Genomic DNA, 60948 nt, shown 5'->3' with positions numbered 1-60948 from the left:
TAAAAAAAAAAAAAAAAAAGACGCTGCAAAATATCAGATTATTAGGTAGGGGCCGGATACAATATGGCCATCCTCTGTTTAACTTGCAAACCTCCTGGCAGGGAGGGAGGGAGGGATGGAAAAGTTTAGGTGAAGGCTTTTAATAACTAGTCAAACAGACCGTGAGTCACCCCAGGTTTCCAGTTAAAATCCCGTCGGCTCGGGCAGGGCCCTTTAAAGAGCCACGCCGCAGTTTAAGCTGTAACATCGCCCGGTTTTATTGTCTCTTCCGCAAATGAATACAAAAACGAAGGACGCTCCGCGTCGGCTTTGAAATGTAGGGCAGAAATCTGGGGGGTTGGAGAGAAGGAAGGTGGAGAAAAAGGGAGACCGTGAGGCTCAGGGGTAGAAAGGGTGACGAGATGGGAGGGGGACTTCAGGAGTGTTTTTTTCCCTTCTCCATGTTGAATTGCTATCCGTCTTCCCTCGCCCCGTGCTTAAAAGGCCGGGGTGGGCCCTTCCTTTGGGATAAAGGCTCGGTCCTCTGCCCCGCCGGGAGCCTGGCCAGGATCTGCCCTTGCCCCCTCTGGGTGACAAGTGGAGCCGCCGAGCGGCGACCAGACCTCTGCCTCTTCGCGCTGCCTGCTGGGAGCTAAGTCGCTTCCGGTTGAGCCCGGCCCCTGAACTCCGACTCCCGTCGGCCCCCGGGAAAACCGCAGCGGGGTCGCGCGGGCACTGCCGGAACTCGTAGTTCTGTCTTCTGACGCCCTTCGTAGCCGGAAACGCGGACGGACAGGGCAGAGAACTACCGAGGCGAAGGTACGGGTGGCGACGAGGGGTCAACCCACGCCGGGCGTGGGGTTGGCGGTGAGGCAGCCGGAGGTGGTTGGGTTGGGTGGGAGGAGATCCGCTCGCACACACGAGGAGGAGGGTTGAGCCGCCGCCGCCGCTGTCGCGAGTGCGGAGTGGGGACTGGAGCTGCCGTCGCGGCGACGCCGGGGATCCTGTCGCTAGCCGCCGGCCCTTCCGCCTCGCCGTCTTGCTGGGGTCAGCGCGGCCTGCTTCTCCCGGGCCGGACACCCCCGCCTCCATTTCCCGCCCTCTCTTCACCACACACACGGCCCCCCCGATCATGGATCCCGGCAGCGGCGGCGGCGGCGGCGGCGGCGGCGGGAGCAGCAGCGGCAGCAGCAGCAGCGACTCGGCGCCCGACTGCTGGGACCAGGCGGACATGGAGGCCCCCGGGCCGGGCCCGTGCGGCGGCGGCCCCTTGGCGGCGGCGGCCGAGGCCCAGCGTGAGCACCTCAGCGCGGCCTTCAGCCGGCAGCTCAACGTCAACGCCAAACCCTTCGTGCCCAACGTCCACGCCGCCGAGTTCGTGCCGTCCTTCCTGCGCGGCCCGGCCCAGCCGCCGCCGGCCTCCGCGGGCGCCGCCAGCCACCTCGGCGCGGGAGGCCCCTCGGGTAAAGGGCCGGGCCCCGCGGGCTGGGCGGGCTGGCGCGCGGCGCAGGGCGGCCGCACGTGGGGGCGCTGACAGCGGCGCCAGGCGGGGTGGGCGGCCGCGCGGGGGTCCGGCGGGGCGGCGCCGCTGTTCGCCTGGAGCGGGAACCGTATGGGACCGAGGGACCGGCGGTCCGCGCCACGAGGCGCAGGAGTGAGCTCGGCCGGGGCCCGGCTCGGCCGGTGGGCGTTGAGAGCGCCGGGCGTCGGGGAGGGCGCAGCTGGAGCGGCCCCCGGCGCGGGCCGGACGAGCGCGCTGCCCGCCGCCTCCACCGAGGCCGTAATCGGGGCTGGGACACCTATGGCCCCGAACCGCCCTGCGGGAGTCCCAGGATGCATTGCAGCCCGTGAGCGGCGCGGAGCTGTTGGCCGTCGCTGCGGGCGGCTCTCCGCCCTGGCTGTGTGCGCCGTGAAGCTCGGGAGGCGGCGCCGGGCCGTCTGCGCCTCGATTCCACGTGTGGTAGGCGGCTACTGCGTCGCTTGCGCCTTTTCTAGGACGGGACTCGGACCCTCCTCCTCTGTCGGTGACACGTCTGGAGTTCTCGTTGCTTTGAAGTCGTTGACTATTCAGGCTCCTTGGCGTGGCTCGCTTTGTGTTCACGTGTCAGTTACCTGGTCGCTCCCGAGACGTGAGCCCTTCTTGCACTGTTAGTGGACAGACTGCATGATTTCAAGTTCACGCTTTCGAACACCTTTCCGTACTTAGTCTGTGTACAGGTAGGTGGCTTGCTTTCAGGTCCTGATTCTGTGGGAGTGTCGGATGAGTGAACTTGAGTATTCTTCCCAGTGTGGTTACCTGAGGAACTATCATTAGTGTCTTAAAGAGAAAAAGCAAAAGGCTAAGTAGCTTTTCCTGATTTAGTGAGGGTACTCGTGAACTGGATCATAGACTCCTAGCTCGTTTTAAGTGAGGGTGTTTTGTTGATTTCTTTAAGTTCCGTATTGTGGTATTTGTTAGATAAATGGATATCATAAAAGTGCTTTTGGAGTTTGGTTTCTTCTGAAACTTTTGCTACAGTTTGGTCTCTGGAGGTGAATGGAGCACAGTTTAGGTTTGGTTGTTTGAGTGGTATTTCTTTTATTTGTGTGCGTGGTTGATGTTTTCCTTGTGTACAAGGAAGCCTCCGCTTTTCTTTCCTTGCTTGCATCAGGCCTGTTCCTGAACTAGCTCCCTTAACAGTTCCTCAAAGTGCTTGTTTCCCTGTACTTTACCTTGCAGATTCCATTTGTCCAGCCCCTCTTTACTCTGGAGCCACCAGCATCAGTCTAGTCTTACTACGATTGGGATTCCATTTACAGTCTATCTAGCCATCAACCAGTTCATCAAGGGACAGGTATCTACAGAGCCAAGGCTTGGAATGGTCATTGTTGAGTGGCTAGGCATTACCTCTTTACAGGAGTTTTTTGCCTTCCTGATATATGCTGGTTTGTAGTTTTAATACTTTTGTCCTTGACACTGCTAGAATAAAAAATATGAATATTATATTTATATTTTATATTATAGATATAAAAATGTGTAGGGATGTGATTGTCAGTAAGAAAATCCAAAAGAAATTATGGTTAATTTTTTCTCATTTAAATTAGAAACCTATTTTGGTGTTACTGACTATACCATTTGCTTTTACAAAATGCTATTTTATGTTTTAAAAAAATTATCCCACGCGGCTGGGGATATAGCTCAGTTGGTAGAGTGCTTGCCTCAGGAGGACAAGGCCCTGGGTTCAGTCCTCAGCACTACCAAAAAAAAAATTATCGCATGGAATGCCTGTTTGGAAAAGCCGAGATTTTCTACATTAAGTTAACAGTTACATGGAAGGGATTGTGTGTTCCAAACCATTCAGATCCCTAAAATGCTACCATCAGTACACTGTACTTGGAAAAATTAGAAATAGCATCAAGGCTGAAAGTTGACAAAGAGGGAACCAAAAAGTGTAATTATTTTTGTAGTGAAGAAATGGATGATAATAGAATTAGAGCCTCTTTTTTTGTTTTTGTTTTTATTAAGCCATAGCTAAAATTTGTGGCAGGTGTGGGGGGGGGTGTTTGTTTTTTCGTGTTGATGGAGATTAAACTCAGGGTCTTGTGCTTGTTCAGCAAGTGGTGTACCACTGAAACGGCATCCCAGCTTGAGGAAGAGGCTTTTGTACAAAGTGTCTTTCACCCTCACCGGGAGGCTACTGGTTATGCCTGTCTTGAGTCATCTCAAAACTTGGTATCCAGTGTTGACCTTGGCTCTCTCTGAAAATTTAAGAATATAGATTTCCAAAGGAAACGATTAAGTAGAATCCATTAAAGTATAATTAAGAGTAATTCATTTGAGTGCAATTTTCTACAGAACCAAGTAAATTGAACAAGTGATTCTCATTAAAATGAGGATCCCAAAATGAATGAAAATGTGGAAAACAAAACTTAATATGTACTAGAACAAACATTTTCTGATGGAATGTATTTATTTTAAGTTCCACTTTGTACCTCATTCAGCCTTTTTTTTATTAGATGAAAAGCAGCTTTAGCAGTGTAGGTCCCAGGGTTACCTGGACTCTTTGTACACCCAGCGCTTCAAGAGTAATGGCGTCAGTGTTCTTTGCTCCATCCCATTTCCCGAGCCTCTCAGGACCCTGCCATTGAAAGATGAGTATAAGCGGGGTTGGTGGTGCTGGCCCATAATCCCAGCTGCTCCGGAGGTTGAGGTGGGAGGATCCCAAGTTCTAGACCATCAGGGCAATTCAGCAAAACCCTGTCTCAAAATAAAATTTTAAAAAGGGCTGAAAATGTGCTAGAGTGCTTACCTAGTGTGTATGCGGCCCTAGGTTCAGTCCCCAGCACTATGGGGGGAAAAGTTCTTATTTTCAGCAGTTTTCACAGCTTCCTCAGAGAAGGCATTGTATCCAAAATGTAGCAAATTATATTGTTGGATTTGAATTTTAGAAATACCGTTCTGTTTTGGAGTGTTTGTTTTTTGCTGAATACTTTTTTTGTTGGGGAGGGACTTTATTCTTTTCTTCAGTAGTTGAGATGTAATGCATATACATATGGTTCAGAGGAGGTTAGTGTATTGACAAGGTTATGTGACTATTACCACTTGATGGATGCTTTTCGAATCACTAGATAGACTCAAAAGTGATCTCTTCAGGGCCTCAACAGCAGAGGAACAAAACTGAAGTAATGATTGCTTTGTCCATTGGGCTTTTACACTTCTTACACTGCCTGTTGAAGACTAGATGATGGATAGGTTCTTGATTGAGATTTGTTTTTTCATGACTGAAATGTGTGCCTTAACAGTTTTAACATAAAGGTGTTCTTGGTTGGTAAATAGTGAAGCAGTAGAGTAGAATGAGGAGATCATTGAAACATTGTTCCTGGAGTGTCACAGTGATTAGTTATTTCTTTCCTTACCTTGGCTTACTGATTATTAGATTTTAGCTTATTTCGTGGTCTTACATGTATGAATTGTGCAGATTTAGGATTTGGTGACAGCACCAACTAGTGCTGTGCTAGGTTGAGCAGCTGTTTAAATTATTAGGTGCATTGGTACAATCTGTAATCGCAGCTGCTCGAGAGGCTGAGGCAGGAAGATGACAACCTCAAGGCCAGCCTGGGCAACTTAGCGAGATTGTGTCTTAAATGTAAAGTATTGGGGATCTAGCTTAGTGTAGTCCCCTAGGTCCAACACCCAGTACCACACACACAAAAAAATAAATAAAAGGTAGGGAGGGAGAGAAATGGGGAGAACGAAAGGAAAAGAGAAAGGTGTTTTTTTTTTTTTTTTTTTGCGGTTCTGGGGATCGAACCCAGGGATTTGTGCTCGCAGTGCAAGCACTCTACCGACTGAGCCATCTTCCCAGCCCGAATTTTGATTTTTGCCTTGAAATAAGTCCTCTGTGGAGCAGGTTTGGTTTAGTGCTCTTAGTTCATACTTTATTTGCATTATTTTGTTCTTTATCACCTTTTCTGAAATTGTGCTGTATGGAAAGACAGCAATTAAGATTTACAAGGGCAGGCTGGGGATATAGCTCAGTTGATAGAGTGCCTGCCTCGCAAGTACAAGGCCCTGGGTTCAATTCCCAGCACTGCAAAGATTTATAAGGGCAAGTTAGGGAAATATAGAGGACGTTTTAAACCTTGATTTCCTTCCTTTCATTTACTGAGAAGAATTGTAAAAGTGTTAAAATTGTCTTTCTGGTCGAAGAGAAAGGAATGAAAAAATTTTGATAACCTTTTGGGGGGTGAGTTGGCAGTAGTAGAGTGGAATTTTATGAGGTGAAATTTTTTGCTCAGATATATGTACTGATAATTAACAAACATTTAGCTACTGAATGTGGGATGTTGTGCAAAGCATTTGAAATGACATCAATGTAAATAAATTGTCCTCATGGAGCCTAGAAAGGGATCAAATAGCAGGTTTACTCTTCTGGAAGGCAGTGTGTTATGAAAGGTACAGGGAGCTTTCAGAGTTGGGGGGGTGCTCACATTTTAGGATGCTTATATAAATCATTTCAATCCTGTCACCGTAATCACAAGACAGGTATCATAAGATAGGTATATCTATTCTCTGCTCAGTGTTCTTTGTAAGTACCATTTTTGTTTTGGTTTTTTGAGACTCAGTGCACATATAAAATTCCCTCTCCCTGTGTTTCTGTTTTTACCTAAGTTTGCCAGGAATTTGCTAAAGTACAGCACCAGTTATCTTTTTACACTACTTATTACCTCTTCTCTTACCAACTGGCAGTGAGTTCTGGATACTGTGATTCTGGGTAATATACCTACTGGGCATGTTAATTTAAAATTTCTTCATTTTCCCCTTAGTTCATGAAAGAAAATCTTTGGAAAGCAAGAACTTGACTACTAGTTGAAGGTTTTTAATTGTTCTGAGGTCCTCAGACTTTTTTTTTTTCCTTCTGTCAGTTGTTGATTTGTACCAAAGTTTCTTAAAAGTTTTTGTTCTTATTTTCAGGAGATTTTAACAAAGCATATAAATGGCTTTGTTCTAAGGGAAACTAGTGGTTACTGTCCTCCATGTTGAAGCAGTTTCCCATCATAGTGCTCAAAGGGAAAAGAAACAGTAAGGATTTCTGCAGCATCTTTCATAGCTTGACAGTTCCAAAACACATTCTAAATAGGTAATTGTATGTACGTATTACTAAGTAGTCTGTATTCATCTCTTTTGGGTAGTTGATTTTTGGTTGAAAGATATTTTTCTGTTATTTTTGTACTTTATAGGGGCTACCTGAAGTGGTTTTTGGTTTATGTGTTTTAATATGCCTTAAATTGTTTTTGAAGTAAACAAACTGTAAATCATAAATAAGATTATCTTTTAGGGTTGCTTGAAAAATACAGTAAAGTTTTAGTTACTCCTTCGAGTCATCAAATTGAGAGGTGGCATTGCCTTAGTGACTGAGTAAGTAGGTTCTTTGACCATTAGGACTGGAAATGACTTTAGTCTAGTAAAGAAACTGAAGCCTAGAGATGCTGAGTGAGTGCTAAGGCCACTTAAAAGAGTTAATGACACAGTTGTATCTAGAACTTAGATTTTCCAAGTGCTAGGTTAGGGCCCTTTCTGCCACACCATGCTATTTAATAATGGGAAAAAAGGGCACACCTAAAGCTAATTGCAACCAGCAGGATTAGCTGGTTCTGTTTGCTGGGAATTGGCCTTTCTAATGATTCATACTTAAAGGTTTTTGTAATTATTTTAGGACTTTGAAATACCTGTCATTTGACACATGCATGTATTGACCAGTTACCACTGCCAAATCTGCCCGTGACATTTAGGTTCTGCAGTGTTCTCTTGGGTATTACTGACCCATTTTACAGATGCCTAAATTACAGCTTAGAGTAGCTACATAATGTAGTGAGTTCACTTCCATAAATAAATGGAGGAATGAGGATTAGGATCTAGGACTTATTTCAAAGTTATTCCACTAGTAGTTACTCTGCTAGTCTTTTCCTTGTGATTTTCATGTTAGATACTCCCCATGACACTACAACTGGGACTAAACACATTTGCTCTGCCTCCCCTTCCCCTTAATTTAGAGACTGTTTACCAGTATTTCCTGTAGGAGAAAAATATCTCGGTGTGCAATTTGGGTGAGACTATACATTCACTTGAGTGCCAGGGAATTTTCAGTTCTTAAGCTATACTTTAACCTCCTGAGTATAGTGTTTCCCTCACCTTTTCTCCAAAAATTGGCACATTTAAGATCATTTTTATTCTATGAACTTTCATGGAATTCAGTAAATATATAGAGGCTAGGATGGCGAGAAAAGTGAAGTGATAAGACTGTAAGCAACTAGGAGTGGAAACCAAAGGAGAATGGAAATTAATTCAGTAAAAATTGATTGTATGTATCAAACACTGTTCCAACCTGTGGAGACTACAAAATCAGAGAAAAGGTCCGGAAAGTCATCCATGTCGCATTCATTGTAGAAGTCTGTAATCTCCTAGGGAGCAAGAACTGAGATATATGTGAAAGATGTGGTAGCGTTGGGAGGGGGGTGGGAAATGGAATAGATGTTGAAAATTAGGGAAGGCAAGTGGGGTATCACAGTTAAGGAGAATTCTTTGCGGGCAGTGCTGAGGATGGAACCCAGATTCCTGCTAGACAGTTACTGTACCACTGACCCGCATCTCAACCAAGGAAAATTCTTGAGGAGCTAGAACTGTGTATCCAGTATACAGCTATATGTGTAAAGTTAAATTGATTAAATAAAATTTAAAATTCAACTGTCAAAATATCTTTGTTTCAAGTACTTACATGTGGCCAGTGACTATCCTATCACAGCACAGACACGGAACGTTTCCATTAGTGCATCATTGTAGACCCGCTTTGGATAGCATTTGGCACTCATTTCTTTCTTTCATGCAATGAAAGGCTCTTGTGACCTCTGGGACAGCATTGAATTTTTTTTTTTTTTGCCAGGCACAGTGGCACATGCTTATAAACCTAGTGGCTCAGGAGGCTGAGTTGGGAGGATCACAAGTTCAAAGCCAGCCTCAGTAACTGAGCAAGGCCCTGTCTCAAAATAAAAAGGGTGTGGATATGACTCAGTGGTTAAGCACCCCGGTACCAAAAATTTTTTTTCTTTAATGAATCCATCATTCAACAGGACTAAGAAATTTTAGTTAAATGGCCACGTTAAACATTTATTGTGTGTAGAGAGGGTTAGAGTGGTTTTATACTTAACACAGTAAAAAATTCAGATTGCTGATACATGAAATATATAGGTTTTTTTGTTTTATTATGGTGATAGGGATTGAACCTATGCCTCTTTCATGCTAAGCAAGCACTGTGTCACTGAGCTATACTCCCCAATCCTGAATTAAGCATTTTAAAAAAGAATTAGTCCTGTTTGTTTATAAAACATGTAACTTGACTCAAACATATCTTTCATTACCTGCCATCTATATGGCCTTGAAAAAGTGCAGGATTGATGAGCTGGCCAAGTTGGATTCTCCATGTTTAAGTCCTTTTATCCATGATAAAGCCTTGAGAAAGAACTTTATATTTCTATTGGCAGTGGCACAGGCCTGTAATCCCAGCTTCTAGGGAGGCAGAAGTTAATCTTAAATTCAAGGCCAACCTTGGCAACTAGGTGAAACCCTGTCTCAAAATAAAAAATGAAAAGGGCTGGGGATGTTGCTCAATGGTAAAGCAACCTTGGGTTCAAACCCTAGTATTGGGGAAAGAAAGAGAATTTATACCCTGTAAAATTGAGGTGTAATCCCATATAACAAAGTTAAATATTTTTAAAGTAAACAATTCAGTGGTATTTAGTACATCCAATGTGATACAACCGACACCTCGTGTCTAGATCCAAAAACATTTTCTTCACCCCCAAAGGAAATGTGTATTCATAAAGCAGTTACTTTCCATTCCTCCCTTTTCCAAGCTTCTGGAAGCTATGGCCTACTTTCTGAATCTGGATTTACCTGATCTGAATTTGTCATATAAATGGAAACATACATTATGCATCCTTTTGTGATTGTGTTTCATGGTGCTCACATTTAACCATTTTAAGATCCAGATTGTCATCTGTGTTAAACCTTAGGCAGTATTGTTGACCAGCTGTCTTCTGGTAAAATTTTTTCACTTCTTGTTTTAGAATTTGTGGAAACATACCTAGTATCATAGACAGTTCATTTATATTTTAAATACAGTAGGATCCTTTTAATTAGTAGTATGGCTGTTGAGTTCATTGGTTCACTACTTTCCCATTTAGAATTGTTCCCATATTTAAATATTTAAGGGTATATTTCTAAACATGGAGATATATCTTTGAAAGTTTTGAAGCCATGATTTCATTCCTCAGGAAGGTTTCTAACTTCACTAGCATATATGAAGTATGCAAAACATAGAAACCAGGTCGTAATGGTCATCTGCTAACTGTGAACAAATAAATGACTTTGAACCTAGGAGAACTCTAAAGGCAGCCCCACTACTTGGATATCAGGTACTTTATGGATAAGACTAGAGTAGAATGAATGAGTAAGGCTTGGTTTTGCATGTGTGAAGACTGAGTACAATTACAGAGTTTAGGTTTGAAGAACATCCTGCAGTGTTTCTTTTTCATTCCAAAGAATTGATTCAAAAGTGTCACCCGCATTGCATTGAGTTTATGTGAATCATGGGCTGAATGTTTCTTGGCAAGCTTTTTTCCACTGAAGCCCTTTAATTTCATCATCAAGCACTTCATTGTTTTTAGTACTTGCTGCTGTTTTTGCCTTCTGCAGATTTTACAGTCTTAAACAAATCTTGAAGTAGTTTTTGAAAAATAAAACTGAACAGATTTTCATTGTGCCACATTATTCAGCCGTGGAGATGGTCTCATGACAGATGCCCCTTTCCAAAGAAGTCCCTTACAGGTGTGAGGAAGTAGGTGGTCAGTTTGGTTTGGGAAAGCCCAGTTACAGTTGGGATATGACAAGTGGTGAGGAAGACCACCCTACCCATTGTCTCAGTGTTTTTCCTGCCTTAAAATACTTGGTACATGATAGCTTAGTTTACTTTTGTAGGGATTTTTTGCAGGGGCTATTTGAGGAAGGGCAAGATGGCACTTGTATAACTTGGAAAAGATCACAGTTAATTCTCATGTGCCTGTGTATTGGATGGTAGCGATTATGGGATCTATTTCATAGAGCTTTTTGAGGGATTAAATGACAAAGCAATCAGCACATAAACACTTAGTAAAAATCAGTTGCTATTAGGGTAAGTTGCAGCAGCTTACCTCTACCTCCTATTATGTGGATTTGTGAGTGTTTTGTGTCCCTGTCTGCCCACAGTAGATACTCAGGAAGTGTTAATTGATAGAACTGAGTTGCAGAGGCTCCAGTAGTGAGTGGGAAATGACATTTGTTGATGCCAAGAGTTCTTAAATTGACACTAAAGTGTATTCTCTCATTTAATCTTCTCATTGGTCCTGTCAGCTAGTTGGTTTATCATTGCCATAATTCCAGTGAAAAAACTGCATCTCACAAACTTGTGAGTGACCAGCCAGGATTTCAATCCAAGAGTCATTTCAGTTGTAGGCTCCTAGGCTCCTAGGCCACTAGCCTGTGCTAGGGACTCCTTCCAAAGGTCCAAAGTGAATGTGAATCAATTATCACTGCCTGGCTTTCTCTGAGGATGTTCTCTCCTACTCTTAAACTTAAGAGCAAAAGGTTTATATTGTGTCCAAAGTACAATCTCTGTCCCCTTGTAAGCTTCGTTTAAATACCCCCCATTTCTGTTAATGCCCTGCTAATCAAACAGTGGGGGCATCTTAGACGGTTTGCTCTCCCTGTCTTCCAGCTCCTGTCAGGTGTTGCTTCTCATGTCTGCACTACGCTTTTCTCTGCTGTACCACTCAGTTGTCCTCAGGGTGTGCTTCTTGCAGTGGTGATGCTGCTCTTCGTGCTGTATGTCTCCTACTCTAGTTCATCTGCACATGAGAATGAATGATTTTACTGATGACACTGAACATGTCATCTCTCCTCAAAAAGAAAAACTTGGTTCCCTTTGTATCAGAAATAGACATTACTTTTCTCAACACTTGATGGTGTTGAATATTGGGCCCAAACACCCAACTATTAGGTATTAATACTTTATGAACAATTATTTTAAATACAAATTTTGCAGGTTACAACTTCACTATCTATATTATTTACTGAGTATGGTTCATGGTTCAAATTTTTTGGTGTCTTTCTGCATCTAGGATATTTCTTTTAAGGCAAGAATACGTTGACATTGGAGTATCATTTAGGTTTACCAGTCATAAAATTACAGATTTATGTAATTGGAGTGTCAGTATATATTTCTCTGCATCTCTTCTATTGATATCATAAGTAGATTTGAAGTAAGACAACTGTGGAACCTGAACTGTTGCTTGATCTTCAAGTTCTAGTGTGGGACAAAACTGACATCATTGGAATCATCTGTTCTGCAGATATTTTAAGGTCCTGTGTATATTTCAGAGGCTTTGCACAGATGTCATTTATCTTATTAGTATCAACTTATATAGGGGATCTTGATAAGATATGTGGTTTGTAAGCTCAGGGCTAATTACAGCCTTCTTGGGCTAGAGGGTTACGAGAGAATCTAGAGAGGTATATGTGTATTTATTAAACAAAATCCAACTAATTTGTTCTGGACTGGACTATACATTGCATTAACACTATCTGTGAAAGAAAGATTTATAAAGCAAATCAAGAGAATAAACATACTTTTATAAATACATCTCAATTGCCAGGTGCAGCCTGTAATCCTAGTGACTTAGAAGGCTGAGGCAGGAGGATTGTGAGTTCAAAGCCAGCCTCAGCAACAGCAAGGCACTAAGCAACTCAGTGAGACCCTATCTCTAGATAAATTATTTTAAAAAAGGGATGGGGATGTGGCTCAGTGGTTAAGCACCCCTGGGTTTAATCCCCAGTTAACCCCCCCAAAAAAGATTAAAATAATTTAAGCCTTAATTTTAAATATAACTTATTTCTATTAAACAGCACCTGTGGAACCCTCTCAAGAGGAACAGTCATTGTGTGAAGGTAATTTTTATGATGGACTCTTTGAAAGTCTAATCAAGAAAGCAAATTGTGGTGTGTAAAGCTGGATATTCTTTTGTAAATATGTATTATATCTCAATCTCTTGTCTAGGTTCAAATTCATCTATTAGCATGGAACTTTCAGAACCTGTTGGTAAGACAAATTCTGACCATATTAATACAGTAATATGAAATTGTGACTGTCCAGATTTAAGGTTTAAATGTAAGTGTTCTGGTTATTGTAATGTTTACAACTTAAGGCACATTATTGAGTCTTTGCTATTAGGATTTAGAAAGGAGAACTAATCAGGCATTAACACTTCCTTGATAAATTGAGTGATCACAGAACTGAGTGGAAGAGTGCTAGAGACAAATCTAGTAGTTGTGCTTTTTTCATTTATTTTGTGAAAATTTTCCTTCCTTTTTATAACTTTATTACTCTTAAGGGTTTCATGTTCCCAAGGTAATTATTAAAGTTTATGCCAAAGTTTTATTACTTAAAAAGGGTGGGGGGAAATCTGTATCTCCTAAATCCTGTCGCGCTTTTCCCACTCTCAGGGCAGGGCGTCTTGACACCGGAATAACTAAACTGTTGGGAATGTTAGGTCTCCTGTTTAATTTGGTTTGTCCTTAAAAAGTGAAACCTGCTAGTACAGCAGTCTCTCACGGTCTTTGAGTCAGCGCTCTCTGGTATCAGTAGTGAGGCTAACTTGAAAGCTATTACCCATTTCCGTTGTGAAAGAGATTTTCCTACTATGTGTTACTAGACATTAGGAAATGGAATTTACATATGTGAAGGTCCATTGGTTTTAAAGCATGTGTCTTTTAAAGTATAGCTAAGTCTTTTTCAGAATACTAATTTAAAATGTCTTACTTCAGTAGAAAATGGAGAGACAGAAATGTCCCCAGAAGAATCATGGGAGCACAAAGAAGAAATAAGTGAAGCAGAACCAGGGGGTGGAGATGGAAGGCCACCCGAGGAAAGTGCCCAAGAAATGATGGAGGAGGAAGAGGAAATACCAAAACCTAAATCTGTGGTTGCACCACCAGGTGCTCCCAAAAAAGAACATGTAAATGTAGTATTCATTGGGCATGTAGGTAAGTTGCACCTGTGGCATTTATAAGACACAACCAAAAGTACTGGATACATCAGAACATAGGACATTTTACTTAGCTGCTTTAAGATATTTAGCGAGGGCTGGGGATGTGGCTCAGCGGTGGAGCACTTGGCTGGCATGTATGAGGCACTGGGTTCCATCCTCAGCACCATATAAAAAATAAATAAAGATACTGTGTTCAACAACAACTAAAAATATTTTTTTTAGAAAGACAGGACTGGGGAGCTAGCTCAGTTGGTAGAGTGCTCACCTTGCAAGCACAAAGCCCTAGGTTCAATCCCCAGCACTGCAAAAAAAAAAAAAAAAAAAGATATTTAGTGAAACTGAGTTGAATTATCTAAAATGCCTTGTTTTTGTTTTGTTTCTTTTTGGTGCTGGAGGTTGAACCCAAGCTCTTTCACATTAAAATGCCTTGATTTTTTCTTTAACTTGCTAGATAGATTTTAGCTGGCAAAAATTACTTATTTTGGAGTTTGGGCAGATAAACAATTTGATAATGGCATGGAAGTGGAAGAAAATAAACCAGTATTTTTGTGTGTAATGTATAGTCTGTAGACCTCTGATGATTTGGCATACTGTGATATCTGTTGATGAACATTCTAAAAAGGTGCCTATTTTTTCCATGAACTTTAAATTTGAATGTGATTGAGCTTGACCGTATTACTGGGTAGTTTAATTTTGTGTGAAGTAAGAAATTAACAGTTTGGAGTAATTTGTGGATGCTTGCCAGGTTGATGGTTTAGCAAAACAAAAACCCTATTTCTTCAGATAGTCTCTAATATCTGATCTATCCCCCAAATTGGGAGAAGAAAATACAGAATTCTGTGCTATTTTTCTTCTATCTCTGCTTGCTTGCTTATTTATTTATTGTGATTATGAGGATTGAACCCAGGACATGGTAGACAAGCTTTCTATACTGAACTATATACTTGCCTTTCTTAAAAAATATTATTTTGAGATAGGGTTTCACTGAGTTGTCCAGGCCGACCTCCAATTTGGAATTCTTCTGCCTCAACCTCCCAGAGAGCTAGGATTACAGGTGTGTGCCACCACACCAGCCTTTCCTTTTGGTGTGGAAGGCAAAACTTTGAAATTTATAAAGAAGCATCTCTCCCATTTGTTAAAAAGTGAAAGGAAGACTATTAATTCACAGCTTTTTTAGCTTTTATTGCAGTCCTCTAAGTCTTCCCTTGGGGAATGTGTATTTAGTTGCTGCTGTGCTACTAGCTAGACATAGGAGTACAACTTGTTCAAAAGTTCTTTTTATTAGCAAAGCATGTCTAAGTCATCATGGTGCTGCAGGGAGACTTAGCAACCTCACTTTCCAAGAGAGAAGGTAACTAGGCTTTAAACACCACAACCTATCTGTTGTACTTTAGTTGCTTTTATAAGATTTAATTACATGGGCTGAAAGGTAGCTATAGTTGTGTTTGCATGTGTAGCAATTGGTTGCTGTTTTTTAACCTATTGCTGCATGTTGTTGATATTACTTTTAGATGCTGGCAAGTCAACCATTGGAGGACAAATAATGTAAGTCTATCTTTTGTTAAATAATAAAATTAATTTCATTAAGTGAATTTCAGGCATTGTAAACATTCATGTAGCCATACAGAGGAGATGAAACAGGTCACCCCAAGTTAAAAAGACAATAAAATCACCTGTAGGGAAGGCTGATGTCCAGTGATTTTTGCAATGTGATCAGTGTTAGCATTTTAATCACTGTCAGATGCTCAGTAAACGTTAATTAAATGTATTTCTTTTTATATTTTTTTTAATAGAAACTAATACAAAGCCCTAGATCCCAGGCAGTTTAGTCTGCTTTGAATACACATATGGTTCCTGACTGATGGTGTACAAATAACAATGATTCAGTAGAAACTACTTTGAATTTTGTTCCTTTCTGGTGTGTAATTGTACTCCCTCATGATGCTGGGCGGACACAGCAAACTAGCTTCCAGTCAGGGACCCTCAAGTTAAACAACCCATACTCTACAGTGTACTCTGTTGCCAGCATTTTTGGATATTGTGATTTTTGCCTTTTTCCATCCCATCTGTTGACAAAACACCCTTTTCTGGGAGTACATAAGATATTCAACACTTTTTTTTAAAATAGACTTTGTTAGGTGATTTTTTTTTCCCAGCTGAAAGCTAATGCAAATAGAACATTCTAAGCACGTTTAAGGTAAGGTAGGCTAAGCAATGATGCTCAGTAGGTTAGATGTTTTATATGTCTTTTCACCTTACATTGGGGTAGGTAGGGCATAGCCCTACTATAAATTGAGGAGATTTTGTAATTTACTTGGTAATAATGAAAGTTAGTTCTCCCCCCGCCGCCCCTTTTGGTGCTGGGGATTGAACCCAGGGCCTTGTGCATACTAGTCAAGCAACCAGCATTGAGCTTTATCTCCAACTTCACCAGTCCTTTAAACAGGTAAATAAGAGAACTCTTTTTTTTCTTCATTCATCAGCTCCTTAAATTTATGTGGATTTAATCAAAGCAGGTAGTCTGACTAGCCTTTTAAGATTATTAAATCATATTATAGAAGCTATTTATGTTTGAAACCATAGCTGGGCTGGGGTTGTGACTCAGGGGCGAGTACTTGCCTAAGCACGTGAGGCTCTGGGTTCAGTCATTAGCACCACTTAACAAATAAAAGATAGCATTCTGTCAATCTACAACTACAAAAAGATAAAAATACCATGGCTGGGCTTTAGTAAACTATTTAGTATTGATGAATCTTTATAATTAAGAGATCCTAAATTTTTAATTCCCTCTGTATTTAACCCATTTCTTCTAACTAGGTCATCAGAAGAGGTAGAGGGCATACATTGCTTTGCCTAGTTAAATGATCTTAATTGGTAATCTTGCCAGTTACTACTCACTAGTGTCTGAAAATTTGCTTAAAATAGGCATCCTTGACTAAGGCTCATAGATGGAAATGTCATGCCTATTTGATAATGTTTTAGGACCATATATAATGTTTGCTGGTGGGCTGTAATTTTGGGTAGCATTTCAGGGGTTCCTACACTCAGCACACTGTACTGTTGACTCTGTGGAGAACATAAAAGGTGAAAGCTAGGAACAGGAGGGCTTTGATTTGCAGTGAGTCAAGAAAAGCAGGCATTACGCAGGAGCTGCTTTAAAATTAGTGTCACTTTGACTAATGACTTCATTACTTGGATAACACTGTTGAAATTCTTTTCTTTTAGAGTGTTTATATTTACTTTGTTTTGTTATTGTTTTGCAGTGCTAGGATGGAACCCAGGGCCTTATACATACTAGGCAAGCACTCTACCACTGAGCTACAACCCAAATGCTACATTTACTTTTCATTTGGGAAATTTTTAGACTTTGAGAAAGGTTTGCAAAAGCAGTAAAGAGTTCATAGTTCATTGAGCCTTACCTAATACAAACATCCTTCATAACCATAGAATGCCCATCAAAACTAAAAAATTGACATAAGTATATTATTAACTTAAACAACAGATCTTAAATGACTTTCATGAGTTTCTACAAAAGCCCTTTTTATGTTCTAGAATTCCACAATGAACAGTTCTTGTATCTTCTTAGTCTTCAACATGACATCTTCTTAGTCCTATCCTTTATAACCTTAGATAATTTTAAGAGTTCTGTTCATTTATTTCACAAACTATTCTTCAGTTAGATTTGATTAATGTTTTCTCACAATTATATCAAGGTTATACATTTGGGGAAAGAATATCATTGAAGATATGTTGTACTTTTCTCGGTGCATCCTATCAAGGATACTTGATGTCTGTAATCGTATTTTACTTATTCAGTATGCTTTATGTAGTACTGGTGATATTAGCCAGGATTGGTTAAGGTGGTGTTTGTCAGTAATTCTCCACTACAAAGTTACTGCTTTTCCCTGTTTCTGATCATTTGAAACTATAAATACCATTTTCCTACTTTCCATGATTTTATTATGCACATTTACATTTAAAACAAAACAAAACAAAAAAAACCTTGCTTTCAGGAGCTAATTCCTTTCAAGGAATTTAAAATTTTTGCTACTTTACAGAGTAAATTGTTCACTTCTTTCTCTAACCATTTTTAGGTATTTGACTGGAATGGTTGACAAAAGGACACTTGAAAAATATGAAAGAGAAGCTAAAGAAAAAAACAGAGAAACTTGGTAAACTTTTGTGATGCAATCAATTACTTTTAAGGAAATGCTGCCCACTTAATGCTTTTGTAATTTATTAAAATATAAATTCTTAGCTGGATGTAGTGGTGCACACCTGTAGTTTCAGCCACAGAAGGCTTGCTAGAGCCCAGAAGTTCAGAGACCAGCCTGGGCAACATAGACCCTGGTTCTTAAAAATAAATAAAAATGAGTTTTTGAGGATTAAGATGAACTCATAAAGAAAAAGTTTCCCTTCACCTCATAATACACAGTGTATCTGTTCCTGGTGACTTCATAGCTTACATAGGAAATTTAGAAACCATCCAAACCTCTAGTAATGGAAACTTATTCAATGAATTGTCAGTTATCCATTCAGTGGGGGCATCATGTAACCAAAAAATTACAGTTACAGATTTTGTAATATGTAGGAATAGGAATTTTTCAGTGGCCTTTGAAAGAAAGCAAAAAACATTATTGTACTTAGGGTATTATAAGATTATATTGTAAATAAATAGTAGAAAGAATTACTAACAGTGGTTGCCTTTCAGTGGTGAGAGAAGGGTTGATTTTTTTTACTTTTATATTTTTTTAATGGTACTGGAGAATGAACCCAGGGTCTTAAGCATGCCAGCTAAGCAGTTATCACAGAGCTATACCACCAGCCCTATTTATATAATTTTTACACAGCAAAATAATATTGATATAATTTCAACAAGTAACTGGTGCTCTCCCACATGATTGGTTGGTGGTCTTTACTTTTGAAACATATTCTTTTTACACTCGTGACTTGTACTATCTAATTATAAAGTGACTATAAAGGAGATCATTATTACAACACTTACAGTGGTATTGGCATTGGTACTAAGTAGTCTTTCTGTGTGTGTTACTAGCTTATTTTCTTATTTTCATAAATAACATTTGCTTATGGAATATATAATTGTGGATATATGTAAAAACTCTGAGTCGTAATAGCATGCTTCCTCTTCTCCCCACAATTAGGGATTGAATTCAGTACCTCATGCTTGCTAAATAAGCAAGTGCTCCACCTCAGAGTTATATCCCACTAAGGTGCCCAGGCTGGCTTTGAATTTATGATCCTTTTGCTTCAGCCTCTCGAGAAACTGGTATCACAGAAGTGCACCACTGTACCCCGCCACATTTCATTCTTTCAATTTTTATTTTAACCAGCTCTGTTTATGACTTAATTTTATGATGGACACAAAGCAATATGTCATTTTTTAAATGTTTAATGGTAGAAGAATAACTTTTAAAAGAATCTCATGTTCTTAGCAATATTATCATTATTTAATTTTTTTTTCCAGGTACTTATCTTGGGCCTTAGACACAAATCAGGAAGAACGGGACAAAGGTAAAACAGTAGAAGTGGGTCGTGCCTATTTTGAAACAGAAAAGAAGCATTTCACAATTCTAGATGCCCCTGGCCACAAGAGTTTTGTCCCAAATATGATTGGTGGTGCCTCTCAGGCTGATCTGGCTGTGCTGGTAAGAAAGACATTTCCATCCATGTATTTATTGGCAACCCAACTTATATTTTCAAATGTTCAAATTCACCTTCTAGAAGTTAGAATGTAGGTTACACTGAGCTATGATAATGTACACACAATAACAGTTTTCATTTTTGTTGCACTAATCTGCCCAATAAATCTTTATAATTTACTTCTGAAAATACATTTTAAATTTTCTCTCCTGTCATTATTATCTATAAATGTGTCAGAGCTTGGTGTCTAATAAATGCTTAGCCCTCCAGGAATGTTTTGTAAGGCCTTCAGTCATTCCTCAAATATGACGTTTACTTGTGCTAGATAAGTGTTTAAATTGTAAAACACACGGTGTGCTAGATTTTAGAAGTGCTCCGCCACTGAGCTACAACCTCAGCCCCTAACGCTCAGGTTTCTATGTGCATGTATGCACTTAGGGATGGAACCCAAGGCCTCAGACATGTTAAGTGCCCGCTCTACCACTGAGCTACACCCCCAGCCCTCACCACTCAAATCTTAAGCCATCTCCACATTGTTTGATTTGACATTCAAAAGCACGTACATTGTAACTTAATTGCTTCTGTCATCTTATTTCTGATATAAATGAAAGGAAAGATGTTTTACTGCTTCAAGAGTCTGTCTTAATGTGTAAGAATAAATTCCTTGATTTCCTGGAATAGGTAATCTCAGCCAGGAAAGGAGAGTTTGAAACTGGCTTTGAAAAAGGAGGACAGACGAGAGAACATGCAATGTTGGCAAAAACGGCAGGTGTAAAACACTTAATTGTGCTTATTAATAAGATGGATGATCCAACAGTAAATTGGAGCAATGAGAGGTAAGTTTAGATGTCTTTCTGATCTTTTAATAGACATGTTGATAAAATAAAAGATGGTTTTGCTACTGTATGCATATTTCCTTAGAGTTTTTCTAAACTTCAGTTTGTTTTCTGATGAAACTAGAGTTCATTTGATTGACCTTATAATTAAGTTATTTATATTCATAGATACGAAGAATGTAAAGAGAAACTAGTCCCATTTTTGAAAAAAGTTGGCTTCAATCCCAAAAAGGACATTCACTTTATGCCCTGCTCAGGACTGACTGGAGCAAATCTCAAAGAGCAATCAGATTTCTGTCCTTGGTACATGTAAGTAACCTTTATTTCCTTCTTTTGAAAAAAGGTATGTCTTGGGCTGGGGTTGTGGCTCAGCAGTAGAGTGCTTGCCTAGCACATGTGAGGCACTGGGTTCTATCTGATCCTCAGCACCATATAAAAATAAATAAAGGTGTTGTGTCTATCTTCAACTAAAAAAAAAAGGTATTTCTTAAGTAATTTTAAGAAAATATTGGCTATACCCTGGACTTTAAAAATATTAGGAACTATTGCTCATTTTTAATTGAGTTGTATTTGAATCTTAAGAGTTCTTTATGTATTGGATACAAATTCCCTTATCAGGTACACGATTAGCAAGTATTTTCATCCATTTTACAAATGGTTTCCATGTGCACACCCATGCATGCTTTGCACTATTACTCTGCCCACTGAGCTCTACCCCAGCCCTCTTCTTTCACTTGGTATCCTTTGAAGTACAAAAGGTTTTAATTTTGATAAGGTCCAATTTATCTTTTTTTTTTTCCCCCTTTGGTGTTACACCTAAGAAAACATTGCCTGACTCAAGGTCACAAAAATTTAGCACTATATTTTCTTCTAAATATGCTCATTTTGTGTGAAATGTAAGTTGAAGGTCTCTAAATTCATTTTTTTTTTTTTTTTTTTTTTTTGCATATGGATTTCCAACAATTCAGGAACAATTTGTTGAAAAGATGATTCTTTACTAAATTGGATCAATACCATCAATTGAGAATCAGATGGTCTTCAGAGATTATTTCTGGACTTCAGTTCTCTTTTGTTGGTCTACATGTCTGTCTTAAGCTAGTACCACATAGCCTAGATTACTGTAGCTTTGCTGTTTCAAATCAGGAAGTGTGTGTCTTCAATTTTGTTATTTTTTAGATTGTTTTGCTATTCCAAGTTCCTTGAATTTCCCATATTAATGGTAGGATCAGTTTATAATTTCTGCAAAAGAGGCAGCTACACAATGTTAAATCTTCCAGTCCAAATAAAAGGGGATGTTATGTTATGAAATCTTGATTACAGAGCTGATAAAAATTAAGTTTCCAGTTCCACAAAAATTACATGATAGAGATAAGAGTGTAGTTAATTGCTGTATTTTTCTAAACTTGTAGTAAGTTTATGGAGAAGCTTTATTATAGTGCTCTGGGGAGTATTTGATAAGTAGAATGCAAATATTACAGCCAAGTTTAAGTACATTTGTGTAACTTCTTAAAATTTTGATATTTACATTGACTTTCTCTCATGGGTATTGTTTTGTTCTCAGTGGATTACCATTTATTCCATATCTGGATAATTTGCCAAACTTCAATAGATCGGTTGATGGACCAATCAGGCTGCCAATTGTGGATAAGTACAAGGTATCCAAAATTTAAAGAAATTGAATTTTGTGGGAGGTGAAATCATTGTTTTATGTTTTATTTCTAATTAGGAAACAATTTTATCAATGATACAACATCTCTTTTTAATGGTGCATGTGGTATACCATACATATTATGTATCTAGGCCATAATTTATTTTGAGACAGGGTCTTGCTGAGTTGTTTAGGCCTAGTAGGTTTCTGAGGCTGGAATTAAACTTGCCATCTTCCTGCCTTAGTCCCAAATCACTTGCGTTATAGGTGTGCACCACCACTCCTGGTCAGTAATCATTTCTTAGCAATAAATTCATTACAAGTGGGCTTAAAGGATTCCCACATTAAAGTTGATGGATACTGATAAACAGCCCTCCAAAAATACTGTGTTAACTTATAATACCACTAGCAGCATGAGTGCCAGTTTTATTATAGCCTCTCCAACACCAGGTGGACCTGAGGTTAGTCTTTGTTTTTGCTTTTTGTTTTTCTCTGTTGGGACTCCAACCCAGGGCCTTGAGCAAGTTAGGCAAGTACTCTTCCACTGAGTCACACCTCCAGCACCTCTTAGATGTTAATCTTTTTAAAAATCCATTCTTTAACTGGATTTTCAACCTTATTTTTTTAAAAGTTTCACAGTAACGATATAATTTGGTTAATTTTGTTCCCCAGTACCTCCCATTCTCCCTCTTCCTGGTCCCCTTACCTCTACTCTCCTAGATCTGCCCCTGTCCCTTGTCTCTCTAGCTTGCACATGAGAGAAAATATGACCTTTGACTTTCTGAGTTTGGCTTATTCCACTTAACATATTGCTCTCGGGTTCTATCCTCCATTTTGAAATTCTTGAAAACAAATACTGTTTTTCCAAATTTATACATGAGGAAACAGGCTTACAGATCAAGAGAACCTGAAATTGTACAAACAATTCAGATCTTCCATCATAAAATTCTTTGCTGTTTTAAAATCTTAAGCATACTTAATTATTGATAATCATACATATGCTTATGACACAAATTATTACAGAGCATTTGTTACCTCCCCTTTGTTTAAGGATAATCCTAAACATTCCACTACTTTATTTTGACTTTTTTGTTGATGCATTTTAATTATACATAAGTGGAATGCATTGTTACATATTTGTACATGCATGCAATGTAACAACAGCATTCTATTTTAAGCTAATGATTTTCTAAGTAAATCCTGTAATTCACTTGGAGCTTGTCAGCTGCTGTAGAGCAGCAATAAAGGTGTGAAACATGATTTTTTATTTTTTCATTTTATTTGAACAGGATATGGGCACTGTGGTCCTGGGAAAGCTGGAATCAGGATCTATTTGTAAAGGCCAGCAACTTGTGATGATGCCAAATAAGGTAAGAGTTAGTAATGCTCTTTGCTGTTTAGACTTTTCTCTTGAAAATGTTAGCAAGGAGGCAGAACTTTACAAAAGCTTAGCGATTCCCATTAAAATGAACCTAACTTTTTAAAATAATGATTATGTTTGACCAATGCCAAATGTAAACTTTTAGAAAGACTGGTATTTTTGTTATTCAATGACAAATGGAGGGGTCAGTATTAACATGTTAAAGCAATAAGAGCCAGGGGAAACCATCATCGCCTTTGTCTTACAGGCAGGTAAGTGCTTAAGTGACTTGGTGCACTTAACAATGAGAAAACCAAGGAAGAAAACAGGTTTAATTATAGTATAGTAAGCCTTCTTGTGTTTTGGATATTAGAAAATTATATCCAAGCTGTATATACTCTTGATTTGTTTTGACACAGAGAATTTGCCTAGGGGTCTTTTTTTTCCCCCTTTTTCTTTTTTTAAGTCCGTTCTACCTTATTGTAAATTTTTTTTCTATTGGCGTTTCAGTAAAACATGCAAAATCACTATGAAATATTCCTTTGTTATTTCTTTTTTTATACTTTTTTTTTTTTTTTAAGTTGTGAGTTGACTTGTTTGTTTGTTTATATGTGATGCTGAGGATCATGCCCAGTGCCTCACACATACCAGGCAAGCTCTCTAACCACTAAGCTACAACCCCAGCCCCCTTTGTGTTATTTCTGACAGCTCATTTGCTGATCTTTGCAGATGACCTGTTGCTAAAACACTTTCTGTTTTCCAGAGAGAGGGCCTCTGTAACACCTTCAAAGATGTTGCTTGATTGGGAATATTGACTTGAATCATCTGAACTTCCAAATAGAGATTTTTAATAGATTTAAGTGATTTTTTTTTTTACCATGCTCATTCTTAGAAAAGGTATCTATCCATTGCCCAAGTAATGTTTAAGTATTATTGGCACCTTAGAAATTGTACTTTGGGGTTTCTATTTTAAGCCTACATTTTCTAACATGATCATCTTTGCAACTGAATGTCAACTGAAAGGAAATAATGGTCAGTTTGAGTTTTTGCTCATTTGATCTGTACAGCTGTCACCAAAGTCAGGGGAGTGCATCAAATTTACTGCCGGTAACAGTACATTAAGAATATTGTGCAACTATCATCACTGTCTAGTTCCTTTTTCAAAGGAAATCCTGTACTCAGTAAACAGTTATGTGCTTTTTAAGCTTAGTTGTTGCAGTAACTTTTGGGAAGTACACACTTCAGATATTTTGTGATTGTTAGGTCATACAAGATAGGTCTACTAAATCCTGGAATTCCACAGGAATAAAATTTAACATTCATAAAGTCAAAATTCAGATATTAAATTTGGTGTTTTGTTTTGGGAAAAAGCAAGGGGGAATATATATATAAACACACACATATACATACACACACACGCTAGTTTGTACTGTGTTCTACTTTAAAATTATTATAAAGTCATATTTAGAGATCACAGGTTAGGGATTGGGGTGGGGGTTGGTTCAGTGGTAGAGTGCTTGCCTAGCATTTGCAAGGCCCTAGGATCAATTCCCAGTATTGAAGAGGAAAAAAACTTTAATTGGCAATTGTACATCTAGAATGAGATTTCATATTTATTGTCTTTGCTGCAAGATTAGGATGCATGGTATAAGAATATACATTAATGTGGTATAAATCATTATGAGATGAAATTTGGCATATTATAGTTACAGTGCAGTGAATGTCATAAAATCTTTCTTGTTTTATTTTTAAGCACAATGTGGAAGTTCTTGGAATACTTTCTGATGATGTAGAAACAGATTCTGTAGCACCTGGTGAAAACCTCAAAATCAGACTCAAAGGAATTGAAGAAGAGGAGATTCTTCCAGGATTCATACTTTGTGATCCTAATAACCTTTGTCATTCTGGACGCACATTTGATGCCCAGGTAAATTACTTATTATAGTTGTCACAGTGATGTTAAGAAAAGAGAGAGAAATTAATTAGAATTTCACTGTCTTTTGTCTTGAATATTTGTGACATGCCACTTAACTAATATTAGGAAAATTAATAGTAGGAGCCATTTATATATCACAATCATGATGTATATATCAGTCTTCAAGATGATATAAGAACTTATTAGATTGGGAATATTTTTTGTAAATTCCTACTTTTGATCAGTTGATAAAATGTAACCAATATTCACTTTGTAAAACAGTATCAGTGATATATTATTACTTAACATTTTGTTTAGTGTCATTCACTTTGACTAGAGCACAGTTGCCTTGGAAGCTGTGGTTTGTCAGACCATTCATAGCAAATAACTTAGCAGACATGAATCATACATTTTCTTCATGCCAGTAGTAACCTGAGCTCCCTGGAGAAGGACTGCAAATGGTTGGTGTGGTTAACAGAAGTTTTGAATACTGTTAATAAAGTATGATGACTAATCAGGTTAGATTTGATGTCAGTTATATAAGGTTATTTACTTTTACTGGATGTTGGTTATTGAGAAGTGAATAAAGTTATGACATCTAGGTAGCTCATGGGTGGTAATGATTAGCTTACTTCCTCCAGGAACATAAAGGAATGGATTCTCAGAATAAAGTTGGCCTGCTGAATTTTTAAAGTTTACCAGGCACTTGCCGTTTTCGGTAGAGTATGATACTGAAATTCATGCTTTGAAATCTGGTGTCCTGTAACAAAATTAAGACCCATCATCTCTTAAAACAAAGATAAATTACTGTTCTATTGAGATGGGTTACATTAATTCTTGTGATACTATGTGACACTTTTAACACTGAATTTTTTTTTAACTTAGAAATTTATATTTTCTTATTTGGCAGATAGTGATTATAGAGCACAAATCCATCATCTGCCCAGGGTATAATGCGGTGCTGCATATTCATACCTGTATTGAGGAAGTCGAAATAACAGTGAGTTCATTTTAAAATGATTGGATTGTTTATTTACTTATTTATTTTGATTAAGATTGTTCTACATTGCTGGGTACGGTGGTGCACACCTATAATTCCAGCAGCTTGGGAGGTTGAGACAGGAGGATCACAAGTTCAAGGCCAGCCTCAGCAACTTACTGAGACTGTGTCAAATTAAAAAATAAAATGGGCCAGGATGTGGCTTAGTAGTTAAGCACCCCTGGATTCAATCCTTGGTACAAAAAAAAACTGTTTTATGTTGAAAGTTTCTGATGGGCAATTATGGTACATTTTTATTTGCACTCCTAAAGGTTGCTTGTATTTGGCATTTTTCTGATCTTCTTATCCTCTTTTCTTGGATAGGCCTTAATCTGCTTGGTAGACAAAAAATCAGGAGAAAAAAGTAAGACTCGACCCCGTTTTGTAAAGCAAGATCAAGTATGCATTGCCCGCTTAAGGACAGCAGGAACCATCTGCCTTGAGACCTTTAAAGACTTCCCTCAAATGGGTCGTTTCACTTTAAGAGATGAGGGTAAGTGATTTTAAGTTGATTTTTAGGGTCCCTAGCACAGTCCACATTGCTATAGGTTCAAAGGAAACCTAGATTCATGTTCAATAATATTTATCTAACAAATGTTTTGAGTTGGATGTATTGAACAGCAAACAGAATTGACCATACTATATATGAAGATTAGTGGATTTAGAAGGTAATAAATCCTTTGTAATAAGTATGAAAAATACAGGAGTATTTATGGCTTTTTTTTAATACATAGTTTTTCAGAGGTATGATATTGATGTCCTTTTGTGTGCATCCTTTCTGCCAACCTCTGAGTGATGCAGAATAGCTGTAATTTTCCTCTCGGGTTCATGAAATTTGATATGAAAACAGAATGAGCCGGGCATGGTGGCACACTCTTGTAATCCAGGTGAATTGAGAGGCTGAGGCAGGAAGATCACAAGTTTGAGGCTACCTTCAGCAACTTAGTGAGACCTTGTCCCAAAATAAAAATAGAAGAGCTGCGAATGTGGTTCAGTGGTTAAATACCCCTAGGTTCAACCCCTGGTACCAAAAAAAAAGACCCAGAATGACTGTTATGAAACTCTTCTTTGTGGGTTGTTAATATTTCTCACTTAGATAACTATTTAAAGATTAGAAAACTTCATGGTTGAAATACAGAATATTGAATTCATATGGTAATTCCAATCCCTGTAGCAAAAATTTACTGAGTATCTAAGTGTTAAGAACTATGTGAAGAATACGTCACCTAACCTTAAAGAAAACAGTAAAGATAGTGTTTCTTTAAATTCCTTATCTTAAAAATCTTGATCAGGCTGGGGCTGTAGTTCAGTGGTGGAGCGCTTGCCTAGCACATGTGAGGCACTGGGTTTGATCCTTAGCACTACATTAAAAACAAACAAAAAAAAATCCAAAATTATTTTGTCCATCTACAACCTAAAATTTTTTTTTTTTTTTAAATCTTGGTATAGTGAAATTGATTTTAGGCTTAGCCTATTATTCATGTTAGTTACCAGTCAATACCTAATAATCTGGCAGACAGAAGAAAAGAAAATGTAATAAGGATTTTTATCTTAGAATTGTTTTTCCCCCGAAAGATAACTTGCCTTTTTTAGGTTTTCACAATACCCCAATGGTTCTGTATCCCTCTTTCAGTCCATAGGAATACTATTGGAAGGATGTTTTCACTGGATTGCAAGCTACTTAAGGATAGGCTTATTTTTTTAAGTACCTTTACATATAATTTGTGCATGAAATTGACCTGTTTTAAGTGCATAATTTAGTGAATTTTAGTGTGCTTACAGAGTTCTCTGACCATTACCACATTCTAATTTTAGTACACTTATAGTACCTAAAAAGTCTTGAGCCCTTTATAGTTACCCTTTATTCCTACCCTCTAGCCTTTGACAACCACCGATCTTTTTCTTTTTCGGATTTCCATAAATAGAATCATAAATATGTGCTCCTTTTTGTCTAGCTTATTAAATTTAGCAGGTTTTAGAGGTTCAGCCATGTTGGTACATATACTATTATATATTTTTTTTTATTGCTGAGTGATACTCCATTGTGTGGATAGGCCACAGTTTGTTTATCCAAGAATAGGTTTTCTTTACAAAGGGACTATCTCTTTTCCAGTCCCCCAAATAAGACCTACTTACTAATTACCTTAATCACAGCTTTGATGATAAAGCCAGGTAGTTAGTATTTAATACCATACATAGACGTGCTGTTAACTACTGAAAGTTTGTGGTTTTTGTTTTTAATTTCATTTCTAGGTAAGACCATTGCAATTGGAAAAGTTCTGAAACTGGTTCCCGAGAAAGACTAAAGCATTTTCTTGATGACCCTGCACAATACTGTGAGGAAAATTGACTGCAAAAGCCTACTTCACACCGCCTTCTCTTATTTTCTGCCCATTGATAAACCTCTTCCCATATTTTGCAAAGAGAAAATTCACAGCAAAAGTCCACATTATGTCAGCTTTCTCATATTGAGAGCTCTGCTATGCCACTGTGGAATTTTTCCCAAGATCTCCCCTCTCCCTTTCAAACTGCTTCCTTGGACAGATTTGGCAATAGCTTTGTAAGTGATGTGGACATAATTGCCTACAATAATGAATACCTACAGGAATTTTTTTATTTTTCATTTTCCCCTTAGGCATAGTCTTTTTTCCCCAGGCAGATCATTCTGAGTGTGCGAGTGTGTGTGCACATGTTACAAAGACAACTACCATGTTAATAAAATATTCCATTTGAAACCCTTTTCGGTATTTGAATTGCTTTTGAATAATGTTTTTTATCTGGATGTAACATTGTTGCATTAGCTTTTTAACTTTTCCAAGTAATTGAATACATTTTATTACTTGGACTTTTCTAAACTCTTTCCCTAACCACTACTCTAAATGAGGCATTTACAAACAATGTTGAAGTTTGTATTAAAAGAAAGAATTAGTTTGACCCCTTCTTTTGATGGTTAGTGCATACATACCAGTTATTAAACACCTTTATGCAACTGTGATCCTGCTTTACTAATTAGGTCTACCAGTTACTTTCTGCCAATTTATATTTTAACATGATTTCTTAAACACAGTAAGTTGTTTTAAAATAAAAGAACAGCATACTGTTGTTTTTGTAAGTGAAGCTTAATGAAATTGTGCCCCTACAGAAATTCCGTTAACTGGTTAAATTAGTGGAATTTACAATAAAGAAAGCATGTTGAGACCTGGCAAAAATGCCTCTTAGTATTTATAAGAGCTGCATGCATCTAGTATGGAAACTATCAATTACAAGTGCCAGTTTTACAAGTTACTCAGTTTACTCTTTGTGTCAGTAACTATAAAGGTTGGAAGATCCTTGCTGGTTTAAGCTAAATCCCAATCCAGCAACTCAGTGAACACATACATAGAATCATCATAATCTGCACAGACTAAAATTAACAGTGATTAAAATAGAATCAAGCACAGTGTAAGTTTTATGTCAATTGTATGAAACTGAGTTTCTTAAGTATAAGCTGAAATTTGCTAACCATGACTTGGATGAACCACAGTGCAGCATTGTGGCTTTTAGACTGAAGGCTGACTTTCTGCTACAACTATCATGACTTTGAAATTTTCCATGAGAATGAATGAGAAATGGAAGAGATCATTTCTGGATATATCAGAGCCTCCTTCCTGTTGAGTGAGTGTTGCCATTTATCAGAAAGCCTCTTTTACATTGTGATTTATCTCTAAGATACTTTGTATTGTATGTTTAATAATGTTCTTTCCCTATAATCTTACTACTCAGAAAAGAAAAGCCTAGTCAGTTATTTCCAGTCATAAATCATAAAATCTAATATTGTTTTCTTAATTATGAAATGAAATGAATGAAATGAATGACTACATTTTATGGAAAGGGCAAAGTTATTGTCCTACAGCTCCTTAGAACTATACTTGTGGCTATGAATTGCATGAAATTTAAATTTTATCATGTCTGCAAATTTCTGGGCTTTTATTTTTCTGGGAAATAATGGGACCTTTAATCAGAACATAATAGTTCTTTTTGTACTTCCATGTTAATAAGGAGAAATACTAGCAGTTGCTTGGATTTTAATGAATCTTTACAAGTTTAAGAGTCACTGAAATCATTTCCAAAAATAGGTTTCCCTTTTTTAATTAAACACATTTTTTAAAACCACTTATGTTTGCTGTTAAACATTTACTCTATTAGGATATTATGTGCATGTTGCCAAGATACTTAAGTAAAATGACTTGGACAGCAACTGTGAATGGGCCTACCTCTACAAAATAAGAGTAAAAATAACAAACCTAAAAAAATTTGTTGGATTCAATCTTAACACGGTTGTAAGATTAATCAACACCATACATTTTATGGGCTTTGAAATTCTTCAAGAAGTGTTCCCACTTAAAGTGGATGCATTTAAACCCGTGGTTATACTGGCTAGTCATTTGAATAAGGAGATAATGTGTCTGATATGAACTTGGGAGTGTGTGCAGATGTTTGTTGGATCTTTTAAAGAGCAATACAAATTCCTATGCTGTCATTCTGTCTTCTGCAAGTACAAAATGTTTATATGGTTGACAATGCAAAATAGGGTAACTGGCTGCATATTTAAGATACTACAGACCTAAACATTTCTTCCTCTATACCTAGCATACATTAGCTATGATTTTGTTTGCATCTTTTTATATTAATCTTTATACAACTTTCATGCTAGATTATTTAATTATAGTCCTTTAAATTAATAAACTGAATTTTAAGAGATACCATTGAAGAAAATATCTAAGTAATTGCCATTTTAAACCTCTATTTCTTATTGTGGAAGAAGGGAAAAGATAATACTTTTTGTTTTTAATTTGCAAAAAATTTATCCAGTGAAAATATATGTAAAATCAATCAAGAGTTGGACTGAGTGTATATTACCATGAAATTAACTGACAAATAGTCAAGTGTTCTTCAAATAATTAAACCCATGTATATTTCTTGTTTTGAATTTAAAATCTTGAAATATGTGGTAATTGAATGTAAAAATTTAGTAAACTGTAAAAGTATAGGTTATTCACTGTAATGAGGTAATTCAGACTTGTCTGCTAGTTGAGAAAACTGTAAAAACTGCTTTTACAATACCAAACTTTGAAAGTGAGTTAAACAATTACTGGCATCCTCTCAGTTGAAGTGCTGCAAATATTTTGGGTCATACTTGCAACCAGATGCAGTTTTGCAACCTAAGAAAAAGTTGAACCTGTGGTCAAAAACTGCTCCCATGATGAACTTTTGTTGGAAAAAAACAAAACAATAAAACCAAACCAGCTAAACTCTCTGGCAGTCTTCAGGAACACTAGTAATTACTCCATGATCTTGGATGACTATTAACACATGACAGCACTCTGGCACCTTTCAACATTGGCATGGACTTGCTCATGGACTGCTGCTTCATGGGTGATAGCTTCATTGCTTTGGGTAGGGATTTAAGGTAGTCAGGGGACAATTATGCAGTATTTATTACAGCTCTTAACATCAGACAACTTTCAACCTTTATACCCTTTGTGAAAATTCTGGTTACAGCACTATAGCTCTGACTGTAGAATGATTAAATGTTATATTCAGTGTTGGCCTACCTTATTAGAATAAACTGTGCAATTAATCCTCTCACAGACATATGTAAGGTAGATACATAGCAGTCAGCTGGATCTGGGGTATGTTTATCTGTCTCCAAATACTGTACTTCCTCCAGCTAATTTTTCAGTGATTCTAGCAGATGCCATCTAATATATTCATGATCGTGTTTCATTTTTAGATACCGCCTTCCATGGCAGCAACTTGTTAAATACATGTAATTACATATGCACAACTCAAAAGATGCATTAGGTTTAAATGTAGCAGTTATTTATATTAGATTTCATAGTAAGTGGATAAGAAGTGGATTTTTTTTTCCCCAGTAGTACTTCAATTGATTCCATTTGAACTACTTTATTGCCAGAATTCAGATAGAATAGATTTGGTTCAACTTTTTGATGGTTTGGGCTCTAGGATATTCTTGATTTTCAGTATCCTAGACCTTACTGAGTCTTCCCTTCAATAACTACACTTCTCACATACCTCTAATCCTATGCTTCCTTGAAAAAGTAATATGCTAGCTGAGTTTACTAAAGATTTTGACAAGGGCCTGGAGGTGTGGGAGTGGAGAGTAAAACACTGTTCTCCAGTGTAAGCGAAAAGCAGACAGGCACTACTTCTGATGAGGCAGAAAACACCAGGCTTTCTTAAACCCTGAGACCATAATTGTCTTTTCTGCCTTGTCACACATGCCACTGTGTCCTTTAAAACTTAACGTGGAGACCTCAGGTTGTGGACGGCATAGGTGAGTCGCATTTTGTGCTTCCTGAGGCTCCCCTCTGCCAGGCACGTTAGCTTAGTGCTTCAGATGTCAGCCCAAGTCCTTGCTACCTCCTTTCCTGCTGCCCGGGGAAGTGTCTGTGCTGGAGCTGGAGCTCTGGCGCTCCTCAGGTGACGTCCTCGCCTCCATTTCCTCCACATGCATTTGGTGAAACTGAGGTCTGAGCCTGCAAGGTCTGCATTATAGGGACTCACACATTGGGCCCTCAGAAACGTACACACTTTAACTAGTTTCTTCAGTTTGTTTTAAAGGAAATGTAGATCTCTCTACATTTAGTGACTAGTTTTTACTAGACAGCTAGTTAATACCTAGATCTCATTTTTTTAAAGAGAGGATTAAAGGGAACTGATTAGGTTTGCTGAGTTTTGTAACCTGATTCCAAAGCATGGAAGAGTGCCCTAGGTAGGAAAGAAACCTTTTTCTTATGATTTGTAGCTACCTACTGTGCCTGACTTGGTGCCTGTGTGAGGATTAAGCCCTTAGTCTGCTCTTGCAATTATTCAAATGACTGAAGTTAAATTTTGCTTTTGTAATAACAATAAAAATTGTCACCTTCCCTTTTGATGGACTTGTCTCTTTGTTTATAATCACCTGTGTTGTAACATTCTGTGACATTTTCTGTGTAGTCCTTTATTTTGTATCAAGTATTGGAACCATCCACCAGACATTTGTTGGATGGATCTAAAAATTAGCTCAGTCAAGGAAGGAATTTACAAACATCTGCTTGGACGTACTCTGCAGGGCTTTTGTATAATATATATGACACGACACAAAACAAGCAGCAGCCCTGTAGGAAGGGTTGTATGAGACAATAAATATCACAGTGTGGTCTTGCATGAACAGTAGAGCTGAGGAGACAACAGTGATGAATCTGTCAGAACTATGAACCTTTGCATTCAGTACCTCTAAGAAAGATCAAAAGACCAAATGGTACCTGCCCCTCATTATTGTGCAAGGGCAAGAAAAATTACTGATAAGCAGAGGTAGTCATGCAGTGGTTAAATGGATGGCAGCAATAGGTCCCTTTGTTTGCTCATCTTTAGACCATGAGGTAGAATGAGTTCCTATTTCAACTATTTTTAGGTGAAAGCACCTAAAATTTTGGTAGCTGGTCTCTAGCGTAGGTGTTTGGCATTATACCAGCCTTAGCTTAGACAAAACTTATGAGCAAGCTTGTGATAAAGCAGTGATGTATATCTTTAGTTGTAAGTAAACTTAAGTGACTGCCCAGTGGCTGACCATATTTTTTCTACTTTCAAATAACTAGGCTTCCAACACTGTCCATTAAATGTGTCCTTGGTGTGGTTTTGCTGATAGAAGAGTTTTCTTCAATGTTTTGCACACATTTGGCACATACTGGGTAGAAAACTGATGGAGTTTTATACTGGATGGCACATGAACTAGTTTTAGAACAGGCACTTACCATCAAAGCATCTTAAAATAGAATAGCATCAAAACCTTGGCTGTGTGGCTTTGTAATGGAGAATTTATGTTCCAAGCTAGAATAAATAATGACCAAATAAATTGAATTTTAAGCTTTGCAAGCCAAAAAGGGCTTTAAAAATAAAAAAGTTGAGCATCTTTGATCATGTGAAAAAACAAGTCCTGGGGGAAAATTTTTTTTTTTTCATTTATCAGGCAATGTCAGTGAAGCAGTTACCTATTTTACAATTTTATGGCCACTTTGATGCTATATGGGTAATTTTAGAAATCATGTACTGTTTATGGCATCCCTTTTTTGTTTCCTTATTCTCTGTAGAATTAGTTATAAATGTTGGTCTTAAAGGTGAAAGTTTTCTTAACTATTGTTAATGTACTTTTTCTTCAAATTCTAAAGAATTTGCACCCAATTATTTGCATGAAATATTTTCCTGTTTTCTACTGAAAATTGCCTAAAACAAGGAAACAAATTCTTAGCTAACAAGAGTACTTTTTGTTATTTATATGATCTTTGTGTTAAAAATCAGACCAAAATTTTCTCTTAAAAAAGTGTGGAGTCTCACTGGATGGGCGCTTCATGTTTTCTTATCGAATTGCTCATATCTGTCTAACATTTCTCTTCAATGGAAATAACAAGCAATTAGGCAGTTAAAGTTTTATAGTTTATACAAGCTTAACTTGTGATTAAGGCATTTTTACCAAAAATGTCCTCTGGTTTGAGTTTAGTCAAGGGTCCAGCTCTTAGTTAATACAAGTATATAATTTGACCTTTTAGGCAAGGGCAATAGGAAAAGAATCACATTTGTTTTGCATCCTTCATCATGTGATTATATTTAGGCTGAAATTTTATCAGGCAATTTCACCCCACTTCACTGGGGAAGAGGAGAGTACTCCTAAAGGATTTTGTGTTTGCTCATACACTACAATTACTTAGAACAAAAGCAATGCACATCACTAATTGCAAATAAGTTTTAGGATAAGAAAGTCATCAAATAATAAGATTCATAGGTGTAATTATGATTTATAAAGAAGTTATTGCAAACAAAACTTGTGTAGAGAGGGTTCTTTCTTTAATTAAGGTATAATATGCATACAGTGAAATGCAGATTTTACAATGAGTTTGTCAAGTGTCCACAGTTGTGTAAATGTTCCCTTTGACATACAGCATTTCCAACACCCCAGGAAAGTTCCCATCTGCCCCTTTCCAATCCATCTCCTGCCAAAGTAATGACTGCCTGTTTTTGAACTATATATCCATAGAATGATATGACGTTCTCAATTTTGTCTTTTCCACATCACCTTTTAGAGAGTAACACCTGTTCCATCAGTAGTTCATTCTTTCATATTGCTGGGTAACATCCCACAATTGTAAACATCTGTCCTTGAAGGGAGATTTAATTTTGCTTTAATTAGAATTATGTTGATTGCAAACATGGCTTTCTTGAAGAAAATATGTATCATTAAAAATGAAAAGGTGTAAAACCAAAGAGAAAAGATTCACCTCTTCTTCATCTACTTTTATAAAATATCAATTTAGTGATCCCAAAGTGGAGAAATAGTAAATTTCCTTCTAATTTCCTTGTCCAATCTTGAATGCACTGCCGTGTTCCCTCTAAATGATATACCAATTCAAACACTGGACTGTCCCTATTACAATTACAGGTTGCCTGGGCAAGCTGCAGAACTAACTGAATTTAGTTCTAATTAGCTTTTTTTTTTAAACTGGGGACTGAACCCAGGGGTGCTTATCCACTGGGACACAGGGTCTCATTAAATTGCTTAGAGCCTCGCTAAATTGCTAAGGCTGATTTGAACTCATAATCCTCTTGCCTCAAACTCCTGAGCATCCAATTAACTCAGAGCTAAATCCTTTTTTCTTTCTTTTTTGGAGGGAGATGGAGGGTAGCTTTATTTTATTAAATTATGTGCATAACTGCTTTTATAGATATCCTTTTATTTGATTCTTTATGACATCCTAGCCTCTGTCTAGGGATTAAACCCAGGGGTGCTCTGCCTCTGAGCGATAACCCAGTCTTTTTTGAGGCGGTCTCACCTGCTAAGTTGCTCTAGCATAATATTTCATAATGTCTATTTGAAACCAACTTAAACACTGGGCATGGTGACACACCTGTAATCCCAGTTACAGTGGAGGCTAAGGCAAAAAGATTGAAATTCAAGGCTAGCCTCAACAATTTAGGGAGACCCTATCTCAAAATTTCTAAAAAAATGTAAAAGGCTGTGGATGTAGCACAGTGGTAGAGCACCCCTAGGTTCAATCCCCAATACCAGAAAAATAAAGCCTACCTAAAATGCATTCTGAACTGCCAAACTTATGACAATAACATTCATCAATTATACACTGATATTAGGTAAAAGATTACAATGCTACAAGTTATCAGTTACTTATCACCAAGGATAAAGAGAGACCAATGGTACAATTAACCAGTTTTTTTTCTTTTTTTTTTCTTTTTTTTCTTTTTTAGGGGAGGGATATAAGGGATTGAAATCAGAGGAGCTTACACTAAGCCACATCCCCAGCCCTTTTTATATTTTATTTTGAGACAGGGCCTTGCTAAATTGCTGAGGCTGGCTTTGAATCTGATCCTCCTGTCTCAGCCTCCTGAGTAGCTGGGATTACAGGCATGCCCCACTATGCCTGGCTATAAGTTTTAAAAAAAGAAAAGACCTATAAATCTTTTTTTTTTTTTTTTTTTTTAATGGATACTGGGACTTGAACCAATGGGTGCTTTTACCATTGAGCTACATCCTCAGCCCTTTTTATTTTGAGAGTCTCAATAAGCTTCTCAGGGACTCACTAGTTGCTGAGGCTAGCCTCAAACTTGTGATCCCTCTACCTCAGCCTCCAAAGTCACTGGGATTAGAGATGAGTGCCACCACACTTGGCTTAGAAATCACTTTTTTTCCCCCACTAGGGACTGAACCCAGGGATGCTCTGCCACTGAGGTACATACCCAGCCCTTTTTAATTTAAGACACAGTCTCACTAAGTTACCCAGGCTGGCCTTGAATTTGTGATCCTCCTGCTTCAGCCGCCTGAGTATCTGGGATTACAAACGTGTGTACAACTACACATCTTTTTAAGTTCATGACAGCTTACACCATTTACAGTGTTTACAATATCCAGCTTTGTGTACCTTATTTTGTCCTCATAAGCTGTAAACAGCCTGTGGTAGGTACCTACACATGGACCTGGGTGCTGTGGATTTAGAGATGAGGTCATTACCTGGAGAGTTTCAATGTGTGGGTAAACCAAAAATGCTAACAAGTAATGCAATAAATGCTCTATATCTTAAAGAGTTAAAGTATTTTTATATATGTTATCCTGGATGTTAAAAAGAATCCGGGCACAGTGGCACATTCCTATAATCCCAGCAATCTGGGAGCCAAGGCAGGAGAATCTCAAATTTGAAGCTAGCCTCGGTAATTTAGCCTGTCTTTTAAAAAGGTGGGAGGGAGACAGCAGGAATGTATCTCACTGGTAGAGTACCCCTGAGCTCAACCTTCAATACTTAAGTACTGCAGCAGGGGAAACGGGTAATACAAATTCCTTGAGACACAAATACTTTCAATTTGTCCATTTTGGTTACTTGTCAGCATTTAAAATATACCATTACCCCATTTTTTTGTATCCTTCACATTCCTTATAATCCTTTTGCTGAAATTACATTCTGTAAGGTCAACAGGACTCCGAAAAATGGCCTTTCAGCAGTATGAGTGCTACTAAACTTCTTGAGTACGTGTGTTAACAAATGCTCAGATATCTCCACTTCTTCACGGCTTCTGGAACATGGCATCCTCTTGGTTTTCTTTTCATCTTCGACCGTTTCTCTCTCTTCTATTGGCTGTCTTTCCTCCTGATCCATAATAAGGGTTTCATCACAGCCCTTCTCTGGCTCTGTACTTTTTTCAGTCTCATCCATTCCAGCAGCTTAGCCATACCCATGAAGATGACCTTTGAATTTCCTTCTTTGATTCAGGAACATTCTCTTCTACTTTCCAACACCATCTAGATACACCACTGAAACTTCAAACCAAAATGCTGAAAAAGAAGCTCCTATCCTTCCTTCCAAATCCGCTCCTCCTTTCCCAAGTTCTGTTACTAACACCCATTCATTTACCCAGTTTTTCAGGCTGAAGAATTTAGGGGTGACTGAATTTGCCTCCTTGTATTATCTAAGTTTTGGTCAAGTCCCAAAAGTATTTTGTCCCCACTGCTATTACCCTACAATCAGGCCTGAAAACTAGAAAACCACAATACTTAAAATTCCACAATAGGAATAAAAATGACTGTTATTGACCATTTTTGGAATACAAGAGAGAATGAATTAAGAATAACTCCCATATTTGGCTTGGTGGTACCAGTGACAAAGGAAATACAGAGAAGCTGGTCCATGAGGAAGACAATGAGTTCATGGTACAACCTGGTGAGTGTGAGGACTTCTAAGTGAAGACAGATGAACAGGTTTGAAGATAGGAGGTCTATGACTCTGTTAATCTTTTTTTTTTTTTTTTAAATAGTGCTGGAGATCAAACCCAGGGCCTCACGCATGCTAGGCAAGTGCCCTAGCACTAACTACATCCCCAGCCCTATTAGTCATCTACTGATGGATAACAAAAATTGCCCCAGTTTAGTTACTTAAAATAACAAACATGCATTATCTCACAGTTTTTGTGGGTCAGGAATCTGGGAGCAGCACAGCTAGATGGTTCTGGTTCAGGGTCTTATGAGTTTCCAGTCATGTCAAGGTTCATTTTGGGTGGGAAGAACCACTTCTAAGCTCACTCCTGGTTGTGAGGCTGCCCAAGTATCCTCACAACATGGCTTCCCTCTCCAGGGTTGCCTCACAAGTGATAATCGAAGAAGTGAATGAGGAAGGACAATAAGAAAAATTATGATCAAGGTGGAAACCATAATCTAATCCCAGAAGTGACATTCTGTTTCTTCTGCATACTATATTTGAGAGAAGCAAATCATCAAGTCTGACTGGCACTCCAGGGCGGGTAATAAAGTTCCCTCACTTAAGGTGAGTAGTATCAAAGAACTTGTAGACATAGGACACAGCTTTAGCTTTAAAACCACAACACCACAACTAGATTATTAACTTTTCTTTTTTTCCTTTTTTTTTTTTTTTTTTTTTTTTGGTACCAGGGATTGAACCCAGGAGCACTTAATCACTGAGCCACATCCCCAGCCCTTTTTTATTTTTTATTTAGAGACAGGGTCTCACTGAGTTGCTGAGGGCCTCCCTAAATTACTGAGGCTTGCTTTAAACTGGTAATCCTCCTGCCTCAGCCTCCCAAGCCACTGGGATTACAGGCCAGCGCCACCATGCCTGGCAGTTCAAAGTTAATTATAAAACATCAGCTTGGTAACTAATTCCTTATCCTACTTTGCTAGTCTCATCTCTCATTCTTACTCTTTGTACACCCCTGCTTCAGCAACTTTTTCCAAACACCTCTATGCTCTTTCAGCTGAATTCATGTCATTTCCGTTGCCTAGAAATTCAGTTCTCAAAGCTGAATTCAGGTAACAGAACATGACAGCCCCAATGCTCTTTCAGAATACTAGAAAACATTGATACATAAGGCCCAATATAACAATTCCTAACTATGGTAAAGCTAATTTCATCTTATATTAGATTCTAGAATAGACAAGTGGAGGTAGGTGCCGTTTCTTCTACAAGTTGATTAAAGACAAAGTCATTTATTAGATTTTAGATTTTTCTTTTCTTTTGGTACAGGAGATTGAACTCAGGGCCCCTAAAGGGGGCTAAACAACTGAGCGACATCTCCAGCCCTTTTCATTTTTTATTTTGAGACAGTATCTCACTAAATTGCTCGGGGCCTCGCTAACTTACTAAGGCTGGCTTTGAACTTGCCATTTTCCTGCCTCAGCCTCCCAAGCCGCTGGGATTACAGGCGTGCGCCACCACGCCTGGCCATTTATTAGAATTTTATTAGATCATCGACAGAACACTCTTTCGTGAAAGGAGCTCCTTGAAACGACTGACGTGGAAAACTTCCTACTCCCAGTCTTTCATCTCTCAAAACATTAAATAATAGCTAGTGCAGAAATGGCCAGCCGAAATGTCCCTAAGTAAACTGCCTGGTGGAGCACCATTCAGCCATTTAAAAAGACCAGGCAGGGCTTCCTGCACCGACTTGGAACGACCTCGCAGGCTCCGTATCTCACGAGGAAAAGGCAAGGGATGGAACAACGCATGTACTAAGCTTCTGTTAGTGTTTTAAAAAAGAAAGAAGGCTTGAGCATATCCATCTACAAAGACAATAAACGAGAAATCTTTCCTAAACACGCCTGGAACATTTCTGGAGGGTTCCGGGAGACGCTGCTAACAGCGGTCGGCCCTGGGGAGCGGAGCCGGGAGGGCAGTAAGGCTCTTACCTCCGCCTATCCCGGAGACCGGAAGCTCTAAGGGCCGAGTCTGGCTCACCCTACGGTCCCTCGCGCTGCTTAAAGACGAGCCTGGTGTTTGCCACCAGCCCGGGGGAGGCGTCTCCCTAAGCCACCCGGCAGGTGGATGGTGGAGTCCGGACTCCGCGCTCTCGCCGCAGGCCCCAGCGAGCGGGCACCGCGTTACACGGCCGCACCGGGCTCTTCTCCCGCCCCGAGGCGCTTCCTCAACGTCTTTGATAGGAAAGCGACATGTCGCCACGCCCCGCGCCCCTCGAAAAGCCAGAGCAGCACTGAAAAGAGGCGCTGCCTCCTGGAAGTCTCGGACAGCACCCACGCCGACCGGCTCCCTCGCAACCATTGCCGCGCGACGCCCAAGAACCGAACTGCGCGCCCTCCCGGAAATGACGCAAGGGATTAGGTCCTTGCCCCCTTGGTTTCCGTTTCCGGGCCTCGCTCGCGCGTGCGCACCAAAAACCAGTGCCGTGGTACCCCGCGCGAGTGCGCACGAGGTGAGGACGCGATGGAGGGCTCGTCCTCTACCCCACCGGCGGCCTCAGCTGCCACTGCAACCTCCACTGCGACTCCAACTGATCAGACCTCGCGGAACCAGCTGGACAAGGAGCAGGTGAGCGGCCCCTGGGAAGAGTGGTTCTGCAGTGGGATGGCCGAGGCCCTTGTGAGGCGCGGGCGTGCAGGGTGAGAGGCCGGGAAACCTGGCGCGGCCTTCGCGCCTGGGTGGACGACCCCGCAGCCCTAGGAGGGTGGCTTGCTGGCGGTGCTCCTGGACCCGCCGATCTGTGCTCGCGGGTAGACAGACCCCTGCTTCCCCAGTGCGACCTGGCTGTCTTGAATTGGATTTGCAAGTATAACCGGGAGTTTAGGAGTGAGAGCGACCTAATTTTGTATCCCTGACGGAAGTCAAGACGTTTAACTTTGCAGGCCTACCATCTCTTATTTAAAATGGGCTTTGGAAAAGCCCTTGGTTTCCCAGGGTCGCAGGAGATGCCTGTGAACCGCTTTGGCCAGGAACCTTGCATGTAATACTCATTAAATGCAATTGCAGTTTGTTTTGCACCTTTCCTGGGATTACTGACCTCATTGAGGACAGGAGAAGAATGCTTCCAGGCGTCTCTGTCTAGACAGTGCTAGAGGCGAATATCTAGGAGTTTTTTGTGGATGCTTAAATTCCTGAGTATATATTTCAGGTTCCTAATAAGTAGGCGGTAGAGGTAACCTGTTTAGAGGGAGTAGCAAATATGTGTGTGTGCGGAGGGGACAAGTGTTAAATTAGTTTGCAAAAAATTTAACTGATCTCCACTTCGCAGATTGCAAAGGCGTTGGAAGCTCTGTTGACACATTCCAAGTCCAGAAAAAACGATAATGGATTGCTTTTGAATGAAAGTGAAAATTTATTTTTAATGGTGGTATTATGGAAAATTCCAGAAAAGGAACTGAGGATCAGATTGTGAGTTCTGATTTTTCTACCCTTGCTTTTTAATGTGCTTATTCCTTCTATGTAACAATTGTACCTTAGTTTCTAATGGAAACTTCACAAACTCAAAAATCTGAGATGAACTAAAGCAGCATCGGTGCCTAAATATGAATGGGGACTTGGTAAGTTATCTAGAAATGTCACCAGATTTCCTGGGGATATAAGATGTTAATCCAAAAACCTAGTGTTTAAAAGATCTAAAATAAAACAAATAGCTCTTAACATATCAAACTAAAATATTGAAGGGTCCAGACTCCTTGAGAGAAACTGATAAATATTTGGCTATGAACTCCTTTTTATAGAAAAGAAACTCTATGATTATATGTTTTTTTTTTTATTGTAAACAAATGGGATACATGTTGTTTCTCTGTACGTGGCGTAAAGGCATACCATTTGTGTAATCATAAATTTACATAGGGTAATGTTGTTTGATTCATTCTGTTATTTTTTCCCTTCCCCCCACCCCTCTTTTCCCTCTATACAGTCCTTCCTTCCTCCATTCTTGCCCCCCTCCCTAACCCTAACTCTAACCCTAACACTAACCCCTCTACCCCCCATTATGTGTCATCATCCGCTTATCAATGAGATCATTTGTCCTTTGGTTTTTTGAGATTGGCTTATCTCACTTAGCATGATATTCTCCAATTTCATCCATTTGCCTGCAAATGCCATAATTTTATCATTCTTTATGGCTGAGTAATATTCCATTGTGTATATATGCCACAGTTTCTTTATCTATTCATCAATTGAAGGACATCTAGGTTGGTTCCACAATCTGGCTATTGTGAATTGAGCAGCTATGAACATTGATGTGGCTGTATCTCTGTAGTATGCTGATTTTAAGTCCTTTGAGTATAGGCCAAGGAGTGGGATAGCTGGGTCAAATGGTGGTTCCATTCCAAGTTTTCTAAGGAATCTCCACACTGCTTTCCAGAGTGGCTGCACTAATTTGCAGCCCCACCAGCAATGTATGAGTGTACCTTTCTCCCCACATCCTCGCCAACACCTGTTGTTGCTTGTATTCTTGATAATCGCCATTCTAATTGGGGTGAGATGGAATCTTAGGGTGGTTTTGATTTGCATTTCTCTTATGATTATATATTCTTATTCCAAGGAGTCTTCGGTCAGATTGCTTTTCCCTAGAGTGGGCAGATTTAGCAAATAAAAATACAAATAAGTTTTTAGTAGAGGTAGATTCTTGCAATCCTTCCACTTCAACCTTCTGAGTAGCAGGTGTATACCACACACCTAGCAATTTACTTGAATCTTATATCCCTTCTCTCTTTCTAGAAATGTCACCGATTTCTGGGGGTTCATTGATCCAAAAACTTAGTGTTGAAAACTTCTTTTTTTTTTTTTTTTTTTTTTTTTTCTTTTTTCTTTTTTTCTTTTTTAACCATACTGGAGAGTGAACCCAGGTCCTCACATTCCTCGCATGTGAGGCAAGGGTACTACCACCCAGCTTTAGTAGTGTTTCTTTTCTTTTTTTGTTTTGTTTTGTTACTGGGGATTGAACTCAGGGGTGCTTAACCACTGAACCACATATCCAGCCCCTGTGTGTGTGTGTGTTTTAATTTAGAGATAGGGTCTTGCTGAGTTGCTCAGGGCTTTGCTAAGTTGCTGAGGCTGGCTTTGCTGAGTTGCTGAGGCTAGCTTTGAACTTGCAGTCCTCCTGCCTCAGCCTCCTGAGCTGCTGGGATTAACATTTCTTACTTCAAGAGAGGGTCTCACTCTGTTGCTGAGGCTGGCCTTGAACCTGCTATTCTCCTGCCTCAGCCTGTTGCAGGTACGAGTGCCTCATTCCTAGGTGTATTTCTAAATGTTGTTCTCATTATAGTATTTGCTTAAATAGTGTGGATGGAGATTATGAAAATGGCAGTAAGTGTGTTTTGGCTAATATAAGCATACCTGCTTCTGTAGCAGTGCTTTACTGCTTGACTCCTTCTCATGTTCTTTGCAGGTCCTTGCCTCATGGAATTCGATCAGATTTGTCAGAAGTCTGTTTGTTTACTAAGGATGAGTGCAAATCAACTGAAGAGACCGAACGTTTCTACAGAAAACTTTTGAACAAGCACGGAATTAAAACCATCTCTCGGGTAGGAAGCAGGTTAATGTTTTCGAGACATTTCAAAGATTTAATTGAAAGGAAGCAATAAAACATTGCTGTATTGCATAGCATTTTCTGTTTTTCTAAATTTGATTCTTATGTCTCTGGGTAAGATGTATTTTCCATCTTGCCTGTGATAGAGGAGTTGTTGAGATTTGTGACCTAAAAGCTAGAGTTTGCATCAGTAACTTACATCTTGCAGATTATAAAAAAGTTGTTCCTTTATGTCAAAGCAACATGTGTCTGAATCACCTGTTACAGTTGTTGCTATTCTTTGTTGTTCCCTGGATCTTTGGCTAGGGTCCTTTGTCGTTCATCTTTGTTTCCCCAGCATTTAGCATTGTGCCTGGTTCAATACACTATAAAGGGCATAGCTTGTAGGACATTTTTTAAAATCTGAATACAAATTTTTGCCTAAATATTTCTTCTCCTTGTTCAGGTTCTTAACTTCTTGTATTTTTACTCTTTATATTTTCTAGATTATCCCTTTCAGGGCCTTAAAAACGGAATATAAAGCCTATGAAGCCAAGCTCCGCCTTCTGGGTAGTTTTGACTTCTTCCTTGCTGATGACAGAATCCGGCGGCTTCTGCCCTCACACATAGGGAGGCATTTCTATCGCAGGAAGAAGTAAGCTCCTCTGTGTTGACTGGACGTGTAGCGTAGAATGATGTGTGTGCTGTGTCTGACTCCTGTGTCTTTTCGTAGAGTTCCAGTGCCTGTAAACCTTCTGGCCAAGAATTTATCGAAAGTGATCGACAGCTGTGTAGGTGGAACTGTCTTAAACATCTCCAAGAGTGGCTCTTGCAGGTGGGCAACAGGAATTTTGGACCTTTTTAAGTTTCACTGTTAGTAGTGATTTATTCACTTTTTAAAAGAGACAGTGTTCGTGAAACCAGGTTCTTCTGTTAGCTAAATCTCCTTCCTTAGAAGTATTTGGCTTTCTCAGTAGGGCCGCCTATAGACCTTTCTTCTCTGGTGGAAATGGTCTCCATCACTGCTGGCTCTTGACAGTAGCCTCAAGCCACATGTGACTGCTGTGTCTATGGAACTGAGTTTTTTATGTGATTTTAAATAGGCCCATGTGGCTAGTGACTGGTGGACAGGACAGCTGTAGAGATGAGGGAAAGCAAGGAGAATGGAATTGACCCTTGGGGAACATTAGTGTACTCCTGGCTTTACGTATTATCCTTTAAAGTGAGGTTCTTGGTTTAATTTCTTCTTGTTGAATTCAATGTCCCTCTTCCATCAGATTATCGAGCATTCACTTTGTTCCTTGGTTTAATTATTTATTTTATTGGTGTATTGTACATAATGGTGAGATTGTTCCATACTTATACATGTATAAAATATAGCAATGCTTTTTGGTCAGTTTCCCTCCCCAGTGTCCTCTTGATTTAATCCTACCTGAGATACAGAGGTAGGTGAAGTCCATCCACCAAGACAAGAGTGCCAGGAAATAACTTTTTTTTTTTTTTTTTACTTTATTTTATTTTTATGTGCTGCTGAGGGTTGAACCCAGTGCCTCACATGTGCTAGGCAGGCGCTCTACCTCTGAGCCACAACCCCAGCCCAGGAAACAACCTTTAAGGCAGTGATTTCCTCCCAGCCTTAGGTGGGCAGAGAAGGTGGTGCAGACTGTGTCTTCAGTACACCAGAGGGGGGCATGGCCGAGCAGGACAGGTGGGCTCTGGTGTTGTCTGTCTGTAGGAGGGAAGTCCCTTAATTGGGCACGCATGAATAAGTAGCTAAGCTAAGAAGAGTTGGTGGTTGGTCCTGAACTCCTGCCCCTGGTCAGCGAGAAGCTGGGAGAACGGGACGACACCACGGAGGCAGGTAAAGAGTAGCAGTCTCCAGCTGTCCGGGGTTTTCAGGCCAAAAACCTGGAGTCTGAAGGAGGTCACAGGCATTTGGGGAAACCTACGTCTTGCTTTCATCTTTCACCTCTGCCTAACATAATGATTTCCCACCCTCGCCCTCCCCCTCACCCTCCCTTCTTGCCATGGTCTTCCTGGGAGCAGACCGGGAGCCAGCAGGCATCAGAATCAGCCTTGGACTGAGGTGTGGCTCACTGGCTCCAGCTCCACACCCCCCCACCCCCATGCTGAGCGGAAGCCCCCCCCTGGGCTTCCCACTTGACTTCTGTCTGTACTCCGCTCGCTGTGCTTCAGCTGACGGGATTGGGTGTGCTCTTGCCTGAATGCACTGTTACATGAGAGGCAGGGGCTATTTTAGGTGACGACTGGGTCCAGGCAGAAGAACTGTAAGGTAGCCAGTGACCCTCCTGGTGGTGGTTCCTTGACAACAGCTTGAGGGCCCAAGCTTTCTAGAATGAAGGTGGACCCTTCTCTGGCCCTACCTCCTGACCCTCCCAGCCTTCCACAGTTAGGTGCTTAAAACACCCCTCGTGGTAAGACAAGCAAAGGGAATTTTTAGAACATGAAAGATGATGATCTTCATTTAAAACTTATTTGGAACCTAAACATTTTAGCATTTCTCTCTTTAAAAGAAAAAACTTCAGGTTTTATGTATTTTATATTTCTCACAGACCTTATCCATGCTTGTTTTGGTGTTTATTTTTTAAATCTTATCTAATACTAAATTAAATTTCAGTACAATACGCATCGGACACACTGGGATGCAGATTCAGCACATCATTGAAAACATCATTGTCGTCACAAAAAGTCTTTCAGAAAAACTGCCAGAGGTACAGTCTGACAAGTGCATCCATTGGTCCTTCAAAAGGAGCAAACTGCACACAGGTGACGTTCTTCTCTCTTTTTCAGAAGTGGGACAGCGTGAAACTCCTCTTTGTGAAGACTGAGAAGTCAGTTTCCCTTCCCATCTTTTCCTCATTTGTCAGCTGTCAGGGTGAGAACAACAGAGTGTCCTTCCGCAAACTGAAGGAAGAGGTTAGTAGAATCTGAAATGCTGGGTGGGCTTGAAGGTCCATTTTGGAAACTCGGATTCCAGAGGGCTGCTTGATCGCCATTGCTGCCTGGCATTTCAAGGGGCTGTGCTTTATCTGTCTCTCACCACACATACCCATATACATTTATACTGGTTTTTAAAAAAAAAAATTTGTAGTACTGGGCATGGAACCCGTGGGCAAGTTCTCTCTTAGATTCACATCCCCAGCCTTGTTTTTTGTATTTTAATTTGAGACAGTGTTTTGCTAAATTCCCCAGGCTGACCTCAAACTTGTGGTCTTCCTGCCTCAGCCTCCCATGTTCCTGGGATTACAGCAGTGCACCATTTAGCCTGGCCTACTGTGTAATTTTTATTGTTTAAACTTTCAGCTACTGTCTGAAGTAGGAAGAAATAGTCAGGATTCCCTTTTTTGTTTCTTTTACTAATAGCAGTTTTCCTGAGATAATAGTTCACAGACCATACCGTGCAACTTAGGATTACTTGTAACTTACTTATGAATGAGAATGGTTCTTGCCATCTCTACATACTTCAGATACCCAGCTTCTGGACTGCCAGTGTGCAGTAGTACCACATGAGGTGCATCTTTGACCAAGAGTTAAAAACAAAGTGGAGTTGAGGTGTGGGTGCTCCGTACAGCTCAGGGCTTTCACAGCAGACAGAGACCCAGAACCGCGGTGCCAGCTCTGTGCCCCTTGGTTTTCTACAGACGTATTCACTGCTAAGATTATACCTGTTGTTCTTTGGTAGGAGGCAAAAAAACAAGAGAAAGAGAGAAAAATCCGTGCAAAACAGAAGTTGAAGAAGAAAAACAAGAAATTAAGGCGACGGGCTAGGGAGGCTGCAGCCCTACGTAAAGGTGGTGTGGCACCTAAAACTGGTGGTCCAGCGAAGGGCCCTGGGTCCCAGAAGAAAAAGACCAAGCCGGTAAAGCCCCAGAAAAAAGCAGCAGATGCAGCAGACGAAGAAATTCCACAACTAGTACCAATAGGTAGTTCTCTGGCTAAAGAAGATGTCAAGGTATTTTTAGTGACATTTATTCACAATGAAATGTTTTGTCACCACTGTGTCAATGAATGGAGATAAAAAAATACTAGGTTAAATCTCAAGAACCATGATTATAATCCATAATTTGTAACTGTGATTAAGAATAAGAAGCATTTTCTGGAGGTTTAAAAGGCAAACCAGGGTGGAAATCTGGGCATTTATTTCTGTTTCTAAAAGTAAGTCCTGGCTCAACCCATAATTGCTCTTGGAAACTTCCCAGGGCAAGTGCAAGTGCTAGATCCTGCCATTGAAACCTCTTACTTCTGCCCTCACCCCAAGCCTGCGCTGATTCTTAGTGGAAATCTGACTCTATGGGTTTCAGCAGATGTCTTCAAGTAATAGGTTGCTTTTTAGTTCTTTGAGAATTTTTCTACTCATATGTTATCTGTCCAGTTATTGGGGGGTCTCTTAAAATAAAGGGGGGGTGGTAACGGGTCCCTAAGATACTAGAGCATTGCCTTGCTGTGTGTTCATAGAAGACTTAGTGTTCCTCTGTGCAGAGTCTGTGCCTGGTGTGCACCTGTCCCCAGCAGCTGGGAGCAGTGGTTCTGGGCTGGTATTGCACTAGACCTATTATGTGTTTTGTATGGTAACAGTAATCTTTAAATTGCAGGACAGGGTGTTTTTTGTTTTCATTTTGTTTTTGGTACTGGGGATTGAACTCAGGGGCACTTCACCACTGAGCCATGTCCCCAGCCCTTTTTATTTTTTATTTTGAGACAGTGCCACCCTAATTTGCTGAGGCTTTGAACTCGCAGTCCTCCTGCCTCAGCCTCCCGAGCCACTGGGATTACAGGTGTGCACCACCGTGTCTGGCTTGAGTTTTTTAATATACTTGAAATTCATATAAGTGATGGTGGTAGTGATCATAAGCTGTGTAAATGTTTTTAGAAAAAGCTATTCTGGGGGCTGGGGAGATAGCTCAGTTGGTAGAGTGCTTGCCTTGTAAAGCATAAGGCCCTGGGTTCGATCCCCAGCACCCCCCCCCCCAAAAAAAAAAAGAAAGAAAAAGCTATTCTGTTATAGTGGGGCTGGCAGGTGACATGTTAGGAATTAGAGAGCTGAAGCCAAGCTAGCCAGACCGTGGTGGCAGGCACCTTGGAAGCACTGCTGGGAGGTGTGATCAGGGCAGTACTGCTCAGCAGCTTCTGCCCACTATAGAAGCAAAAGACAGGACACGTCTGGTGTCCTCGAAGTGTTCTACATATACTAGGAGTCTGGTTTCTGTTCTTTTTGTTGTTGTTGTTTTTAATTTTTTTAGTTGTAAATGGACAGAAGGCCTTTATTTTATTTGTTGTTTTTCATATGGTGCTGAGGATGAAACCCAGTGCCTCATAAATGCTAGGCAAGCGCTCTGCCACTGAGCCACAAACCCAGCCCAGGGAATCATTTTTAATACTGGGAGTGGGGACAAGGAATAGGGGCAGTCATGATAGATTAGAATTATTAGGGAGTTTTATTTTTGTATTCAAATTTAACATGATAATAAAATCTATAGTCTGTGTTTACAAAGAAACGTAGCAGCCTACTTCTCTGTTGGCCACAACGCCCATTGCTGGATCCCCACCAGCAGCCTTAGGGGCTGCTTGGAAAACCCAGGATTCCTGGCGTGTGGCACACCCCCTCCACGAGCCTCAGAGGCTGGCCGTGGGAGTGGGTTCTCAGGTCCCCTGGGGAGTTCTGTATGCCTCCTGAAAGCCCCTTCCCAGCCCACCTCAAAAGGAGAAACACCCGGAGGGGTCATGGTTGCCTGCTGTTCCCCCTGCACTTGATCCATGGCTCTCTCCCTTCAACCATCGGGAAAGGTGGTTTTCATGATTGGACCTCGGAGACCACTGGGTTCCTTTTCACCGTCAGTTATGGATATGACTGTTTCACAATGTCCACAAAGCAATAGAAAGGGCCAGTTCTAGTTCTTTGTGCTAAGGTTCACCTTAGGAGTTAACTCAAAAACAGGAACCCCTGAAATTAGATTGCCAGGGTTGTTTTTTGTTTGTTTGTTCCAGATTTAACCTTCTTTTTCTTGAATGCAAAAACAGGCCACAGAAAAGAAGTCTCCCAAAAAAAGTCTTGGTCCCAGCACACCTCGTGCCAAGAAGAGAAAGGCCCTGCCACCTACAGAGACCCCAGAAACTGCAGAGCCTGAGACCCCAGGTAAAGGCCCAGTGAAGAAGCCGAAAGTGGAACAGAAAAAGAAAGAAAGAAAATCTGCACTGGGGAAAAAAGACCCAAAACAGACTCCTAAAAAGCCAGAGGCCAAGCTCTTCGCTGCTCCTAGCAAATCTGCAAGGAAAGCTCTCAACACCCCCAAACGGAGGCTGAAGAAGCCCAAAGTGGCCCAGTCAACCCCAAATCAATGACTCAACCAGAAGGAGCTCTCCCAAAAATACTTGGGTCCTGGGCTTTGAGTGTAGCTCAGTGGTAGAGTGCAAGACTATAGCATGCACAGCACCCTGGATTCCATCCCTAGCACCACAGAAAATAAATAGAAATTAAAATAAAAATAGTCCTAACCTGCATTGCAACCTTCTCCAAAAGTGAGGCCTTTACCTAAATATTTTTTAAAACCTGCACAGGTAATTCTGACATGTACGTGGTTGTAAGAGCCAGTGCTTCGAAGTAAAGTCTGTTTTTTAATTGTTGTTCTACGTATTTGCTAATGTAATAGAGGGAAAATAGAGTGCTTCTCCATGGTTGTGTTTTTTATTATTAAAATGTAACGTTAGCAGCATTCAGTTTGACTTAGAGGCCTGTGATGTGACCCATTCCTCATCTGCTCTAAATGATTTATTCTCATGACTCTTGGCACTAGTTTGTGCAGACTTTCCCACAGTGGACTAGCAGGGGGCTTAATGCCTGAGAATTGACTGAAGAAATTAACAAAAGCAAGTTTCTTGGCTCTGGTGCTGGGATGTGTTTAGTCAGGTTTTTCTGCTGCTGTGACCTAAAGACCTGACAAATTTAGAGGAGGAAAGGTTTGTTTGGGGCTCATGGTTTCCGAGGTCTCAGTCCATATAGATGACTGATTCATTCCTCTGGACTCAAGGTGAAGCAGAGCATCAAGGCGGATGGGCATGGTGGGGAAAGCAGCTGACGACATGGGAACAAGGAAGCAGAGACTAAGCTTGACTCACGGGAACAAAATATATACCCCAAAGGCCTACCCCCAGTGACCCACCTGACAGCCACACCCTACCTGTCTGGTTAGCACCCAGTTAATCTATATCTGGATTAATATGTTGATTAGGTTAAAGCTCTTGTGACCCAATCCTTCGCCTTTGAACTTGGTCTCACACATGGGCTTCTGGGAGAGAGATGCCACATCTAAACCACAACATGGCGTGGTTTGTGTTGGGTGTTGGTAGTGGTCAGTTAGGCTTACACATGACTGAGTTAGAGTGCAGAGGTAGTTAAGGAAATTATTACTGTAACATAAAGAGGCACTGAATTGCATCTGCCGACTAGAAGCGAGAACTTTGCACCCTCCGTAAGCGTCCTGTTTTCTTCCACATCACTCATCCTGTACAGGCTGACTGTGACAGCGCTAGGTCAGGAGGCTGCAAGTCTGGGCCAGCAAGTAAAAAGTGTGTGCAGTTGTCAAATACACTGAGGTGGCAGATGGCTTCTCGGGTACTCAGCCTTTCACTGGAGTTGGATGGGGTTCACATCCCAAGCAGTAATGGAGGACTTAGGGTAGTATGAGGCATCCTTTCAAAGATTGCGTGGTTCAGGAGCTAGGAGTGAAAGTCGCCACTTGTGTTTTGGTACCACAACTTACCTTGTAATACTTGTTGCAAAACAGTATTCCCACAACCCTTTCAGACAAGTGCAGCTCCATGTACTGTGGCGGATTGGCTTAACTGGTTCGTTTTCCAAAGGAAGGTTCTAAGGGAACTATATTTGTTTCACTTTTTCAAAGGCCTGCTGCTCTGCAGAAGGAACACATACAGTTGCTAATCCGAACACCATTTAATCTTCACGGGCAGCCATACGATTTTTCAATGCCATCATCCATAAATTAAAGATTTTGCAGTGCCAAGTGACTCTTTGGCCTACAACTTTGTCTTGTTGAATATGATGCAAGTGTTACTCGATCTTGCATCTAGTATGTATATGCTGTTTTCCCTAAGTATCTTTAAGTTTTTTGGTACCAGGGATTGAATGCATGGGGTGCTTAACCATTGAGCCATATTACCAGTCCTTTATATTATATTTTTTATTTTGAGGCAGGGTCTCACTGTGTTGCTTAGGACCTTGCTAAATTGCTGAGGTTGGCCTCATACTTGAGAGATCCCCCTGCCTCAGCCTCTCAAATTACAGGCATGCACCACCATGCTCAACTGGATTAAATTTCTTGACAAATACACCTGTATTTTGACAAGGGAATGCCATTAGTGATGGTTTGAAGTAATGAAAAATAGGTATTCGGTTTCCAAGGCAGAAGAAGGATGGAGGAGTATGGGGATGCTCCCAGCTGGCCTATGGAGCTGTAAGCCCGTAGTCCCGTCTACCTAGGAGCCAAGAGGAGGCTTCAAATAGAGTCTGCAGGAACTCACTCTCCTGTGGGTTGAATGAGGTCAGTGTTGCCTTGGAACATTGTCCCAAGTTTGCCACATTTCTGGAATTCATCCTTCCTTCAAGGGAGTTGAGAATAAAGTGGGATTTGGGCTGGGGGTGTGGTTCATCTGGTAGAGCCCTTGCCTAGCAGATACCTGGGTTCCCAACACCCCACACACATACACACAATATTGAATTTAGAAACAATATTGAGTTTAGAAACTATAGGAAGCATGAAAATTTAAAGTCTTGGATGTATTTAAGGTGGTCTAAATATTTCATAAAGATCCCACTGAATTTCAGTCATTTTGAGAAATATAATGAGGAAACAAAGAATTTGTCAAATGTGATGCTATCTAATGGCACAACCGAAACACCCAAGGGTTTTGAGGGTTTAGCTAGCAAGGCGTCCTGCCGTTCAATTCAGCACTCTGCGCTTCCTCTATATTTTTTTCCTTAAAATTGGTAACCATTTTCCCTGCCTACAACTAGTGTTAATATTCAAACAAAATCCCTACTAGAACTTTATGAATCGTGAGAAGCTCATCAGTGCTTGGATGTTAAAGGAATTCAGGCATGTGATCAAAGACCATCAATCTGAGTTAGAGTAGCAATTTCAGTGTAATGGTCCCAACAGGGAGAGAAAATGGCACATTATTTAACTGGTTATTTTTAACCTCAGATTCAAACATTTCACCTCAGCACTTTAACATGTCTAGCAACTTCTGTCCATACGCCTCAGTGGAGACATTTTCTATGCTTGAAGTTGCAAAAGACATGCCATAAGTGAACTCAGCCACTGGACCAAGTTAATCTGTTCTCTTCACCCAGCAGTCCACACATCCACACGTTCTAACCACTGAAATTCCTACAAACTGCCAAGTACGGACAGTACTAGACTCCAGAAACTAATGCATAAAACGGCTTAGGACGTAGGACAACCCTAGTCTCAGTAGTGGCCACCTCAGGATTTTGATACATGAGGCAGCATTTGGGCCCCAGGAGTGGCCTGGTGGTTGGGGAGCGTCTTCTAATGTTTGCTACACCCTTCTGCTTAGAACTGGTGTTTACGGGCACATGCTGATGGAGTTGGGTGAAGAGTGCCAGATCTCTGAGCTATGCCTCCTGAATGGGGAAAGGGACACCAGGAACAAATGAAATAAACTCCAGTTGGGCCCGGTGGCGCAAGCCCATCATCCCAGCAGCTCAGGAGGCTGAGGCAGAAAGATCACAGTTCAAAGCCAGCCTCAGCAAAGTGAGGCTGAGCAACTCGGTAAGACCCTGTCTCTAAATAAAATTCAAAATAGGGCTGGGGAAGTGGCTCAGTGGCCTAGTGCCCCTGAGTTCCATTCCAAATACCTACCCCTATTGGGGGCTGTGCCATGCGGATGGCACCAGAACGGCGCCTGATCACATCGGCAGTGAGGAGGTTAATTAACATAAGCACACTCAGGTGCTTTATCATTGGCCGTATTCAATTAAGTCCTTGCACAGTGCGTGCGCAGGTGTTCCCCAGTGCTCCTGCTCGGGCCTGCTCGTTTTAACCCTTGGTGATAGGGCAGCTGGCTCCTCGCCTGATCTCAACTGGCGTGGCCGCCCTCCGCCTCCTGGAGGTAATATAAGCCGGCAGTAGGGGGGGCGCGACAGTAAGGAGCAGCAGCAAGCAGAGAAAAGCAGCAAGCAGAAAGAGAAGCAGCAAGTAGGGGCAGCGGCAAGCAGAGAGGAGCAGCACACCTTTAGTTCACAGGATGCAGGATGTACCTTTAAGAAGACACTGCAGAAGCCTAAGAAGAAATAGATCTCTGATAAGCGTAGAGCCTTTCTTTATCTTTCAGTCTCTCTCCCCTCAAAGATTCTTTCTTATGCAAAGTCTCTCTCTCTCTTCCCCTAAGAAAAGCCTTTCTTCCTCTATAGCCCAGAGAACAAGCGAATAAGCGAGAAAGCAGCCCCCTAAAGAAAGATAGTAAAAGTAGTTCGTTTCCAGTCCACCACCCATAAAGACCCGCGCAAATTGTTGCTGCAGGCGGTGACAAATACCCGCGGATTTGGTACAGCAAAGAGCCAGCAACACACCCCCAAAAAAGAAATCTAACTGTACCCAGCAAAACAGGCACCAGTAATTAAAAACAAAGTCCACTGTGATGGTCTGGGTCTGGACTGTTCCCCAAAGCTCACATGCTGAAGCCTTATTAGCAATGCTGGGGTGTGGGGTGGTGCTGGGAATTTTTTGGACCATGAGGTCTCTGACCTGATCAATGGATCAAGTTCATGGCTGATGGCATCACTAGGAGGTGGTGGAAATGAGGTGCTAGAACCTAGTGAGGAAGTCGGTCACTGGGCTGTTCCTTGGAAGCATAAGGGTGTATCTTGTCCCTCGTCTCTCTTCTCTCTGCTTTCTCAGCTCTGGCAGCTTTCCTCCGCCACATCCTTTCAGCATGATGTTCTGCCTCGCCTTGGGCCCAGAGCAATGAAGCCCACTGACCATGGACGGAAACCCTGGGCCAAACATAAATCTTTCCTCTAAGTCGATTTTCTCAGGTATTTGTTCTGTGAATCAAAAGCTAACTCCAACATTCCTTTGGATCCAAAGGTACCACAGGGGCGGGAGTTGTGGCTCAGTGGTGGGGCGCTGGCCTAGCACACATGAGGCCCCGGGTTCCATCCCCGGCACCACATAAAGATAAACAATAAAATAAAGGTATGATGTCCATCTACAACTAAAAAAATATTTTTTAAAATGCCGCATCTATTTCCTACCACTCCGACACTTGACACCATTCTGTTGAAAGATCATCCTCCCTCTTGGGGGCCATAGGCGGGCATGTCTCCATGTGCAGTTGCTTTTAATGCTAATAATCAATATATCCTTAGATTCAGATTATAGAGAATACTGGGGAGATTTCATGGTGCTGGGACACAAAATAACATACAATAAAGTTTAATATTAATACTTAGGTGAAATCATAAATAAGCAATTATGATTTGCTCAAATTTGTAAGGAACCTGTGATTTCTTTAGTATATAAATTCTCTAAAAGTTATATATCGGTATATGAGAATGTATTCCTCTGAGCTTTGATGTGGTGTTTGGTCTTCATTGCTTTCTTAGAGTTTATGATTAAGTTTAAGGATATTTTTCCCATTTAATAAAAAATTAAATAGGTTAATCATAAGTATAATTTGTATTCTTCCTATGTCTAGTTCTTTAAAGATCAAAACAGAGTTTTAGTCGGCCATTGAGTACATGAAATGGAATAAATATTAACTAGAAGCTGATTCCTCTATTCTCTGTTAGTAGTAAAAAAAACTTTCCACTATTAATAACTAACATTAGAGTTCCTGGAAAGAGTAACTTCTATAGAAACTTAATGACGTATTCTTTCAGGGAAATCAAAACTAAACAGAGCCTGGTACCCTCTACCTTGCTGGGAACTGGGTTTTTTTTGGTTTTTGTTTTTTTTAATTTAAGCTATCATGCAGTAAGAACATGTTTCCTGAAAAAGATCATTAATTATACTCTTAAAGATTTTTTTTACTTAACATTTCATTGTATTAACCATGAAATGATGTAATCAATACCAAAGAAAAAACATACAAAAAGATTCTGAGAATAGTAAAGATTCAGATTCAGCCTCAGAACACCCCATGTTGGGCTGGGGAGATAGCTCAGTCGGTAGAGTGCTTGCCTTGTAAGCACAAGGCCCTGGGTTCGATTCCCCAGCACCACCCAAAAAAAAAAAAAGAACGCTCAGTGTCTGTGTGCTGTTTTTCCACCATGCTGGCGCCTGCCATCCACCTAGGACCCCCTACCCCTGCTAGGGCTGGACCCCAGTATTAAAAGCTACCACACCAACTGTTCCATTGAAACAGTTTTCCAAGACCAAGCCAAAAGTTGCACACTGTTCTAGAATCTGTAGATAAATTCATTTAAAAGGGAGGGAAATACAAATGGCCTTATGTTGCGTGTGTTGTATGTCTGCTCACGTTTTCTCTCTTAGCAGTTACCTTCATCTCCATTGTCAGCACTCAGACAGACTGGCATGGATCGATGCTTGAGAATTTCCATAACTACTCCCTGACCGATACATATTCCACATATTTCTGGTTAAGTGAGAAAATGCCTCATCCAACATACATTAGACTCTATCTGCAGAAAAAGGGAACTCAAGTTTTCTTACAATTTTGAAAGATGTTTCTAAAAGGCTTTTTAAAATCCCATACAGTGGCCAGGAGTGGTGGCCCATGCCTGTAATCCCAACAGGATTTTGAGGAGAATCATAAGTTCAAGACCAACCTCAGCAATTTAGCAAGATAAATGAAAGACTCTGCAATGGTCTACGAGTGTTTTTAAACATTTCATATTTTCAAATCTTAGATTTAATTTGTAGGGCCTTGGCATACTACGCAAGTGCTATAGCTACCATTTTGCTCATTTTTTAAACAGGAATTTTTTTTTAACCTTAATTTTTATGTGGCTCTGAGGATCGACCTCGGTGCCTCACACATGCTAGGTGAGTGCTCTACCACTGAGCCCCAGCCCCTTGCCCGTTTATAAATCAGGTTTTTGTTGAGTTTCAGGAGTTCTTTATGTATTCTAGGCATTAGTCCCTTATCAGATACAGAATTTGGAAATATTGTCTCCTATCCTATGGATTCACTCTTCAGTCTCCTAATAGTGTCTTCTGATGCATGAAATTGTTTAACTTCCATGAAAGAGAATTTATTTTTTCTTTTGCTGACCACCTGTCCTTTTGGTGTGATATCCAAATCCAGTATCGTGAAGCCTTGGCTCTGCTTTCTCATAAGAGTTTTATACTCTGAGGTCTTGCATTGAGGTCTTTGGGAACGATGCCCCAAAGCGTTCACGTTTGTGTAAGGTGTTGGGGAGAGTCCAGCTTCATGCTTTTGTACGTGGATATCCAGCTTTCCCAGCATCATTTGTAAAAGTGTCTTTTCCTCACTGAGTGACCTTGGCGCCTTCAAATTATTAGACCATATAAGTGAAGGTTTATTTCTAGACTCTATGCTATTGTTTTTGTCTGTCTTTACGGTGTTATGTGTTTTGATTACTGTGGTTTTAAAAAATTTTTATACTGGGGATTGAACCCAGGGTTGCCTAACCACTGAGCAACATCCCCAGTCCTTTTTATTTTTTTATTTTGAGACAGAGGCTTACTAAATTGATGAGGCTGGCCTTGAACTTCTGATCCTCCTACCTCAGCCTCCAGAGCCACTGAGATTACAGGCATGCACCACCCTACCTAGCTTGACTACTGTGGCTTTCTAGTGACTTTTGAAAGCTGGCAGTGTGAGTCTTCCAGATTTCCTCTGCTTTATCAGGATTATTTGTACTATTTGGAGTTCCTTTGAGAGTCCATGAGTTTAAGGTTGGTGTTTTTCTATTCTTGCAAAAACCATGTTTAGGACTGGGGAGTGGCTCAGTGGTAAGACACTTTCCTAACATGGGTAAGGCTGGTTTTGATCCCCAGTACCACAATTATGAAAAGGATTGATTTACCAATACTGGTCACAACATGGATGAACCTTGGAAATACCACAAAAAATGAAAGAGACCAGACACAAAAACTATGTTATAAGATCCCATTGATACGAAATGCCCAGAATGTGCAAATCTGTAGAGACAGAAAGTAGATTCCTGCTTGCCAGGTCCAGGAAGGAGGAAATGAGAAGTGACTTCTACTGGGTGTGGGGTTTCTTCCTGGAGCGATGAAATGTTCTACCATGAGTGGTGATTTTTGCCCAGTTCTGTGAATAAAGATCACTGAATTTATACTCGTGAAAGGGGTAAATTTGTGGTGCATATCAATATGGCCATTATAAGAAAAAAGATTTTTTTTGCTGTGCCAGGGACTGAACCTGTGGTATTCTTCTACTGAACTGCATCCCCACTCCCTTTTAATTTTTCTTTTGAGACAGGATCTCACTATGTTGTCCATACTGGCCTCAAACTTGCAATCCTCCTGTCTCAGCCTCCTGAGTCACTGGGATTACAGGTGTACACCCAGCTTTCCAGATTTCTTTTTTGCATGTGAAGTGCCGAGAATTGAACCCAGGGCCTTGTGCTTGACAGGCAAGCACTCTACCAACTGAGCTATATCCCCAGCCCCCAAGCTTTCTTAAAGGAAATTATTTGGCAGTGATAAATGCCAGCCCTCCTTCACCTCACCCCTTTAAACGTTTTCATGGAGAACACAGGGCTGGGAATGTGGCTCAGGGTAGAAGGCTTGCCTGGCATGCGTGAGGCCCGGGATTCTGAGAAGAACACAGAAAACGTTAGGAAACTCTTGTTGGCTGCAGGTGGTGCCTTTGAGAAATGCAGGCTCCTGGTCTGGTTGCAGATCGACTTGGTTGAGATTAAACATGTGGGACCTGGAATCTGGGTTTTTAACAAGAAGCCAGTGAGTCTTTTGCTCAGAGGGTTGGGAGATGATGGGGGTAAGGTCTGTGGTAGCTAAAGCTGCCTTGGCTGAGTAGTGACATCTTCACCAAATCTCCAGCAGGTGAGCACAAATTCAGAGTTCATCAGCATGAGACAATCCCTCCCTCCTGTGTGTCATTATTATTATTTTATATAGGACATTGAAGTGAACTGCTATATGCATTTCCCCTAATCTCCCCTTGTTAGGAGTTTCTATGGAATAACCACGGCATTTACATTGTTGGATGAATTAAGAAAAATCTAATCTGATGTGTGGAAATTCCTCCTCTAGAGAATCCATGCTACTTCAATTATCCAATCAGGAGCCTAATTCTTATAAATGAAACAGCCCTATTGACTTTTTCCCTAAGGATTTTTCATCCTGAAGTGCCTCTGTCTGTTTTGAGGAAAACTCTTTCTGACTTTTGTTTATTTACTAAAAAGCTACATGCTGTACCAGGTGAGAGAAACTATCATTTCTTTTATAAAATTAATAGTTTGCTGATGGGGGAGGCTGAGGCAAGAGGATTGCAAGTTTGAGACCAGCCTCAGCAACTTAGCAAGGTCCCAAGCAACTTAAAACCCTGTCTCAAAACAAAACAAAACAATGTAGTTTGCTTTTTGCTAAATGTTCTTGAGAGACACTTAAAATGCTTTTAAAGGTATTCTTAGTTGAGCTATGTATCTTTTTATATACATTACATTAACAATTTGCATTTCTTCAGGGATAGATTTCTAGTTCACAGCCCATGATTGTTTTTTCTGTTAGGATGGTGGTTTTTTCTTCGTGTTTTGTTGAAGTTCTTTGTGTTTGAGGGATTCTAACACTTTGGGGGGTTTTGTTTGTTTTTGGTACTGGGGATTGGACCCTGCGGTGCTTAATCTCTGAGTTATATCCCCAACCCTTGTTATTTCTAATTTTAAGACAGGGTCTAAACTGTCGAGGGTCTTACTAAGTTGCTGAGCCTGGCCTCAGACTCTCAATGATTCTGTTTCAGTCTCCCAAATCGCTGGGGTCACAGGCGTGCACCACTGTGCCTGGCAATACTTTGTATTTTATTCATTATAAATGACACTTTTCTTAATTTAATGAATGATGTATTCTAAAATACTCTTTTTCCTTTTTGGGTTGGGTTACGTTTTTCTAAATGGACCTGGAATATTTTCTTCTAAAAATTGAAGATTATTGGGCTGGGGATGTGGTTCTGTGGTACAGCGCTTACCTAGCATGTGTGAGGCACTGGGTTCAATTCTCAGCACTGCATATAAATAAATGAATAAAATAAAGGTCCATCAACAACTAAAAAATACATAAAAAGTATGAAGATTGCATGATGCATTCAAGGTGAGGAATTAGGAAAACTTAATAAGCCAATAAAATGCAGGAGAGGCATTTTAACATGAAACTCAATTAGAAACAAGCTCTATAATTAACTGGTATAACCAAAAGCTGGTCCTTGAAATAAGAGGTGGATCAATAAATCCATAGGAAGCAAAACGGTATTTACCACTTAACCACTAGGGAAGTGGGCATCGTGTCCCACACCTGTAATCCCAGCTGCTCTGGAGGCTGAGGCAGGAGGATCTCGAGTTCAAAGCCAGCCTCAGCAATGGTGAGGTGCTAAGCAACTCAGTGAGACCCTGTCTCTAAATAAAATCCAAAAGAGGGCTGGGGATGTGACCCAGTGGGTGAGTGCCCTTGAGCTCAATCCCTGGAGTATACACACACACAAAGGCAACTAGGGAAAACAAACCCCACAAGACAAAGCACGGAATTCAGCTGAACTCCATAATAATAAACTCAACATTCTAGATAAACTGGCTGGTGAACACGGTGCTTAACAAAATAGAGTGCAGACAGAAAAACCTAAAGAGTGGAAGAGAAAAGGCAGGAGCCCTAACTGAAGATCAACAGCAGCTCCCTCCAGACCTCGAGTTGTCACCCGTGCAGTTGAAAGTGTCCCAACTCATTTTACAAACACCTAATTGTTAGTGCTCGAATCTAACAGCTTCCTCCCCAAACCCCCAAATCACCTGGTCTTGCTTAAGACTGTAAAGACAAAACACCGCGTGTTGCT

At 40.2% G+C, this 60948-nt stretch overlaps 2 protein-coding genes across 3 annotated transcripts; both read left to right on the top strand.

The window, feature by feature from the left end:
• The first annotated feature begins 840 nt into the window (after positions 1–840).
• Positions 841–32992, top strand: GSPT1 (G1 to S phase transition 1). Of its 2 annotated transcripts, none has more exons than XM_079121415.1 (15): positions 841–1442; positions 12455–12496; positions 12606–12647; positions 13376–13591; positions 15108–15141; positions 17691–17768; positions 19082–19262; positions 19939–20093; positions 20262–20402; positions 21655–21748; positions 23031–23111; positions 24855–25028; positions 25927–26016; positions 26380–26548; positions 28309–32992. In XM_079121415.1, the coding sequence occupies exons 1-15, from the start codon at positions 1112–1114 to the stop codon at positions 28359–28361; spliced, it is 1881 nt and encodes a 626-aa protein (XP_078977541.1). In that variant the 5' UTR covers positions 841–1111; the 3' UTR covers positions 28362–32992. The 2 variants fall into 2 exon arrangements, with proteins under 2 accessions (XP_078977541.1, XP_078977540.1); XM_079121414.1 differs by having other exon boundaries at positions 842–1442; positions 13373–13591.
• A 7384-nt stretch (positions 32993–40376) lies between these two features.
• On the top strand, positions 40377–50606 carry RSL1D1 (ribosomal L1 domain containing 1). The gene is made up of 9 exons (XM_079121004.1): positions 40377–40928; positions 41629–41768; positions 43756–43891; positions 44382–44530; positions 44609–44710; positions 46514–46607; positions 46687–46812; positions 47579–47848; positions 49915–50606. The coding sequence occupies exons 1-9, from the start codon at positions 40824–40826 to the stop codon at positions 50233–50235; spliced, it is 1443 nt and encodes a 480-aa protein (XP_078977130.1). The 5' UTR covers positions 40377–40823; the 3' UTR covers positions 50236–50606.
• The last annotated feature ends 10342 nt before the right edge of the window (positions 50607–60948 follow it).

The sequence above is a fragment of the Sciurus vulgaris genome (genome assembly GCF_902686455.1).
Source record: "Sciurus vulgaris genome assembly, chromosome: 18".
NCBI lineage: Eukaryota > Metazoa > Chordata > Mammalia > Rodentia > Sciuridae > Sciurus > Sciurus vulgaris.
Note: the sequence above shows the minus strand (reverse complement) of the source record. Positions and strands in the feature narration are given on the sequence as shown.

Bases quoted from the DNA above. Each gene is read 5' to 3' on its own strand.
- RSL1D1 (XM_079121004.1), top strand. From the start codon at position 40,824: ATGGAGGGCTCGTCCTCTACCCCACCGGCGGCCTCAGCTGCCACTGCA. The intron at 44,531-44,608 runs GTAAGCTCCTCT...GTCTTTTCGTAG, and splicing joins CATTTCTATCGCAGGAAGAA to AGTTCCAGTGCCTGTAAACC. The intron at 44,711-46,513 runs GTGGGCAACAGG...ATTAAATTTCAG, and splicing joins TCCAAGAGTGGCTCTTGCAG to TACAATACGCATCGGACACA.
- GSPT1 (XM_079121414.1), top strand. From the start codon at position 1,112: ATGGATCCCGGCAGCGGCGGCGGCGGCGGCGGCGGCGGCGGGAGCAGC. The intron at 1,443-12,454 runs GTAAAGGGCCGG...TCTATTAAACAG, and splicing joins CGGCGCGGGAGGCCCCTCGG to CACCTGTGGAACCCTCTCAA. The intron at 19,263-19,938 runs GTAAGAAAGACA...TTCCTGGAATAG, and splicing joins AGGCTGATCTGGCTGTGCTG to GTAATCTCAGCCAGGAAAGG.